The 67,049-nt window shown below is 41.6% G+C and overlaps 1 protein-coding gene and 1 long non-coding RNA gene across 3 annotated transcripts; one reads left to right on the forward strand and one right to left on the reverse strand.

Moving 5' to 3' along the window:
- Nucleotides 1-33,632: 33,632 nt before the first annotated feature.
- Nucleotides 33,633-37,684, forward strand: LOC135521628 (uncharacterized). Its single transcript, XR_010452596.1, has 4 exons — nt 33,633-33,947; nt 35,793-35,897; nt 36,482-36,576; nt 37,012-37,684. It is a non-coding gene; the product is annotated as an uncharacterized LOC135521628 (long non-coding RNA).
- Nucleotides 37,665-53,688, reverse strand: LOC135521381 (zinc finger protein 883-like). 2 transcript variants are annotated; one of them, XM_064947285.1, is made up of 2 exons: nt 53,054-53,688; nt 37,665-40,889 (listed from the first exon to the last, which is right to left on the reverse strand). In XM_064947285.1, exons 1-2 carry the CDS (start codon nt 53,430-53,432, stop codon nt 39,592-39,594), a joined length of 1,677 nt encoding a protein of 558 aa, XP_064803357.1. In that variant the 5' UTR covers nt 53,433-53,688; the 3' UTR covers nt 37,665-39,591. The 2 variants fall into 2 exon arrangements, with proteins under 2 accessions (XP_064803357.1, XP_064803363.1); XM_064947291.1 differs by lacking the exon at nt 37,665-40,889 and adding an exon at nt 52,664-52,858.
- Between the last annotated feature and the right edge of the window lie 13,361 nt (nt 53,689-67,049).

Below are 67,049 nucleotides of genomic sequence, written 5' to 3' on the forward strand. Positions count from 1 at the left end.
TGATCAAATGTCTCCCAAAGAGCGTGAGAGATTAATGACGTGGTACGAGACAGTAGGACATGGCACCTTTGATTTCCATAAAGAGATGGAATCATACTGTGACAATGATGTGGTTAGACTTCGTGAAGGATGCCTCAGATTCAGAGAAGAGGTAATCAAAGATGCAGGCATTGACCCCTGGAGTTGTACAACTATTGCATCGTCATGCATGAAAACCTATCATACACACTATCTGCCTACATCCTCTATAGCTATCCCCTCGCCTGACAACTACCGACGCCAATTCAAGTCATACTCTAGTGGGTCCATTCAATGGTTGGAGTATATGGCCCAGGATAAAGACATTTTTATTCAACATGCTTTGAATCGGGGGAGAAGGCATTTGGCTCTTACCATGTAGATGGCTACACCCAGATTGACGGGGTTGGGACCGTGTATGAGTACAACGGTTGTTTCTTCCATGGTTGTAAATCTTGCTTTGTGCCCCAGGCCATGTGTGTCCTAACCCAAAAGACTTTTGGGGAAATGTACCAAGAGTTTCAAGACAAATTGGATTCTTTACAGGCTACTTATGGGCTAAAAGTGGAGGTTTTGTGGGAGCAAGAATGGACCACCCTCAAAAAGTCTGATCCTCATGCTCAAGCCTTCATTTCCAGCTATGAACCCCTGGAACCCCGACAGGCCTTGTATGGCGGCCGCACCAATGCTTTGACCTTGCGGTATGTAGCACAACCCGACGAGACAATAGGCTATGTAGATTTTACATCCCTTTATCCTCATGTAATGAGTTCCTCATGCTATCCTATGGGGCATCCGGAAATTATTCATCGCGATTTTGACTTACCTCAAAACTATTTTGGTCTGATCAAAGCAACTGTCTACCCTCCTAGGGGTTTGTTTATACCAGTGTTGCCTTAAAGGGGCCCTCAAGGAAAACTTTTCTTTCCCCTTTGTCGCACCTGCAGTGAAAACAAACAACAAACCCCATGTGATCACTCAGATCAAGAAAGAGCCCTGACAGGGGTTTGGGTCACAGTTGAATTCTCTAAAGCTTTAGAGATGGGGTATCGTGTGGCCAAAATCTTTGAAGTGTGAAACTTTTCCAAGAAATCAGTCACTCTTTTTATTATAACCTGGGATGGGTTGGGTTGGGATGTCGCTGTTGGGGTAGCGGGTGCCGAAAATGTCTGACTCTCACTCTCATTAATTAAGGTTATGAGGGTTTCGGGAATCTGTGATAACAGGTTTTCATCGGGCGTCCCTCACTCATTCATACGATTATTCATTTCTAGGAGTTCGGCTGGAATCTGTGATAATATGCTTTCATCGGGCGTCCCTGACTCGTTCATACGTTTAATAATTTCTAGGAGTTCTGGCGGTATCTGCGCTAAGAGGCTTTCAACTGTCTCAACTTGTTCCTGTTGTTCGTCCATTTAAATAATTAAGGATGTGCGTTTTTGGGTATTTCTGGAATGATACGTGTTACATATATGATTTTAGCGCCTGTATTTGCGTTTTTTAACCGGTTTGCTGTTTAGCATGCGTGGAACTGTTCTATGCCAAAATAACATATAGTCTCGTTACTGTCTCTCAATTAAAATCCCCAGTCGTTTGTATAGTAAAACATTCCTCAATTTCAAAGCCCTGGAAAATAATGTGAAAAACCTTGCTTGTTCTATTTCAGATCCTGATGTTGATGCCATAGAATTGTCGGGGTCAAGAAGGTTGGCCGCATCACAGAATAAGTGGTCGTCAACCTCTGAAATGTCATTAAAAACAGGGATATCCTCCGCTTTGGTTGTTTCATTGGGAATGTTCGGTGAGCCGGAATCCCCCAGCTCTAGATGTATGTGTCCTTCTGTGCCGTTTGTCGCCGGGGAGGAGTCTGAAAGAAAATAATACATACAAAATGGGTTATTAAATGTAAAAATATGTTAGATACATAAAATGTCAAATACATTTCAGGTATAATACTATATATTAACAATACATAGTTAAAATACCTCAGCTTTTTTGGAGCTGGCTGTTCTGACGAATCGCAGAAACCGGGGGTTGTGACTTTTTTCATCTAGTGTTCCCAATTTTGCAGGGCCAGTCTCCTGGCAGTCTGAAAAAACATTATTTGTTCTTGTTTTAACATATTCTATCAAAAGAGGTATAACTAATAAAAGACGATTAACTAATAACAAAATGTACAATGGTCTCATACCGTGTCCATGGAGCGCCGTCTCGTGAAGCCGCAAGTTCGCTGCCCAGTAGTACTTTTCTGGAGGGGTGGATTCTGAGCAATGCACTTGGGCCACAGTTTTGCGTTGCTTGTTTGGGTATGGAATATATAGTGAGGGGGTGGAGGTTCCCTGGGTTTGCGGTGTTGTCCATAACGAATCCTTTATCATTCCTGGCTGTATGTCGGCTGTAAATACAAAAAATAGCTTTTAAAATAGTACACACTATTTTTTTTAAATATATAAATATTCTTGGGTATGTGATTATTTGGCCTTACGCCTAAAATTGATCGCTTCCCAATCACTTATGTCCAGTAGCCTTCAGAAATATCCATTCGGAGAGATTCACTTATTCAGAATACATTTTTTAATCTGTCCTTGTAGCTAAATATTCGGGCCTGTGGGTTTGCGCTAAAGCAGTGCTAACAGTGTTAAAATATATGCTCCACGTTCTGTCCCTAACTAGCGAAAGTAAGGAATTTAAAGGGGCGTTTGGTATTTTTTCGGGAGATATCATGTATGCAACCCCCCTGTATATTTGGTTTTAGAGAACAAAGGCGGTGAATTCAAAGAGGCATTCTGTCTACAACCGGGGTGGGGGGCACCGGGCACTGATTAGAGATATCAATGTTTAACCCCGAGCGGGTCGGCAGATATCTGGACATGCCGTATGCAGGATAGTGCAAACATCGGTTTCAAACGATTCTCTATAGATAGAATGCTTGGGTCCCCTGTTGAACACACACACCCCCTTTTGTTTTTGAAACGCACACACACTCCTGCTGCTCCGTCACATTCACACACACACCCTGATTTTCCGTGTCTTTTTCCTTCGCGACAGAGCTGGGTGATGATGTAAAATACATTTTCCCATCGTTAAAGGGTGAGATACAGTTTTTAAATTCCTTTTATTGAATTCCAAAATATTTCGTACAACCTTTAAGACATGTTAGAATTAATTAACAAATTTGACTAATATTTAAACATGCATCACAAGTGTTTTATGTAAAAACCTTGGAGGCCTGCAGTTGTACATTATTACAAACTTTAATAACCAGTAATGTTTATAACATACCATTGTAGGAAAGACTATAAAATAATACATGTTTTTTCAGACATTACATTTGTCTGCGACAGACCCTGGCGTGAGAGAAAAGACAGCTTCCCCTTTCGTTAAATGGTGAGATACATTTTCAAAACCAATGATTTAATTCAGAATATTTAGTACATACATTTAACACACGTTATAATTCAACATTTTTTACTATTTCTTACAGATAAAGGGTCAGGTTATCCCTGACCATTATCCGTTTCCAATTCACCATCGCATAGTCGTTTGCCTGCTCCATGTTCACGATTTTCGAAAAGACTGTCCAGCTTATTCATCAGTGTTTGGAAAATATGGTAATCACGCCATTTAAAACTGAACATTATTGTAAAAAAGTTTACGTCCTTGCATGCTTTGGAAAATACATATGAACTGACGGTTTTCGTCGCATTTGCACTATCAAATTGTTCACATGCTAAAATTGTCACTCTGGAGTCAGGGGTATACGCCATTGAAGCGATTCTTGGAGCCATCAGATCACTTCGTCCGCAGACCAGTTCTTCCAACGCATATCCGGGTAGACTTGAAGCACTCAGGGCCTGTTCAATTTGACACAGCGCAAGTCTTATTTTAAGCCATTCTCTCAGCGCTGGAGAAAAACTCTCGGCTTCTGCACGATAAAGGGGTTTGGGGCCGCTGTCTGTGAATATCTTAACCCTAGATTCCTCAGGTTGGAATATGTAAGACATATGTCCCTCACTCTTACCCAAAACTCCTTTAAAACATTCTGGAGCCTCACACAAAAAATCCTCCAGGCTTTTGTCATTGGGTTCATGACATGAGCTGCAGAGCACCCCGAGAATTGGCCTAGGAGACATATTTTTATGCTTAATATTCTGGGCTTTATTTTAAAAATCGCATGCCTTGTTCTGGACATTTATAATGCGTATGCCACAGCCAATACCCCGGACATTCCTGCTTCATCAGATAACAACCATAAGGGCAATAAAACTGGGGGTGGGGGCCATACACGTTCAAAAGTTCAAACACTGAACCCCCCCCCAGTTCAACCAGGTCCCTAGACATCAATCAGCATGACTACTTCAAAGGATGCAAGATAGATATAAAATAACACACACCCTCTAACACGTGACCACAGGAACAGGATGGCCTGGCCGGAGGACCATATTTGGACATGTACACGTCATCATGGACATGAAAACTTTGACCCGTGCCGTCTACTTTATTCTCTCTGTTAAGGTTAGGGTTTAGGGTAGGGATGTCCCAAGGATTCCAGATAGCATTGACCATTGTGCATTATTCTGTCTCTTTTACATAGCAGGTGTAAAAGAAACACAGACAAGACAAGTAGGTCATTATGGTCATTGTAGTTTAAAAAATAGCATCTAATTATGCCAATCTGTATGTGGGGTTGTTTGAGAAGAATGTGATTGTCAGCCCTAACAATCCATTCTAGCAACTCATCAGGCTCTGAAAAAGTCTTCATTGATGACGTGTTCCTTCTATTCCAGGGGACAGCAGAGGAACTTCATTGATTCCACTCCTTCATCAATACAAGCAGTGAACATCTGAAATTCACCCTCACCTTTGATGAGCATGAAACAAGTTATCTGGACATTTTTATTAAGAGGGAAGGGGGTGGCTTTAACACAGACCTATACAGGAAGCCCACTGACAGGAATTCCCTCATACGCGGAGACAGCTTCCACCCTACCCCCCTAAAAAACTATTTGAGCTTTTTTCAACTTGAGTAAAGAAAAAATTAAAAATGTAAATTTGTCATTTTAATTTTGTAAATTTAAAACAAAAACATAACTGTTTGTACTTATAGGTAACCAGATTGTGACTACAACTCAGTTACTAAGTCTTTAACCACACTGTATCGTTACACTGGTGAGTAAAAACTCATGCTTCCTACCCTTTAACTTGTTGTCTGAAAATAAAATCTACATTTTACTCAATTGCGTCCTGTCAGCAGATGTGACAAATGTTGCTGCCCTGTTTCCAATTGTCCACATGGCTGGGAGAACCTATTCAAGTAAGTAAATAGATTTTGAAAATGTAAAAAACCAAACAATGTATTATTAGCTACAGTGCAGGCTATCTCAAATGAGCTGCTAAATAAGCTATCTATATAACTAACTTCAAATACTGTAAGATAGCTAGCTAAGTGAATGAAATATCACCATCTACCTAACTTTCTATCGTGATGTATTTATCACTGTAAAAAACAAACTCCAAATGCATTTGTAGGTAGCTAGCTAACAGCCATGGAGGAGGGTGAAAGGATAGCAGCCCCAACTGTCAGTGAAAGACGAGGCTATTCTGGATAGGTCAGGTACTTTTGTGTTGTTCCTGTCCCTAGAAGTGAGGACGGAGATAATAGTTACATAATATTCAGTGTGGTGTAATTTGATTATAATGAAGTGTTTCTTGTGAGGTTTTCTGTCCTCAGATAAAGAGCTCTATGAAAGACAGTCTACATATGAAGAGGTCCCAATGAAGATCAGTGGTTCTCAGTCCTGGGGACTCAAAGAGGCACATTGTTGGTTTTGCCTCAGCACTGCACAGCTGATTCAAATGATCAACTCATTATCAAGCTTCAAGTGGTATTTATGTATTCATTTGTGATGCCATTCTTGATATGATCCTGTTATTGTCACATGCTACACATGTACATATGTGTGTCCATGCATCTATCAATACAATGTTATCATGATTTGTTATCAGGGATATTATACTTTAGTAATCCACAATGACCTGGTGATGTAACAGTCTAATAATTACATTGTCTTCCATATTCCTACAGATACCTTGTAACTGGAGATTCCTTCAAAACGATTGCCTACAATTACCGTGTAGGGCACTGCAAGGATGGGTGGCCAGGGTCATCTGGGACTGCCTCCTGGAGGGATTCAGGTGTGTGAAGGCTACCTGTGTCCTGCGTAACTTCATGAGGATGGACACGAGGACCAGGAGGGGATCTGCAGCTCACCGCCGTGTGCCAAAGGAGGAGTCTGCTGCTCTGCAGGATGTTTCATGGATGGGGTTCAACAACGCAGCAAGAGAGGCAATCCGTGTGCAGGAGATCTTCACCTCCTACTTCTTGAAAGAGGGTGCTGTTCCCTGGCAACACCATAGACTACACTATGCACAACCAAAGGCTCGTTTAAGAGCCATTCACATTGCGATAAGAGTATTCTTCCATTTACTTAGCTGTGTCAACTGCAGTTGTTAAATTCACAGTTTCTCTCCCTTTGATTTCTACTTCTCATGTGAGGGTGCTGTTTAGGTAAGGGTGTGATGTCTGTGCAAGAACAAAACAGGCTATTTTAAATCACCCATATTGAAAACATGTAGAACAATTAGACACCATATAACCCACATCCACACACTCATGTATCAATCTGATTGATGGATTGTGTTGTGCAGTAAGCAGGTTCAGGTGTATAACTGTGGCTCCTTCCACCTTCAAAGAATAGGCAACCATGGAGAATAGTAAGACACCTCATTATTTCTATAACTACGCTATATTGTTTGTCCTTGTGTGTTCGTTCATGTTTTTCAGCATAAAGGGCTCTGCAGCCACTTAATGTGGTGTGGACACCAGGTGAGGCCAAACACAGATTCCTGTTGAACATTGTCACTTTAACTACCTTATTTTCTCAATAACAGTCTCTCTCCTTCACTTCATCCCTCTCTCCCCTTCTCCCTAAATCCTCTAGGTTATATCAGCTGTGTCGGTGAACCCCTCCTGCATCTGAACTGGCTACATCGAGGGCACAGCATGATCAGATGTGAGCAGTTACATGGTCAGGTCAACAGGAAGTATTATTAAAGATATGCTTTACATTGAAATACAGATAGAGATGCACTAGAACACACCTCCATCTCCATTAACTACATCACACCTGCCCAGACCCATGAGAACACACCCCCATCTCCATTAACTACATCACACCTGCCCAGACCCACTAGAACATACCCCCATCTCCATTAACTACATCACACCTGCCCAGACCCACTAGAACACACCCCCATCTCCATTAACTACATCACACCTGCCCAGACCCACTAGAACACACCTCCATCTCCATTAACTACATCACACCTGCCCAGACCCACGAGAACACACCCCCATCTCCATTAAACTACATCACACCTGCCCAGACCCACTAGAACACACCCCCATCTCCATTAACTACATCACACCTGCCCAGACCCACTAGAACACACCTCCATCTCCAGCGCCCGCATCAGCACCATTTTATTTCTGTCACTTTCAACTTTTAGATAATAAAGCATTTGACCTTTCTATTGATTTAACAACCGAGGGTCAGTTGATTTCCATGTTTTAATTAAGTATAATTTTTAAGACAATTGATGAGAAAAGTATCGTCCAACTCTGGGTTCTCACTGCACACTCAAATGCCATGTCTTGAAATATACAGACAGATTAAAAGTAATTTTTGGACGTTTTAACATTCCCAGAAGGATTATTGAGTCATTGTTAATTTTACACTGGAGACATGACTCTGCCGTTGTGCTGTAGAATTTGTGAATTTTGTCTCTTGTATAATAAGGGACTATCATTTGTCCCAACATCACAGGCCACAGACTTTGATACAGATAAAGACTTCCAAAAGTTTTTCCGCAGTTTAAGATACAACTGAGTTTTTATTAATGGGTTTTCTCCCTGTGCACCTGCCAATATAAATCCATTGAACTAGACAAGTTACCAGACAGGACATATTGCTAATGTTCTTCCTATTGATAACCTAAATGACTATTAACTTGTGGGAGGTGGTGGTGATGACGGCCTATTGGATGACGTCATCCATCGGGATCCCCCAAGAAAGAAGACGCTCTGTATTGATCACTGGAGTCAGATGTGAAGGAGGAGGTTGATCATCAGGAGTCAGATGTGAAGGAGGAGGTTGATCATCAGGAGTCAGATGTGAAGCAGGTTGATCATCAGTGAACCTCTAGGATTGTGGCTGGGCTGGCGTTTAGACTTCCAGCTTGGTCAAATAATTTGATAAATTGAATGTTGATATTTTGAACCTATGTTATATATTTGTACCTCCTGTATCATGAAGTGATGTCACTGAGTACTGCCGCTATATATACACAGTGCATTTTGAAAGTATTCAGACCCCTTCACTTTTCCCACATTTTGTTCCGTTATTCTAAAATGGATTAAATCAATATTTTCCCCTCTACACACAATACCCCATAATGACATCACAATACACCATAATGACATCACAATACCCCATCATGACATCACAATACCCCATCATGACAAAGCAAAAACAGGTTTTTATAAATGTTTCAAATGTAACAAAAACAACTGAAGTATCACATTTACATACAGTACCAGTCAAAAGTTTAGACACACCTACTCATTCAAGGTTTTTCCTTTATTTGTACTATTTTCTACATTGTCGAATAATAGTGGACATCAAAACGATGAAATAACACATGGAATCATGTAGTGACCAAAAAAGGGTTAAACAAATCAAAATATATTTTATATTTGAGACTCTTCAAAGCAGTCACCCTTTGCCTTGATGACAGCTTTGCACACTCTTGGCATTATCTCAACCAGCTTCATGAGGTAGTCACCTGGAATTCATTTAAATTAACAGGTGTGCCTTGTTAAATGTTAATTTGTGGAATTTCTTTCCTTCTTGATGCGTTTGAGCCAATCAGTTGTGTTGTGACAAGGTATGGGTGGCTCTCATGAGGATTGCCACCGGAAAGGAAGACCCAGAGTTACCTCTGCTGCAGAAGATACGTTCATTAGAGTTAACTGCACCTCAGATTGCAGCCCAAATAAACGCATCACAGAGTTCAAGTAACAGACACATCTCAACATCAACTGTTCAGAGACTGTGTGAATCAGGCCTTCATGGTTGAATTGCTGCATGAAAATACACTGTGTTACGAACGTCATAGTGAGGAGACCAAAGCGCAGCGTGATGTGAATACATTTTTTTTAAATGAAAGACGAAAAAACATGAAGTACACTAACCAAACAAACAAAATAACAAGACGAACGTGACCACTATCAAAACTGAGTGCTAACATGCAACCTCACATAGACAATAACCCACAAAATACCCAAAGAGGATGGCTGCCTAAATATGGTTCCCAATCAGAGGCAACGATAAACAGCTGCCTCTAATTGAGAACCAATCTAGGCAACCATAGACATACATAAACACCTAGATTGTAAACAACCCCATAAACCTACAAAAAAACCTAGACAGTACAAAAACACATACATCACCCATGTCACACCCTGACCTAACCAAAATATATAAAGAAAACAAAGAATACTCAGGTCAGGGCATGACACACTGTTTACAAAAGCTTTGTTAAAGAACAAGAAGGCCCACACAATGTTTACATGAAATGTGCTTTTCTTTCAAAAACAAGGACATTTCTAAGTGACCCCAAACTTTTGAACGGTGCTCCCCATCCAACCTGACAAAGCTTGAGAATATCTGCAGAGAAGAATGGTAAAAACTCCCCAAAAGGTGGCACACAGGTGTGCCAAGTTTGTAGCGTCATACCCAAGAAGACTCAAGGCTGTAATCGCTGCCAAAGGTGTTTCAACAAAGTACGTAGTAAATGGTCTGAATACTTATGTAAATATGATTTTTCCGTATACTTTAATAAATTAGAAGGAAAAAAAATCGAAAAATGTGTTTTTGTTTGTCATTATGGGGTACCGTGTGTAGATTGAGAATAAAAACAATCCATTTTAGAATAAGGCTGCCATGATAATGTCAGGAAAAAAATAGAAAAGTGAAGGGGTTTTAATACTTTCCAAATGCTTCACCATTTCAATTCCAATTGTTACACCATGTAGGAGCAGTATAGACCTAGTCTGTTCATTATATACATCTACCAACAAAATAAAAGGGAGTTTTTTATTTTATACATTTTACAATTTATTTGTTGATGTGTCTTGCTGGAAGATCCACATATGGCCAAGTTTCAGCCTCCTAGCAGAGAGGGAACCAGGTTTTGGGCTAAAATATCCTGGTAGTGGGTAAAGTTTATTCATTTATTTTATACAGTAATTTTTGCTCATCTTTATCAAGGGTATCAATAACTAGGTGCTTATTTTGATATCTAGTTATTTGACTGAATCAGAAATACAGATGTGGAGTAAATGTAGAGTTTGTTTTAAATTCTCATAAAAAAAATCTGAACTAATCAAACAACACTTGTTGCTCTTTGTACGTGTTGGTATAATATTCTTATTTAATGGAGAACAAAAACGTTTCCCTGAATTGCTTTATAATATTATAATTCAATGAAGGAAGAAAAAAAAAAGTTTTCCCTTTACTCGCTCCAGACAGCAGATGGCGATATGTGTCTTTCAGGCGATGTTTCTAGTGTGATGTTTAAGCTAGTGGACGGAACGCTTCTTCAAAAACTGCAGCCACCTCGGTAGCTCGCTAGCCAACAAAGTCAGAACATTCAAGTTCTTGAGACAATTTTGTGGTTTATTTGCCACTATGATTTAACATACTTATGTGGAAACAGCTAGCTGCCCATTTAATTTAATATTTACGTTGTAAGTCAACTAGCTGGCCGGTTAAGTTAGCACTAGTCTAGTCGCTAATGCTAACTAGCTATTATCCCCGACCATGAGTTCACTAAGCTACTCTCCTCCTGCTAAAGAAGAGGAGGTCTGCTGGATGGAGAAAGAAGCTCTCGTGAAAGAGGAGGAGGAAGAGGAGGATCCAGGATGGAACATTTATGCGAGCTGTGGCAAGAAGGTTTGCTGTGTCTGTCAGCGTAGTGTCCAGAGCATGGAGGTGCTACCAGGAGACAGGCCAGTACATCAGGAGACGTGGAGGAGGCCGTAGGAGGGCAACAACCCAGCAGCGGGACAGCTACCTCCGCCTTTGTGCAAGGAGGAGCACTGCCAGAGCCCTGCAAATTACCTCCAGCAGGCCACAGTGTGTATATATATATATATATTATATATATATATATATATATACATACATATATACACACACACACACACACACACACACACACACACACACACACACACACACACACACACACAAATATAGGCTATGGGTTATACACATACAAACATACCCCACCAACAATGTATAGCCAATGTGTACTTTACACATTTCATCCGAGTTTACTACATGGGATGGTCTTCCAACAGCTAACCATTACATATTGCCATTTACCTCAGCTCATTGGCTATCTACCAAGCTAGATTTCAAGACGATCAGTGGTTATTGGCTTAAAATACAGTCAATTAACGAAACAGTGGTCAAATCATTGGTGCACAATGAGGTCATTACTCGTTGTCTTCAAATCGTAACGTTATTACGTTATGGAAGCTATTCACAGAAAACCATAATTGTCTTCGTTATTCATTATTAGAATGTTATTATTATTTTTAAATTATTATTTCGAGACATATTCAGAGCCAAACATCAACCCAACTTAAAAAGGTTAACAGTTGTTGCATCCAAACTTGAAAGTGCGAAGTTCCCGTAAGAAGTCCAGCAACAACGGAGGTTCCTTGATGAACCCACCTTCTAGCAAGTTATTTGAAGAACCTTTTGGGGCTGTTTTTCATTGCCCAAGAACCCTACGGTTCTTAGGGGATCTGAGAACAACTCCAGTTGAACCCTTCATTTTAACTTCACCTAACAACAACATAGACCTACTGTAGGACCAATAACTTCACCTAACAACAACATAGGAAAATAGCTCTGTGTGATGTACAATAGCCTATCTATCAAGGAACAGTTCTCTACACATTATGAGCAAAGTATCTCTGTGTGCAAACAGACAAACGAGACCCTACTATAAATCAAGCAGACAATAACATTATAAACATCAATTTGTTAGGGATGTTGGATCCAACGTGGAGCACGGCATAACTGTCTTTACCAGAGTAATGAATGAAGAAGCACTTTGGTTGTTGTTGCATGTGGTGATGTTTGTCATTTGACTGCCATTCAGAAAATTATTTCCTGGATCAGCTGATGATAGTTGAACATGTGTCTGTAACTAAACAGCTACAGTATTAAGAATTATGTGTAATTATTGAAGGACCACGTTAATGACAGTATCCATTTGGGTGTCGTCAATAAAGTTAAGATTTTATAATGTATTTATTTTTATTTCACCTTTATTTAAACAGGTAGGCCAGTTGAGAACAAGTTCTCATTTACAACTGCGACCTGGCCAAGAAAGCAAAGCAGTGCGACAAAAACAACACCACGAGTTACGTGGGATAAACAAACGTACAGTCAATAACACAATAGAAAAATCTATATACAGTGTGTTCAAATGGAGTATGGAGGTAAGGCAATAAATAGGCCATAGTAGCGAAGTAATTACAATTTAGTAAATTAACACTGGAGTGATAGATGTGCAGATGATGATGTGCAAGTAGAAATACTGGTGAGCAAAAGAGCAAAAAAAGTAAATAAAACATGGGGATGAGGTAGGTAGTTGGATGGGCTATTTACAGATGGGCTGTGTACAGCTGCAGCGAGCGGTAAGCTTCTCAGATAGATGATGCTTAAAACTAGTGAGGGAGATATAAGTCTCCAACTTCAGCGATTTTTGCAATTCGTTCCAGTCATTGGCAGCAGAGAACTGGAAGGAAAGGCGGCCAATGAGGTGTTGGCTTTGGGGATGACCAGTGAGATATACCTGCTGGAGCGTGTGCTATGGATGGGTGTTGCTATGGTGACCAGTGAGCTGTGTTAAGGCGGAGCTTTACATAGCAAAGACTTATAGATGACCTGGAGCGAGTGGATTTGGCAACGAATATGTAGCCAGGGCTAGTAGACAAGAGCATACAGGTCGTAGTAGTCGGTGGTATATGGGGCTTTGGTGACAAAACGGATGAAACTGTGATAGACTGCATCCAGTTTGCTGAGTAGAGAGTTGGAGGCTATTTTGTAAATGATATCGCCGAAGTCAAGGATCGGTAGGAAAGTCAGTTTTACGAGGGTATGTTTGGCAGCGTGAGTAAAGGAGGCTTTGATGCAAAATAGGAACCCGATTCTAGATTTAATTTTGGATTGGAGATGCTTAATATGAGCCTGGAAGGAGAGTTTACAGTCTAACCAGACACCTAGGCATTTGTAGTTGTCCACATATTCTAAGTCAGAACCGTCCAGAGTAGTGATGCTAGTCGGGTGGACGGGTGCGGGCAGCGATCGGTTGAAGAGCATGCATTTAGTTTTACTAGCATTTAATTGCAGTTGGAGGCCACAGAAGGAGTGTTGTATGGCATTGAAGCTTCTTTGGAGGTTTGCTAACACAGTTTCCAAAGAAGGGCCAGAAGTATACAGAATGGTGTCATCTGCGTAGAGGTGGATCAAGGAATCACCCGCAGCAAGAGCGACATCGTTGATATATACAGAGAAAAGAGTCGGCCCGAGAATTGAACCCTGTGGTACCCCTATAGAGACTGCCAGAGGTCCGGAAAACAGGCCAGGTCAATGAAGACGGCTGCACAGCACTGTCTTTTATCGATGGGGGTTATGATCTCGTTTAGTACCATGAGCGCGGATGAGGTGCACCCATGACCAGCTCGGAAACCGGATTGCACAGAGGTGAAGGTACGGTGGGATTAGAAAAAGTCAGTGATCTGTTTGTTAACTTGGCTTTCAAGACTTTAGAAAGGCAGGACAGGATGGATAAACAGTGGGGAGAACAAGTATTTGATAACCTGCAAAATCGGCAGTGTTTCCTACTTGCCAAGCATGTAGAGGCCTGTAATTTTTATCTTAGGTACACTTCAACTGTGAGAGACGGAAATCCAGAAAATCACATTGTATGATTTTTAAGTAATTAATTTGCATTTTATTGCATGACATAAGTATTTGATCATCTACCAACCAGTAGGAATTCCGGCTCTCACAGACCTGTTTTTCTTTAAGAAGCCCTCCTGTTCTCCACTCATTACCTGTATTAACTGCACCTGTTTGAACTCGTTACCTGTATAAAAAGACATGTCCACACACTCAATCAAACAGACTCCAACCTCTCCACAATGGCCAAGACCAGAGAGCTGTGTTAGGACATCAGGGATAAAATTGTAGACCTGCACAAGGCTGGGATGGGCTACAGGACAATAGGCAAGCAGCTTGGTGAGAAGGCAACAACTGTTGGCGCAATTATTAGAAAACGGAAGAAGTTCAAGATGACTGTCAATCACCCTCGGTCTGGGGCTCCATGCAAGATCTCACCTCATGGGGCATCAATGATCATGAGGAAGGTGAGGGATCAGCCCAGAACTACACGGAAGAACCTGGTCAATGACCTGAAGAGAGCTGGGACCACAGTCTCAAAGAAAACCATTAGTAACACACTACGCCGTCATGGATTAAAATCCTGCAGCACAAGCAAGGTCCCCCTGCTCAAGCCAGCGCATGTCCAGGCCCGTCTGAAGTTTGCCAATGACCACCTGGATGATCCAGAGGAGGAATGTGAGAAGGTCATGTGGTCTGATGAGAAAAATATAGAGCTTTTTGGTCTAAACTCCACTCGCCGTGTTTGGAGGAAGAAGAAGGATGAGTACAACCCCAAGAACACCATCCCAACCATGAAGCATGGAGGTGGAAACATCATTCTTTGGGGATGCTTTTCTGCAAAGGGGACAGGACGACTGCACCGTATTGAGGGGAGGATGGATGGGGCCATGTATTGCGAGATCTTGGCCAACAACCTCCTTCCCTCATAAAGAGCATTGAAGATGGGTCGTGGCTGGGTCTTCCAGCATGACAACGAACCGAAACACACAGCCAGGGCAACTAAGGAGTGGCTCCGTAAGAAGCATCTCAACGTCCTGGAGTGGCCTAGCCAGTCTCAAGACCTGAACCCAATAGAATATCTTTGGAGGGGGCTGAAAGTCCATATTGCCCAGCGACAGCCCCGAAACCTGAAGGATCTGGAGAAGGTCTGTATGGAGGAGTGGGCCAAAATCCCTGCTGCAGTGTGTGCAAACCTGGTCAACAACTACAGGAAACATATGATCTCTGTAATTGCAAACAAAGGTTTCTGTACCAAATATTAAGTTCTGCTTTTCTGAAGTATCAAATACTTATGTCATACAATAAAATGCAAATGAATTACTTAAAAATCATACAATGTGATTTTCTGGATTTTGTTTTAGATTCCGTCTCTCGCAGTTGAAGTGTACCTATGATAAAAATTACAGACCTCTACATGCTTTGTAAGTAGGAAACCTGCAAAATTGGCAGTGTATCAAATACTTGTTCTCCCCACTGTAGGTCTGTAACAGTTTGGGTCTAGAAGTGTCCCCCCCTTTGAAGAGGTGGATGACCGCGGATGCTTTCCAATCTTTAGGATTCTCGGACGATAAGAAAGAGAGGTTGAACAGACTAGTAATTGGGTTGCAACAATGGCGGCGGATAATTTTAGAAAGAAGATCCAGATTGTCTAGCCCAGCTGATTTGTACGGGTCCAGGTTGTGCAGCTCTTTCAGAACATCAGCTATATGGATTTGGGTGAAGGAGAAGCTGGGGAGGCTTGGGCAAGTAGCTGCGAGGGTTGCGGAGCTGTTGGCCGGGGTTGGGGTAAAAGCATGAGGAAAGCATGGCCAGCCGTAGAGAAATGCTTACTGAAATTCTCGATTATCATGGATTTTTTGGTGGTGACAGTGTTTCCTAGCCTCAGTGTAGTGGGCGGCTGGGAGGAGGTGCTCTTATTCTCCATGGACTTTACAGTGTCCCAAAACCTTTTGGAGTTAGAGCTACAGGATGCAAATTTCTGTTTGAAAAAGCTAGCCTTTGCTTTCCTAACTGACTGTGTGTATTGGTTCCTGACTTCTCTGACAAGTTGCATATCCCGGGACTATTCGATGCTAGTGCTGTACGCACAGGATGTTTTTGTGCTGGTCGAGGGCAGTCAGGTCTGGAGTGAACCAAGGGCTATATCTGTTCTTAGTTCTACATTTTTTGAAAGGGGCATGCTTATTTAAGGTGGTGAGGAAGTTACTTTTAAAGAACAACCAGGCATCCTCTACTGACGGGATTGAGGTCAATATCCTTCCAGGATACCAGGGCCAGGTCGATAAGAAAGGCCTGCTTGCAGAAGTGTTTTAGGGAGCGTTCGACAGTGATGAGGGGTGGTCGTTTGACCGCAGACCCATAACGGATGCAGGCAATGAGGCAGTGATCTCTGAGATCCTGATTGAAAACAGCAGAGGTGTATTTGGAGGGCAAGTTGGTCAGGATAATGTCTATGAGGGTGCCCATGTTTACGGATTTAGGGTTGTACCTGGTGGGTTCCTTGATAATTTGTGTGAGATTGAGGGCATCTATCTTGGATTGTAGGACGGCCGGGGTGTTAACCTCACGAGGGTAGGATACACTATTTTCACCTCCGGATTAAAAGCGTGCCCAAAGTAAACTGACTGTTCCTCAGGCCCAGAAGCTAAGATATGCATATACAGTGGGGCAAAAAAGTATTTAGTCAGCCACCAATTGTGCAAGTTCTCCCACTTAAAAAGATGAGAGAGGCCTGTAATTGTCATCATAGGTACACTTCAACTATGACAGACAAAATGAGAAGAAAAAATCCAGAAAATCACATTGAATTTATTTGCAAATTATGGTGGAAAATAAGTATTTGGTCAATAACAAAAGTTTATCTCAATACTTTGTTATATACACTTTGTTGGCAATGACAGAGATCAAACATTTTCTGTAAGTCTTCACAAGGTTTTCACACACTGTTGGTGGTAGTTTGGCCCATTACTCCATGCAGATCTCCTCTAGAGCAGTGATGTTTTGGGGCTGTTGCTGGGCAACACGGACTTTCAACTCCCTCCAAAGATTTTCTATGGGGTTGAGATCTGGAGACTGGCTAGGCCACTCCAGGACCTTGAAATGCTTCTTACGAAGCCACTCCTTCATTGCCCGGGTGGTGTGTTTGGGATCATTGTCATGCTGAAAGACCCAGCCACGTTTCATCTTCAATGCTCTTGCTGATGGATGGAGGTTTTCACTCAAAATCTCACGATACATGGCCCCATTCAGACTTTCCTTTTCACGGATCAGTCGTCCTGGTCCCCTTGCAGAAAAACAGCCCCAAAGCATGATGTTTCCACCCCCATGCTTCACAGTAGGTATGGTGTTCTTTGGATGCAACTCAGCATTCTTTGTCCTCCAACACGAAGAGTCGAGTTTTTACCAAAAAGTTATATTTTTTTGGTTTCATCTGACCATATGACATTCTCCCAATCTTCTTCTGGATCATCCAAATGCTCTCTAGCAAACTTCAGACGGGCCTGGACATGTACTGGCTTAAGCAGGGGGACACGTCTGGCACTGCAGGATTTGAGTCCCTGGCGGCGTAGTGTGTTACTGATGGTAGGCTTTGTTACTTTGGTCCCAGCTCTCTGCAGGTCATTCACTAGGTCCTGGGACTGGGATTGGTTCTGGGATTTTTGCTCACCGTTCTTGTGATCATTTTGACCCCATGGGGTGAGATCTTGTGTGGAGCCCAGATCGAGGGAGATTATCAGTGGTCTTGTAGGTCTTCCATTTCCTAATAATTGCTCCCACAGTTGATTTCTTCAAACCAAGCTGCTTACCTATTGCAGATTCAGTCTTCCCAGCCTGGTGCAGGTCTACAATTTTGTTTCTGGTGTCCTTTGACAGCTCTTTGGTCTTGGCCATAGTGGAGTTTGGAGTGTGACTGTTGGAGGTTGTGGACAGGTGTCTTTTATACTGATAACAAGTTCAAACAGGTGCCATTAACTTCTTGAAACTCCCCACCCCGGATCCGGGTTTGTGACTAAAGCCTCAGGCTCATTAGCATAACGCAACGTTAACGATTTCTGAAAATCGCACATAAAATGAAAATAATGCGTCTGCTCTCAAGCTTAGCCTTTTCTTAACAACACTGTCATCTCAGATTTTCAAAATATGCTTTTGAACCATAGAAATTGACTAATTTGTGTAAGAGTATGCAAAGCTAGCATAGCATTTTGAGTAGCATTTAGCACGCAACATTTTCACAAAAACCAGATAACCAAATAAATAAAATCATTTACCTTTGAAGAGCTTCTGATGTTTTCAATGAGGAGACTCTCAGTTACATACCAAATGCGCAGTTTTTCCTGAAAGCGTCTGTGTGTAGGAGAAATCGTTCCGTTTTCTACATTGCGTCTGGCTACCGAAACGAACCGAAAATTCAGTCACCTACAACGTAAAACTTTTTCCGGATTAACTACATAATATCGACCGAAACATGGCAAACGTTGTTTGGAATCAATCCTCAAGGTGTTTTTTCACATATCTCTTCATTGACATGCAGTTTGTGGAAGCTTGCTTTAGTCTCTGTATTGTTTGGAAAAATACTGGCAGGTGACTTTTGCGCACCAATTTCGGCGCAGGACACCGGGCGGACACCTGGTAAATGTGGTCTCTTATGGTCAATCTTCCAATGATCTGCCTACAAATACGTCACAATGCTGCAGACACCTTGGGGAAATGACAGAAAGGGCAGGCTCATTCCTCTCGCATTCACAGCCATATAAGGAGACAATGGAAAACAGAGCCTCAAAAATCCTGCTCATTTCCTGGATGCCATCTCATCTTGGTTTTGCCTGAAGCTCACGTTCTAGGGCACGCACAGAGAATATCTTGGTAGTTTTGGACACGTCAGAGTGTTTTCTTTCGAAAGCTATCAATTATATGCATAGTCGAGCATCTTTTTGTGACAAAATATCTTGTTTAAAACGGGAACGTTTTTCATTCAAAAATGAAATAGCGCCCCCATAGATGTAAGAGGTTAAAAAAGGTAAAGAGTGGGCGACAGAGGAGCCTCTTAAATAAGAAGTAACATGTCTGTGAGATCCAGAAATCTTGCTTGTTTGTTGGTGACCAAATACTTATTTTCCACCATAATTTGTAAATAAATTCATAAAAAAATCCTACAATGTGATTTTCTGGATTTTTTTTCTTCTCATTTTGTCTGTCATAGTTGAAGTGTACCTATGATGAAAACTACTGGCCTCATCTTTTTAAGTGGGAGAACTAGCACAATTGGTGGCTGACTAAATACTTTTTTGCCCCACTGTAATTGGTATATTTGGATAGAAAACACTCTAAAGTTTCCAAAACTGTTAAAATAATTTCTGAATATAACAGAACTGATATGACAGGCGAAAACCTGAGAAAAATCAATCCAGGAAGTTGGATTTAATTTAATTTTTGTAGTTTTCCATTGACTGCCTATATAGATTCCATTGACTTAGGACTCAAATTACACTTCCTATGGCTTCCACTAGATGTCAACATTCTTTAGAAATTGTTTCAGGCTTATATTCTGAAAAATGAGAGTCAGACCACTCTGAATGAGTGGACCATTCAGTGTTCCAGAGATGTTTCATGCGCAAGACAGAGAGCGCGCCTTTCTTGTTTACCTTTTATATTGACGTTATTGTCCTGTTGAAATGTTATCTATTATTTAGGCTAAAAACAACCTGAAGATTGATTATAAACATCATTTGACTTTACTGATACTACTCAGATTTTTCGTCTGGCTGTTGTGATTGACTTTACATTTTTCTTTTTCTTCCTTTATTTAACGGAATATGTTGTCGATGGGGATGGAAATATCAGAATTTTTGGTGGCCTTCCAAAGCCAGGATTCAGACACGGCAAGGACATCAAGGTTGGCGGAGTGTGCTAAAGCAGTGAGTAAAACAAACATATGGAGGCTTCTGATGTTAACATGCATGAAACCAAGGCTTTTATGGTTACAGAAGTCAACAAATGAGAGCGCCTGGGGACACACAGGGCCTGGGTTAACCTCTACATCACCCGAGGAACAGAGGAGTAGGATGAGGGTACGGCTAAAGGCTATCAGAACTGGTCGAATAGTGCGTTGGGAACAGAGAATAAAAGGAGCAGATTTCTGGGCGTGGTAGGATAGATTCAAGGCGTAATGTACAGACAGGGGTATGGTAGGGTGCGGGTACAGTGGAGGTAAACCTAGGCATTGAGTGACGATAAGAGAGGTTGCATCTCTGGAGGCACTAGTTATGCTAGGTGAGGTCACCGCATGTGTGGGAGGTGGGACAAAAGAGCTCTCTGAGCCATGTTGAGTGGTACTAGGGGATCCGCAGTAAAATAAAACAATGATAACTACTCTAAACAACAGTATACAAGGCATGTTGACATTAGAGAGAGACATAAAGCGAGGCATAAAGCAATCACAGGTGTTGATTGGGAGAGCTAGCTAAGACAACCCAGCTGGGAATGGGACAGACGGAACACTTCTGTGGTAACAGACAGGGGCGATTTGTAATCAAATCTAATTCCCAGGAATGGGTTTCATATGAACCACAGAGACTGTGTGTGGGATAATAGGGCCCTCAACCTGTATCACTAAACACCTCATAGTGAGCTACAGGTAGGAATCAGCAATGAATCCCAATAATGAGACACTTCTGGGGAGGGGTGTCAGCAACATTTAAAAAAAATATATATAGTGTTTTATGACAAACCGTTTTTTACAAATCCGTCAAGACCGTCAACTTAGACTTTACCGTGAAATGCTTTAATTACAAGCCCTTAACCAACAGTGCAGTTCAAGAAGAAGAAAATATTTACCAAGTAGACTAAAATAAAAACGAATAATAAAAAGTAACACAATGATAATAACAATAACGAAGCTATATAGAGGGGGCACAGGTATCGAGTCAGTGTGCAGGGGTACAGGCTAATTGAGGAAATCTGAACATGAAGATGGGGGCGTCGTGACTATGCATAGGTAACAAACAACCAGAGAGTAGTAGCAGTGCACAAAAGGGAAGGGGTTGGGGGGGTCCGAAACGTGGCCCGCCGGTACCGCTTGCCGTGCGGTAGCAGAGAAAACAGTCTATAACTTGGGTGACTGGAGTCTTTGACAATTTTGTGGGCTTTCCTATGACACCGACTAGTATATAGGTCCTGGATGGCAGGAAGCTTGGCCACAGTGATGCACTGGGCGGTTTGCCTTACCTTCTGAAGTGCCTTAGGGTCAGATGCTGAGCAGTTGCCATACCAGGCGGTGATGCAACCGGTCAGGATGCTCTCGATGGTGCAGCTGTATTACGTTTTGAGGAGCTGGGGACACGTGCCAAATCTTTTCAGACTCCTGAGGGGGAAAAGGTTTTGTTGTGCCCTCTTCATGACTGTCTTAGTATATACCCGCTTGGGTGATTGAAAGATGAACTGGGGTCCATACTCCAGTCCAGTTGATGTTGGTAATGCACCTTAAAGTTGGTTGCCAACCGCCATATAAAGTCCAAAGAAGAAAAAGAAGCCTGAAGGAAGGAGAAATGACGAGAAACCAATTTGGTTTACCGTTTGGGGCGTCACGACTGGTTACCTATTTTGATGTGATATGAAAGTATTGTGTAAAATTATTTTGATGTGATATGAAAATATTGTGTGAACTTATGTTGATGTGATATGATTTATGCTTCTAGAAACGTATCGCAATTGAGAATCGTTTCACATTTACATGGAATAACTTGTCTATTTTAGCTGCCAGAGCCAGTCTACCTCTGAAAATAACATACAGTCCTTGGACCTCGAGGAGTAACGGGAGCAGCAATCACATGTAGAAACAATAACAAAGTGAACTCCCTGCCCGTTTCGGTAAAAAGCTGAGGGATGGAGCTGGAGAAATGCAACCATCCATGACATCAACACGATAGTTTTAACCATGTTTTGAGGATATGCAGTGTTTGTTTATATTAACTGACAAACATTGGAGTAAAAAAAAGCTTATATTTGGGGTTCTGATGGGGTACGACAGTTGAACTAAGCTCATGAGTCATTTATAAGTGAATTCTTCAAGAAACAGATGGGTACATATCATTAATGTATACATCCCAAAATGGATGTAACAACTGCTGATTGCCCCTTTAACTTCTTGAAACTCCCCATCCCGGATCCGGGATCGTGACTAAAGCCTCAGGCTCATTAGCATAACGCAACGTTAACGATTTCTGAAAATCGCAAATAAAATTAAAATAATGCGTTTGCTCTCAAGCTTAGCCTTTTCTTAACAACACTGTCATCTCAGATTTTCAAAATATGCTTTTGAACCATAGAAATTGACTAATTTGTGTAAGAGTATGCAAAGCTAGCAATGCATTTTGAATAACATGTAGCACGCAACATTTTCACAAAAACCAGATAACCAAATAAATAAAATCATTTACCTTTGAAGAGCTTCGGATGTTTTCAATGAGGAGACTCTCAGTTACACACCAAATGTGCAGTGTTTCCTGAAAGCGTCTGTGTGTAGGAGAAATCGTTCCGTTTTCTACATTGCGCCTGGCTACTGAAACGAACCGAAATGCAGTCACCTACAACGTAAAACTTTTTCCGGATTAACTACATAATATCGACCGAAACATGGCAAACGTTGTTTGGAATCAGTCCTCAAGGTGTTTTTTCACATATCTCTTCATTGACATGCAGTTTGTGGAAGCTTGCTTTAGTCTCTGTATTGTTTGGAAAAATACTGGCAGGTGACTTTTTGCGCACCAATTTCGGCGCAGGACACCGGGCGGACACCTGGTAAATGTGGTCTCTTATGGTCAATCTTCCAATGATCTGCCTACAAATACGTCACAATGCTGCAGACACCTTGGGGAAATGACAGAAAGGGCAGGCTCATTCCTCTCGCATTCACAGCCATATAAGGAGACAATGGAAAACAGAGCCTCAAAAATCCTGCTCATTTCCTGGATGCCATCTCATCTTGGTTTTGCCTGAAGCTCACGTTCTAGGGCACGCACAGAGAATATCTTGGTAGTTTTGGACACGTCAGAGTGTTTTCTTTCGAAAGCTATCAATTATATGCATAGTCGAGCATCTTTTTGTGACAAAATATCTTGTTTAAAACGGGAACGTTTTTCATTCAAAAATGAAATAGCGCCCCCATAGATGTAAGAGGTTAAAAAAGGTAAAGAGTGGGCGACAGAGGAGCCTCTTAAATAAGAAGTAACATGTCTGTGAGATCCAGAAATCTTGCTTGTTTGTTGGTGACCAAATACTTATTTTCCACCATAATTTGTAAATAAATTCATAAAAAAATCCTACAATGTGATTTTCTGGATTTTTTTTCTTCTCATTTTGTCTGTCATAGTTGAAGTGTACCTATGATGAAAACTACTGGCCTCATCTTTTTAAGTGGGAGAACTAGCACAATTGGTGGCTGACTAAATACTTTTTTGCCCCACTGTAATTGGTATATTTGGATAGAAAACACTCTAAAGTTTCCAAAACTGTTAAAATAATTTCTGAATATAACAGAACTGATATGACAGGCGAAAACCTGAGAAAAATCAATCCAGGAAGTTGGATTTAATTTAATTTTGTAGTTTTCCATTGACTGCCTATATAGATTCCATTGACTTAGGACTCAAATTACACTTCCTATGGCTTCCACTAGATGTCAACATTCTTTAGAAATTGTTTCAGGCTTATATTCTGAAAAATGAGAGTCAGACCACTCTGAATGAGTGGACCATTCAGTGTTCCAGAGATGTTTCATGCGCAAGACAGAGAGCGCGCCTTTCTTGTTTACCTTTTATATTGACGTTATTGTCCTGTTGAAATGTTATCTATTATTTAGGCTAAAAACAACCTGAAGATTGATTATAAACATCATTTGACTTTACTGATACTACTCAGATTTTTCGTCTGGCTGTTGTGATTGACTTTACATTTTTTCTTTTTCTTCCTTTATTTAACGGAATATGTTGTCGATGGGGATGGAAATATCAGAATTTTTGGTGGCCTTCCAAAGCCAGGATTCAGACACGGCAAGGACATCAAGGTTGGCGGAGTGTGCTAAAGCAGTGAGTAAAACAAACATATGGAGGCTTCTGATGTTAACATGCATGAAACCAAGGCTTTTATGGTTACAGAAGTCAACAAATGAGAGCGCCTGGGGACACACAGGGCCTGGGTTAACCTCTACATCACCCGAGGAACAGAGGAGTAGGATGAGGGTACGGCTAAAGGCTATCAGAACTGGTCGAATAGTGCGTTGGGAACAGAGAATAAAAGGAGCAGATTTCTGGGCGTGGTAGGATAGATTCAAGGCGTAATGTACAGACAGGGGTATGGTAGGGTGCGGGTACAGTGGAGGTAAACCTAGGCATTGAGTGACGATAAGAGAGGTTGCATCTCTGGAGGCACTAGTTATGCTAGGTGAGGTCACCGCATGTGTGGGAGGTGGGACAAAAGAGCTCTCTGAGCCATGTTGAGTGGTACTAGGGGATCCGCAGTAAAATAAAACAATGATAACTACTCTAAACAACAGTATACAAGGCATGTTGACATTAGAGAGAGACATAAAGCGAGGCATAAAGCAATCACAGGTGTTGATTGGGAGAGCTAGCTAAGACAACCCAGCTGGGAATGGGACAGACGGAACACTTCTGTGGTAACAGACAGGGGCGATTTGTAATCAAATCTAATTCCCAGGAATGGGTTTCATATGAACCACAGAGACTGTGTGTGGGATAATAGGGCCCTCAACCTGTATCACTAAACACCTCATAGTGAGCTACAGGTAGGAATCAGCAATGAATCCCAATAATGAGACACTTCTGGGGAGGGTGTCAGCAACATTTAAAAAAAATATATATAGTGTTTTATGACAAACCGTTTTTTACAAATCCGTCAAGACCGTCAACTTAGACTTTACCGTGAAATGCTTTAATTACAAGCCCTTAACCAACAGTGCAGTTCAAGAAGAAGAAAATATTTACCAAGTAGACTAAAATAAAAACGAATAATAAAAAGTAACACAATGATAATAACAATAACGAAGCTATATAGAGGGGGCACAGGTATCGAGTCAGTGTGCAGGGGTACAGGCTAATTGAGGAAATCTGAACATGAAGATGGGGGCGTCGTGACTATGCATAGGTAACAAACAACCAGAGAGTAGTAGCAGTGCACAAAAGGGAAGGGGTTGGGGGGGTCCGAAACGTGGCCCGCCGGTACCGCTTGCCGTGCGGTAGCAGAGAAAACAGTCTATAACTTGGGTGACTGGAGTCTTTGACAATTTTGTGGGCTTTCCTATGACACCGACTAGTATATAGGTCCTGGATGGCAGGAAGCTTGGCCACAGTGATGCACTGGGCGGTTTGCCTTACCTTCTGAAGTGCCTTAGGGTCAGATGCTGAGCAGTTGCCATACCAGGCGGTGATGCAACCGGTCAGGATGCTCTCGATGGTGCAGCTGTATTACGTTTTGAGGAGCTGGGGACACGTGCCAAATCTTTTCAGACTCCTGAGGGGGAAAAGGTTTTGTTGTGCCCTCTTCATGACTGTCTTAGTATATACCCGCTTGGGTGATTGAAAGATGAACTGGGGTCCATACTCCAGTCCAGTTGATGTTGGTAATGCACCTTAAAGTTGGTTGCCAACCGCCATATAAAGTCCAAAGAAGAAAAAGAAGCCTGAAGGAAGGAGAAATGACGAGAAACCAATTTGGTTTACCGTTTGGGGCGTCACGACTGGTTACCTATTTTGATGTGATATGAAAGTATTGTGTGAAATTATTTTGATGTGATATGAAAGTATGGTGTAAAATTATTTTGATGTGATATGAAAATATTGTGTGAACTTATGTTGATGTGATATGATTTATGCTTCTAGAAACGTATCGCAATTGAGAATCGTTTCACATTTACATGGAATAACTTGTCTATTTTAGCTGCCAGAGCCAGTCTACCTCTGAAAATAACATACAGTCCTTGGACCTCGAGGAGTAACGGGAGCAGCAATCACATGTAGAAACAATAACAAAGTGAACTCCCTGCCCGTTTCGGTAAAAAGCTGAGGGATGGAGCTGGAGAAATGCAACCATCCATGACATCAACACGATAGTTTTAACCATGTTTTGAGGATATGCAGTGTTTGTTTATATTAACTGACAAACATTGGAGTAAAAAAAAGCTTATATTTGGGGTTCTGATGGGGTACGACAGTTGAACTAAGCTCATGAGTCATTTATAAGTGAATTCTTCAAGAAACAGATGGGTACATATCATTAATGTATACATCCCAAAATGGATGTAACAACTGCTGATTGCCCCTTTAACTTCTTGAAACTCCCCATCCCGGATCCGGGATCGTGACTAAAGCCTCAGGCTCATTAGCATAACGCAACGTTAACGATTTCTGAAAATCGCAAATAAAATTAAAATAATGCGTTTGCTCTCAAGCTTAGCCTTTTCTTAACAACACTGTCATCTCAGATTTTCAAAATATGCTTTTGAACCATAGAAATTGACTAATTTGTGTAAGAGTATGCAAAGCTAGCAATGCATTTTGAATAACATGTAGCACGCAACATTTTCACAAAAACCAGATAACCAAATAAATAAAATCATTTACCTTTGAAGAGCTTCGGATGTTTTCAATGAGGAGACTCTCAGTTACACACCAAATGTGCAGTGTTTCCTGAAAGCGTCTGTGTGTAGGAGAAATCGTTCCGTTTTCTACATTGCGCCTGGCTACTGAAACGAACCGAAAATGCAGTCACCTACAACGTAAAACTTTTTCCGGATTAACTACATAATATCGACCGAAACATGGCAAACGTTGTTTGGAATCAGTCCTCAAGGTGTTTTTTCACATATCTCTTCATTGACATGCAGTTTGTGGAAGCTTGCTTTAGTCTCTGTATTGTTTGGAAAAATACTGGCAGGTGACTTTTGCGCACCAATTTCGGCGCAGGACACCGGGCGGACACGTGGTAAATGTGGTCTCTTATGGTCAATCTTCCAATGATCTGCCTACAAATACGTCACAATGCTGCAGACACCTTGGGGAAACGACAGAAAGGGCAGACTCATTCCTCTTGCGTTCACAGCCATATAAGGAGATCATGACAAACAGAGCCTCAAAAATCCTTGTCATTTCCTGGATGCCATCTCATCTTGGTTTTGCCTGAAGCTCACGTTAAAGGGCACGCACAGAGAAGATCTTTGTATTTCTGGACACGTCAGAGTGTTTTCTTTCGAACAGTAGCAATTATATGCATAGTCGAGCATCTTTTTGTGACAAAATATCTTGTTTAAAACGGGAACGTTTTTCATCCAAAAATGAAATTGCGCCCCTAGAGTTCAAAGAGGTTAAGACTACATATTGGGCTAATCTAATACTACCGTATTTCAGGCATTGTCATTGGATGCATTTAATCAACTGGTAATAGTCCACTCTTGATGTTCTACACGTTACAGTGTAGCTTCAGCCATTCCTACAGAACAACATTAAAGTGTAGAACCCCTTTACTGCATATTGGTTCACCGACTGCAGAGACGGTACTTACTGGTGTTAAACAGATCTCCAACCTCCTCTTCCTCCTCCATTATGACAGTCATCTCCCCCTCCTCCTTCACTCCAAAAACTGAATCATCCTCTCATTTTACTGTAACATCCTCCTCCTCTTTCACTCTGAACGTGTCTTCCTCTTCGTTCACTGAAACGTCTCTCTTCTTTCACGGTAACAGCCTCACCCTCGACTTGTTTTTGTATTGTAACATCCTCCTCTTTCACCAGAGCTTCTTTCTCCGTCTAGTAGACCACCTCTTCTTTAGCAGGAGGAGAGTAGCTTAGTGAACTCATGGTCGGGGATGTTAGCTAGCTAGCATTAGTGACTAGCCTAGTTCTAAGCTAACTTAGCAAATCAGCTAGCTGACAAACAACGTAAATATATAATTAAATGGGCCAACGACTACATACGACAGAAGTGTGTTTAATACACAGCAACTAATATACACAAAAACAGTGTAAAGAGCGTGAATGTTGTAGCTATATTTGCTAAAAAGCTACCGAGGTGTCTGTTGACTATTTAATTTTTTTATTTTACTAGGCAAGTCAGTTAAGAACAAATTCTTATTTTCAATGATGGCCTAGGAACAGTGGGTTAACTGCCTGTTCAGGGGCAGAACGACAGATTTGTACCTTGTCAGCTTGGGGATTTGAACTTGCAACCTTTCGGTTACTAGTCCAACACTCTAACCACTAGGTTACCCTGCCGCCCTAGCTGTTGTTGTTGTTGAAGGAGCATCCCGTCCACTAGATTATACGTCACACTGGCAGCGTCGCCTTTCTATTTGTAGTCTTAGTGGCCTCCATCATACTTAAACCTCTTGATACTCCCCATCCCGGATCCGGGATCGTGAATAAAGCCTCAGGCTCATTAGCATAACGCAACGTTAACGATTTCTGAAAATCGCAAATAAAATGAAAATAATGCGCCTGCTCTCAAGCTTAACCTTTTCTTAACAACACTGTCATCTCAGATTTTCAAAATATGCTTTTGAACCATAGCAAATCACTAATTTGTGTAAGAGTATGCTAAGCTAGCTTAGCATTTTGAGTAGCATTTAGCACGCAACATTTTCACAAAAACCAGATAACCAAATAAATAAAATCATTTACCTTTGAAGAGCTTCGGATGTTTTCAATGAGGAGACTCAGTTACATAGCAAATGTTCAGTTTTTCCTGAAAGAATCTTTGTGTAGGAGAAATTGCTCCGTTTTGTACATCACATTTGGCTACCGAAACGAACCGAAAATTCAGTCACCAAAACGTCAAACTTTTTCCGAATTAACTCCATAATATCGACCGAAACATGGCAAACGTTGTTTGGAATCAATCCTCAAGGTGTTTTTTCACATATCTCTTCATTGATATGCAGTTCGTGGAAGCCTGCTTTCCCTCAGAATCGCATGGAAAAATACCAGCAGCTGAAAAAGACGCACCAATTTCGACGGAGGACACCGGGCGGACACCTGGAAAATGTAGTCTCTTATGGTCAATCTTCCAATGATATGCCTACAAATACGTCACAATGCTGCAGACACCTTGGGGAAACGACAGAAAGGGCAGGCTCATTCCTCTCGCATTCACAGCCATATAAGGAGACAATGGAAAACGGAGCCTCAAAAATCCTGTTGGTTTCCTGGTTGCGGTTTCATCTTGGTTTTGCCTGTAGCTCCCGTTCTAGGGCACCCACAGAGAATATCTTTGCAGTTCTGGAAAATTCAGAGTGTTTTCTTTCGAAAGCTATCAATTATATGCATAGTCGAGCATCTTTTTGTGACAAAATATCTTGTTTAAAACGGGAACGTTTTTCATCCAAAAATGAAATAGCGCCCCCAGAGTTTCAAGAGGTTAATGGAAGAAGTTTATTATTATTATATGTAGTCTGAATCTGTGTAGCTGCAGGGATTTGTAGACTTAGTGGCCTCTATCATACTTAATGGAAGAAGTTTATTATTATTATTATTTGTAGTCTTGCATGTTGTCTACTTTGATGCTAATTAGCATGATCGGAACCGTGAATAAAGGATCCCCATTAGTTCCTGCCAAGGCAGCAGCTACTCTTCCTGGGGTACAGCAAAATAAAGGCAGTTATACAATATTAAAAACATTACAATACATTCACAACACACGGTGTGGCATCAGTCACCTTGTCCTCGAGAGATTCACACGGTTATCAAAACATCACACCAGGGTAAGCCTAAACAAACACAGCCCTATGGGAAAAATGAATGGTGGAAAAACGATTGGAGCCATTTCCATGTTTGACCACTCGTTGTTATGGATATTATGACTCTACAGCGCCCCACAGTGGACGTGTCAAAATATGTTACATTGATAAAGCACACTTTATTTAACCTCAATGTCATTCTCTCATGCTCCTTCAGGCTCCCTAACTGGGTACAACTCTTTCCACAATGGGAACATTAGAAAGGCTTTTCTCCTGTGTGTGTCCTCTCATGCCTTTCCACGCTCCCAAACCACCTAAAACTCTTTCTACACAAGGAGCAGTGGTAAGGCTTCTCTTCTGTGTGTATTCTCTTATGTGTTTTCAGGCTCCCTAACTGAGTAAAACTCTTTCCACACTGGGAGCAGTGATGTGGTCCTGGTTTGGACGTCTCAGTGCCTGGTTCCCCTGAAGGACTCTTCCTGCTGTCAGTAGGAGAGTCTGCTCTCTCTCCTTTCAAAGACAAACAGATTATTTAAACAAAGACCTGAATGAAACCTCACATGATAAAACTTCCTATGACGTTTAATCTAGACGAGATCCCTCAATCACTTGAACACCACAAGGAGGCGCTAGAGCCCGATGGGACAAGGACGTCCCAGCCGGCCAAACCCTCCCCTAACTTGGACAACACTGGGCCAATTGGGATACAGCCTGGATTAGAACCAGGGATTGTAGGGTCTCCTCTTGCACTGAGATGCAGTGCCTTAGAATGCTGGCCCACTTGGGAGGCCCTGCTTAAATATTTATATCCCGAAGTCTGACATCGTTCTGATATTTCTTAACTTCTTTCTTGTTATTTTGGGGATTTGTGTGTGTATTGATTTGTATTGGTAGGTATTACTGCACTGTTGGAGCTATAAGCATCAGCATTTCGCTGCACCTCTGATAACATCCGTAAAATATGTGTAAGCAACCAAAAACATGTGATGACAAGTCTGATTTATTTGGAAAGTTTTTAGGCTGTAGAGACCACTATAATAAAAGATATTGTGGACTACAGTATTTAACTAAAATAATATATTGGATGCATGATTAATGCTTTTTGTTGGTGGCCCGCTCTTTGATGGTGTACACACGTTACAGTTTAGTTTAACCAATTTAACCAACCAACGCACGCCTCCAACTCAATCACGCACGCCTCCAACTCAATCATCAAGTTTGCGGACGACACAACAGTGGTAGGCTTGATTACCAACAATGACGAGACGGCCTACAGTGAGGAGGTGAGGGGCCCCGGAGTGTGGTGTCAGGACAATAACCTCACACTCAACGTCAACAAAACTAAGGAAATGATTGTGGACTTCAGGAAACAGCAGAGGGAACACCCCCCTATCCACATCCATGGAACAGTAGTGGAGAGGGTAGTAAGTTAAGTTCCTTGGCATACACATCACAGACAAACTGAATTGGTCCACTCACACATACAGCATCGTGAAGAAGGCGCAGCAGCGCCTCTTCAACCTCAGGAGGCTGAAGAAATTCGGCTTGTCACCAAAAGCACTCACAAACTTCTACAGATGCACAATCGAGAGCATCCTGGCGGGCTGTATCACCGCCTGGTACGGCAACTGCTCCGCCCACAACCGTAAGGGTCTCCAGAGTGTAGTGAGGTCTGCACAACGTATCACCGGGGGCAAACTACCTGCCCTCCAGGACACCTACACCACCCAATGTTACAGGAAGGCCACGAAGATCATCAAGGACAACACCCACCCGAGCCACTGCCTGTTCACCCCGCTATCATCCAGAAGGCGAGGTCAGTACAGGTGCATCAAAGCTGGGACCGAGAGACTGAAAAACAGCTTCTATCTCAAGGCCATCAGACTGTTAAACTGCAACCACTAACATTGAGTGGCTGCTGCCAACACACTGACTCAACTCCAGCCACTTCAATAATGGGAATTGATGGGAAAGGATGTAAAATATATCACTCGCCACTTTAAACAATGCTACCTAATATAATGTTTACATACCCTACATTATTCATCTCATATGTATACGTATATACTGTACTCTATCATCTACTGCATCCTTATGTAATACATGTATCACTAGCCACTTTAACTATGCCACTTTCTTTACATACTCATCTCATATGTATATACTGTACTCGATACCATCTACTGTATCTTGCCTATGCTGCTCTGCACCATCACTCATTCATATCTCTATGTACATATTCTTTATCCCCTTACACTGTGTATAAGAAATTAGTTTTGGAATTGTTAGTTAGATTACTTGTTGGTTATTACTGCATTGTCGGAACTGGAAGCACAAGCATTTAGCTACACTCGCATTAACATCTGCTAACCATGTGTATGTGACAAATAAAATTTGATTTGAATTTCTACATTATAAACAACATAATAAAGAGTAGGACTTACAGTTTAAACCTGCATCAGTTCAACAACTGCAGACAGTTTGTGCCCGTTTCCAAGATAGTACTGAATGTTGTTAATCAGATCCCTAGTCGCCTCCTCCTCCTCGTTCGATGTGACAGTTATCTTCCCCTGTGCCTCCGCCTCTTCTTTCACTGTAACATCCTCCTCCTCCTCTTTCACTCTGAACGCGTCTTCCTCTTCTTTCACCGAAACGTATTTTTCTTCTTTCACTGTAACATCCTCCTCTTCCTTCTCTTTCACAACAATGTTCTGCCACAGGCTCTCTTTCTTCGTCCAGCAGACCCCTTCTTTAGTAGGAGAGTAGCTTACTGACCTCATGGTCGGGGATGTTAGCCATCCAGCTAGCTACTAGAAAGCTAAATGTGGAATTAAAGGGGGTAACTAGCTAAACGGCATAAGCCGACAGACGTGTGTTTAAAATATAGTGGATAATATACACCGAAACAGTCTAAACAGCATGAATCTTTCAGCTATGTTGGCTACGGAGGTGGATGACTCGCTGTTGTTGTAGAAGTGCTTCGTCCACTCGATTAGACGTCACACTAGCCGCGTCGCCTGAAAGACGCACATCGCCATCTGCAGACACGCCTGCTGACGCAGTGGAGGGAAAAGTTATGTTTTTCCAAACAAATCGTTTAAAATGTTTTATTATTAAATAATAATATTACATTGAGACATCCCGAAATGGGATGAACTACCTGAAATTGTCCAATAACAATCAGATTTGTGTTTTGTTGCAAAATGTTTGCGTGCCCTAAATCCCATTTTGGATTAATGATTCACTCAGACTTCTCATTCCTAACTCACAATATTGAACTAACTTGTTATAGTATTTAGTAATTGTTATGGATTACTGGCTCGATCTTCTAGAGTACAGATGTTACCATTTTTACAGATGCACGTGTTGATTAGTGCAGATTCTAATCAGTGAGAATCAAACTTGACATCTACATCCACTTGACATTGCATTTTTAAGGAAGTTTCTGATTAATTCAGTCAAACTAACAGAAAATAATAAATAAGCAGCGATGTCACAATACATCATGTAGATGTATATACTGAACAGACTAGGTCTATACTGCTCCTACATGGTGAAACAATACATCATGTAGATGTATATAATGAACAGACTAGGTCTATACTGCTCCTACATGGTGAAACAATACATCATGTAGATGTACATAATGAACAGACTGGGTCTATACTGCTCCTACATGGTGTAACAATACATAATGTGCGGCTTTAATGCAATGCTGTTAGTGTGACGTATAATCTAGTGGGCGGAACGTTTCTTTCAAGAGCAGCAACAGTTAGTCAGACACCTCCGTAGCTTGCTAAACAAAATAGCCGAACCAATAAAGCTCTTTAGACGCGTTCGTGTATATTAGCCACTGTGTTTTAAACCCCCTTCTGTCGTCTAGTTAGTTATCCGATTTAATTTAATATTTTCCGTGTTGTTGTCATTAGTCTAGCTAGCTAACATCCCAGACCATGAGCTCACTAAGATACTCTCGTCCTGCTAAAGAAGAGGTCTGCTGGACGGAGGAAGATGGTCTGTGGGTGAACATTGTTGTGAAAGAGGAAGAGGAGGGTGTCACAATACAAAACAAGTAGAGGGTGAGGGTGTTACAGTGAAAGAAGAGGAGGATGTTACAGTAAAAGGAGAGGAGGATGCAGTTTATGGAGTGAAAGAGGAGGAGGGGGGATGACTGTTACATCGAAAAAGGAGGAGGAAGAAGAGGAGGAAACTGGATATCTGAGCCCGGTTTCCCAAACGCATCTTAAGGCATCCGATGGTTCTAACGGTGAACTTAGCCATAAGATGGTTTTGAGAAACCGTTCCCTGATTAAAGACTTAGTAACTGAGTTGTAGCCACAATTTGGTTACCTATAAGTACAAACAGTTATGTTTTTGTTTTATATTTACAAAATTAAAATGACATGTTAAATGTTTTCTTTACTCAAGTATGTCAATTGGGTACTTTTTCCACCACTGTATTTTTATAACGATCCCTTGCTTCATGCAGCAGTTCGTCTGGGTAACCCTGCTGTCTGAAACACTCATCCAGACGTTCCTCTGGGTAACCCCGCTGCCTGAAACACTCATCCAGACATTTGGCTTGTTTGTCATAGTCACTCTGTGTACTACAAATCCTGTGTATGCAACTGTATTTGCTGATGGGGAGGTTATTTTTTAGGGGTGTAGGGTGGAAGCTGTCTCGGCGTAACAGGGAATTCCTGTCAGTCAGCTTCCTGTAATAGTCTGTGCTAAAGCCACTCCCCTCCCTCTTAATCAAAATGTCCAGGTAACTTGTTTCATGCGCATCAAAGGTGAGGGTGAATTTCAGATGTTCACTGCTTGTATTGATGAAGGAGTGGAACCGATTAAGTTCCTCTGTTGTCCCCTGGAATAGAAGGAACACATCATCAATTAAGCCCTTTTCAGAGCCTGATGTGCTATAATGGATTGTTAGGGCTGTCAATCACATTCTTCTTTAAGAAACCCCACATACAGATTGGCATAATTAGATGCTATTTTGAAACTACAATGACTATAATGCACTGCGTGTCTACTTGTCTTTATTTTACACCTGCTATGATTTCAAGGTTTTACTGCTAACCTACAAAGCGTTACATGAGCTTGCTCCTACCTATCTCTCTGATTTGGTCCTGCCGTACATACCTACACGTACGCTACGGTCACAAGACGCAGGCCTCCTAATTGTCCCTAGAATTTCTAAGCAAACAGCTGGAGGCAGGGCTTTTTCCTATAGAGCTCCATTTTTATGGAATGGTCTGCCTACCCACGTGAGAGACGCAAACTCGGTCTCAACCTTTAAGTCTCTACTGAAGACTCATCTCTTCAGTGGGTCATATGATTGAGTGTAGTCTGGCCCAGGAGTGTGAAGGTGAACGGAAAGGCTCTGGAGCAACGAACCACCTTTGCTGTCTCTGCCTGGCCGGTTCCCCTCTTTCCACTGGGATTGTCTGCCTCTAACCCCATTACAGGGGCTGAGTCACTGGTTTACTAGGGCTCTTTCATACCGTCCCTAGGAGTGGTGCGTCACTTGAGTGGGTTGAGTCACTGATGTGATATTCCTGTCTGGGTTGGCACCCCTCCTTGGGTTGTGCTGTGGCGGAGATCTTTGTGGGCTATACTCGGCCTTGTCTCAGGATGGTAAGTTGGTGGTTGAAGATATCCCTCTAGTGGTGTGGGGGCTGTGATTTGGCAAATTGGGTGGGGTTATATTCTTCCTGTTTGGCCCTGTCCGGGGGTGTCATCGGATGGGGCCACAGTGTCTCCTGACCCCTCTTGTCTCAGCCTCCAGTATTTATGATGCAGTAGTTTATGTGTCGGGGGCTAGGGTCAGTTTGTTATATCTGGAGTACTTCTCCTGTCCTATCCGGTGTCCTGTGTATTTAAGTATGCTCTCTCTAATTCTCTCTTTCTCTCTTTCAAAGGACCTGAACTCTAGGACCATGCCTCAGGACTACCTGACATGATGACTCCTTGCTGTCCCCAGTCCACCTGGCCGTGCTGCGACTCCAGTTTCAACTGTTCTGCCTGTAATTATTATTATTTGACCATGCTGGTCATTTATGAACATTTGAACATCTTGGCCATGTTCTGTTATAATCTCCACCCGGCACAGCCAGAAGAGGACTGGCCACCCCACATAGCCTGGTTCCTCTCTAGGTTTCTTCCTAGGTTTTGGCCTTTCTCGGGAGTTTTTACTAGCCATCGTGCTTCTACACCTGCATTGCTTGCTGCTTGGGGTTTTAGGCTGGGTTTCTGTACAGCACTTTGAGATATCAGCTGATGTACGAAGGGCTATATAAATACATTTGATTTCATTTGATTTTATTTAAAAGAGACAGAATAATGCACAATGGTCAATGCTATCTGGAATCCTTGGGACATCCCTACCTTAACCCCTACTTTCACCATTTTAAATGTCAACTTCAATGGGCCAGGGACGTCCCAAGGATGTATCTCTACCTGAAAATACATTATCTAACTGATTGATCGTTGGTATTCAGCAGTCATAAAGCCTTATTTACTTTAATGAACAACTAAAATAGTGATTTTGTCACAGCAGCTCTACACTTTATTGACTGACAGATCCATTCATTCTTCCATCCCTCCTCAGCCTTCCTCTCCTCTCCTCTGAAGACCCAGTGAGGGAGGAGCTCAGTCAGAGAGCTGTTGAGGGACTGATTAGGAAGAACACTTACAGCCAGAGAGGTGAGAGGTCACAGATGGTTTAGATGGTAAATATTTATGTCCCCTTAGTGGTTCATCACGTAAGCAAAAGGGAATATGTTCCATCAGCTATGTTTATTTACATTAGTGCAAGTTATCCACTGATATTGGTGTAATTTCTCACCACTTTTGGTGGTATGAAAGTTAATTTCCCCTCAAACATTTGTCCTTTGATATTATGAAGGTAATTTGTGTAGAATGTACTTTTCACCCCATCTCTTTACATTGCTGATACATATTCAGTGGCCTGACTGCATCCAGACTATGTCAAAGGCCCATCCTGGTAGATCTGAACCTAATGCAACTTGGAGAGATCAGATAAGAAGTCACATTTAGGTGCCAGGTGTAACTGACACCATAGATGCTACATATCCATTACTTTGAGTGTTTTATATAATATGACTAAATGTGTTGCAGGGACAGTCAAGAAATGGAACGGCAAGGCCACAGAACATGACATAAGCAGAGCTGTGGGAGATCACCTCAAGCCCTGGTAGAGCCGAGGGTGGTGTTTACCACTCCTTCAACAGGCTTGAAAAGTGGGATTGATCGGTTTGATCCATTTGTTTGTTTCTGATTAGTTGAATCCTTTGACATGGGATTGATACTGATTTTCATACTAAAGAGGGACCAAGACTTTTGATTAGTCGGTCATTGGGTTCATATATATATATATCTCCCTCACTAACCTTAAGCATCAGCTGACAGAGCAACTTTACGATCATTGCCCTGTACACAGCCCATCTGTAAATAGCCACACCCAACTACCTCATCCCCATATTGTTATTTATTTTTGCTCCTTTGCATCCCAGTATCTCTACTTGCACATCTATCACTCCAGTGTTTAATTGCTAAATTGTAATTATTTCACCTCTATGGCCTTACCTCCTTACTCCATTTGCACACACTGTATATAGATTTTCCTGTTGTGTACTTTTGTTTATCCCACGTGTAACTGTGTTTTGTCGCACCGCTTTGGTTTTTCTTGGCCAAGTCACAGTTGTAAATTAGAACTTTATGTCAACTGGCCTACCTGGTTATATAAAGGTGAAGTAAAAATAACATTTTGTTGTTGAAATCAAATCAAGCTTTATTTATACAGCACATTTCAGACATGGATGCACAGGAAAAAACAAATAAAAGACAATGAAAATAAACAAATATTTAGTACACAACAAACAAGACTAATAACTGAAAGACTAATGGGCACCCTAAGGAAATTCCATTGATTAAAATATTAATAGGATGCAATATCCAACCCAAAATACGAGCTTGTTTTTTTTAGGAGGGGTTCTGAAAGACACTATGGGGGTGTCCACTGAATGTTGACTTGTAACAACAACTGGGACATAAGACACCCACCATGAGACCCACTAAATCTGCCCAAGAAGAGACAAACAAAAGAAAAACCCACACCAAACTTAGACAGGAAGCAAAACAAAAAGGTGGAGCAACTAAAGGTGTTGACTCTCCACATCGATCAAGACAACTGGAGCACTGGGCCAGACACTCTTAAATAGAACCTGCTAGGTGAAACACCTTCCCACTAACGAGATGGACAAGCCAGCACAGGTGTAACACATACTGACTAACGAGGTGACACCAATCAGTGCACCGAAGACACATTTCAGTTGAATACATTCAGTTGTTCAACTGACTAGGTATCCCCCTTTCCTACGAGCTCAGGTCCAACCTGAAAATATAAATGGAAAAACCAAAGCCTGTAACACCTTCCCCTTTAAGACAACAAATATATCCTATATTTTTGTTGGACAAGTTTGCTCAACACCAACAAAAAACAACTTGCTGTCAACAATTTAAAAAAAAAAAACGTAGTTCTAAATATTAATATAAAATCATGTTTTTTTTTCTCCTTTTCCTAGAATCCTATTTTAGAATCCTAAAATTCACGAGCTTCTAGAACTCATGAGCTTCTATAACACTCGTCTTCCTAAAACTCACTGTCTTCTAGAACTCTCGTCCCCTTGGACAACCAAGTTGTCCTTACCAAAGACATGTCTGGTATCAAGAGGAAACTCCTGCGATATCCATAGTAACTTTCCACCTCACTGCGAAGCTTCTCTCTTTTCAGGGTTCACTCAATAAGCTTGTTGTTGGATCAGGGCCCAGTCCCCAATGTCATGCTGTAGTACATTTGGGTTGGCACATCTGAGAATGAACCTTGGTAGTCTAAAAGCAGGATAACAATGTCAATATAATTGTACCCAAAAATTGTCAGTTGGTTGCATAAATAATTATTACTGAATGTTACATGAATTGTAAATATGAAATATCAAAACCAAATATACACCCCTTTGTTAATATGTGTTGGCAATAATTGACTTAATGGTGAGGCATGGAATAATAAAACATGTATCTTTTGTCAGGTTGAATGTTTGAAATATGGGATCATTTGAGACATGCTTCTTCAGTAAGTGGAATAAAGACAAGTAACATTTGAATGTTGTAAAGAAATACTGGAGTGATGTAGGATTTTTAAGAAAATTGATTATAGACCAATGTATTATACTGTGTCCATGTGTTTATGCTGCAAGTATGTTGAAATTAAGTTGTTTTCCAGTCATGGAAAAAACAACCCGAAAATACATCTTTTCAACTACAACCGAACATAGTCCTATTTTCAACGTCTTTTCAATGACATTTTGCTAAATTGGAATAGCGCAGTGTTAAAACTGTGTTTTAACATGTCGAAATCAATAACCAATATGCAAAAAAATGTATTGAAAACTGAAACATGTTGAAGTGTTGCGTTTTGATTCAAGTGAGTCACCAACGTGGTAAGTGTAACACAATTGTCACTTTTTGTTAAATCACATAAATAGTACTCTTTCAATTCAGAGCCTGGATTTTTCCGCTGAGGCTAATATCAACTGAACAGGGGACAAACGTTCAGGGTTCATTCTACATTCTGACATTCATTCAAATATTGCTACAACAATGTTAAAACATTCTACATTGTGACATGAAACAACTCCTTCATGTATGTATTTTCTGATGTTTAATCAGAGACCTTTTATCAGAGTATCTCTTCCCACATTGATCACAGCTATAAGATTTCTCTCCTGTGTGTGTTCTCTGGTGAATAGTTAGATAACAAGATGTGGAAAAACTCTTCCCACATTGATCACAGCTATAAGGTTTCTCTCCTGTGTGTGTTCTCTGATGTACTATCAGGCTGCTTGGGTGAGAAAAACTCTTCCCACATTGATCACAACCAAAAGCTTTCTCTACAGTGTGTGTTCTCTGGTGTTTAGTTAGACAGCTAGCTGTGGTAAAACTCTTCCCACATTCATTACAGCTAAAAGGTTTCTCTCCAGTGTGTGTTCTCTGGTGTGATTTCAGGGTTTGAAGCCCAATAAAAGTCATCCCACAGTGGTCACAGCCATAAGGTTTCTCTCCTGTGTGTATTCTCTGGTGTATAGTTAGACAGCTAGATGTAGTAAAACCCTTCCCACAGTGATCACAGCTATAAGGTTTCTCTCCTGTGTGTCCCCGCTGGTGTACTATCAGGTTGCTTAGCTGAGTAAAACTCTTCCCACATTTATCACAGCAATAAGGTTTCTCTCCAGTGTGTGTTCTCTGGTGTATAGTTAGACGGCTAGATGTAGTAAAACCCTTCCCACATTGATCACAGCTAAAAGGTTTCTCTCCTGTGTGTCCACGCTGGTGTACTATCAGGCTGCTTAGCTGAGAAAAACTCGTCCCACATTGATAACAGCCAAAAGGTTTCTCTCCAGAATGTATTCTCTGGTGTGACTTCAGGGTTTGTAGCAGAATAAATCTCTTCCCACATTGATCACAGGCATAAGGTTTCTCTCCTGTGTGTGTTCTCTGGTGTATAGTTAGGTAGCTAGATGAAGTAAAACTCTTCCCACATTGATCACAGCTATAGGGTTTCTCTCCTGTGTGTGTTCTCTGGTGTATAGTTAGATTGCTAGATGTTGTAAAACTCTTCCCACATTGATCACAGCTATAGGGTTTCTCTCCTGTGTGTGATCTCTGGTGTGATTTCAGGGTGTGTAGCAGAGTAAAACTTTTCCCACATTGATCACAGCTGTAAGGTTTCTCTCCTGTGTGAATTCTTTGATGTATTTTAAGGTTTGATGAAGAGTTGAATCTTTTCCCACAGTCAGAGCAGCAGTGAGTTCTCTTCCCTGTGGGTTTATGCTGGTGTTTCTTGAGGAGTTCTGATCTGGAGAGACTCTTCTCTGCCTCGTCAGCATCATGATGTTGTTGAGGCTCCCCAGAGGATCCACGATTGTCCCGTCTCTCTCCTGTGTGAACGACAAAGTCAGATGCTTAAAGGCCCACAACAGCAGAAATCCACTGTTTACTTGAGGTAAAAGGTGATGCCCAGAGCTTACCCATGAAGTTGTAAAACAATTGACGTCTGTTAAATTTGAAAATTAAGAAAGTCAAGATAGCAACAATAGTCAGATGTAGTCTTGTTTTCACATTAGTAGTAACATCGATGATTATAGGCTAGAAATAAGGTATTCAAGTTGTTGAAATCCTAAACAGTGTGCCAGACGACCTTTGGTCTCCAATATAGGCCCCCTTCTGTGTTTGCTAAAATTGCAGCACCAGGGCAATGCGCACACAATTTGGTTGCAGAAACGCCTCCCTGCTAATGAGGAAACTGCTAGCTTTGTATGTAGTATATCTGCCTGGAGCAAAAATGTTGAGCGAATATTTTAGATTTTCACAATGTATTCTGAATATTAGAGTGCTACTCAAGGAAACTCACAAAGTTCTGTGTCTATTCACTAATTCACCACCATGGGGGAAACTCACAGGAGTTCTCATAGGCTGACAGCAAAACTAGCCTCCATTTCCAAGTTGCTTATGAGTGCATGTCACACTACTTTTGGATTATAATTGTAAGGCTCACTTGAAACACCTGCTTAGTATGTTTCTGTTAGTCGCAAATCAACTGCTTTATACTTAAAAAAAATACTTAAACCAGTAAGATTCTCTTTGGCTAGCTTTGCAATCAGCCTGACAATGAGGATTCGCACACTAACCCATAACTTCTCCTAACAACAACATAGACCTACCGTAGTACCCATAACGTCACCTAACAACATAGACCTAGGACTGTAAATAATTTCATTGTTCAGGTGAAACATGGAAACTAAAATTTCTTTGTCATAACATTTCATAACCAGATAATTTTGGGAATAATCCCACTAGGCTACTCTAATGTGTTGACATTCTAAATGCCCTGAATTAAGGAAAATAGCTCTGTGTGTTGTACAATAGCCTGTCCATCAAGGAAAGGTTCTCTACACATTATGAGAAAAGTATCTGTCTCCAAACAGACTAACGAGACCCTACTATGAATCAAGCAGACAATAACACATTATAAACATCAATTTGTTAGGGATGTTGGATCCAACGTGGAGCACGACGTAACTGTCTTTACCAGAGTAATGAATGAAGAAGCACTTTGATTGTTGCTGCATGTCGTGATGTTTGTCATTTGACTGGCATTCAGAAAATGATTTCCTGGACCAGCTGATGATAGTTGATCATGTGACTAACTAAACAGCTACAGTATTAAAAATGTGAAATTTTTGAAGAACCACATTAATGACAGTATCCATTGGGGTGTTGTCAATAAAGTTAAGGTGACTCTCGGTTAGAACCATTGCATTTAGCAAACTCTGAAATTATTTACGATTTATGTGCCCATGAAAAAGGTTTTCCCAGCATAACATAAGGAGACACTAAATGTTACGTAGGTAGAGTGCATTTCAGAGATCTGAAAACAAAAAAACTGTCCTAACAGGACAATAACCTAAACCACAAGGCCAAATCTACACTGGAGGAGCTTACCAAGATGACATTGAATGTTCCCGAGTGAACAGTTAGGACTTAAATTGCCTTGAAGTTCTATGGCAAGACTTGAACATGGCTTCCTAGCAATGATCAACAACCAACTTGACAGGTCAGGAAGGACTTAAAAAAGAATAATGAATATTCACGTGAAGATCAGTCGCCTATTGGATGACATCATGACTTCCCATCAAGCAAACTCCTTGAATGCCTTACTATGACATCACTCACTCCTTCTAGTTTGCAGTTGTCAAAAAAAACTATTTTCCTCGAAACATTTATTCGTTTCCCTTTAGTGTATTTATACTTTATTGTATTTAAATATCACTTTTCAACAGGAAAAGTTTAAACATCCCTGGAGGACGTCATGAACAATTCATACAGTACAAAAATATATTCAAGTGTAGAATGCCCTTTTAAAAATCACACACGAGTTCAACAACTGCAGAGTTTGTGCCCCTGGTCATCCCTACTGCCTCTGATCTGGCGGATTCACTAAACACATGCATCGTTTGTAAATTATGTCTGAGTGTTCCCATGGCTATTTCTTAAATATAAATACAATAGAATAGTGCTGTCTGGTTTGCTTAATATATGAAAGGTCAAATAATTTATAGTTTTACCACTGATACTTAAGTATCTTTTAGCAATGACTTTTACTTAGTATTTTACTGGGTGACTTTCACTCTTACTTGAGACATTTTCTATTAACAAATCTTTACTTTTACTCAAGTATGACAATTGGGTACTTTTTCAACCACTGTTCAGGACGTTTAGCACCCAATACCCAACATTCACTTGGTGGCTTGAAATAGGAGTGCTGAACTAGGATCTGTTTAGCATTTGTGAGTAGAATTAATAACATTACTTTGACACTACTGTCTATAAGCTATCATAACATGTGGATTTTTTCTTGGGGACAAGGTATCGGAACGCTTTTAAATGGTCTACAAAGCATGCCCCCAGGTCAAAGTTGGCTTTTTGCAGACAAGGATAATATTGTTACTCCACAACATAGTATGTTATCACAACTCTATTAAAAGGACATTCTATACAAGGTGTCAATTCAGCCCTTCTATTTGATGGGTACTAGCCCCTACCCCCCTACACACCTCAAGTTAGCTCTAAAAATGCTCTCCTCAGATTTGAACTCTCAACTCTGGTTTGGGGAGCAAACACCAAAACCACTACTTTACCGGAGAGACAGACTCTTTATTATTTTTCAAATGCAGAGACTCCTTTTTCTTTTTCCCATGCTATTACCTAACAACCTGTTAAGGGAATTTTTATCAATAATGACTAATTATGTATACATTTCAATCAGGACTGACTAATCAGAATACTATTATGTTACTGTATATGTATGAATTTTCTTTTTAATCCTAGTACTGAACATAATGTGTGTAAATATAATCAAGAATTAGAACAATGACTGTCTGTTCCTTGGTAGAAATGAATGAACTCTAATCGCCAGACTGGCTAGAATGCTTATCTACACAGGCTGATCTTGGCTCTAGACAATGTGGGAAGGCTTGAGAACTATACAGCCTTTGTACCAGTGTCAAGAAGAGACGGAACAGTTAGAAACCGCTGATGTCATTTTCAGTTTATAACCTGTGGTAAAATGTATCATGGGCAGTACTCGAGAATAAATGCTGCTGGTTTTTTTTAAAGACGGGTCTCTGTCCATTTTATATAAATAAGAGTCTTACAAATTCTTATGAATTGACAGAGTGTTTCATTTTAATTGGGTAATAAAACAGAGGAATTTAATTCCTGTAACAATTGGTCCTTCGAACGCCGGATCTAAATATCCGTCCCTGCCATCTGAAGGTAGTACGCCGAAAATCGTGCACGAGCGGGTTGGGTCCCGTTATTTAAGACCTGGCCTCTGAATTGAGGGTGAAAAGACCAGGCCGGTGTACACGCCAGACCGACAGGGACGGTGACTAGATCCAACGAACAGTGCTTTTCCCAGTCGGCGGCAAGGTCAGTAGCCTTTATTCTCGAATTTGGGAGGAATTATTTAGGATATTTTTGATTAAATGTTCTAAAGTAGTTTGGATTTAATCAATGATATGTGCTTGAATATTCTGAACAAATACAATGGGTTTCTACTTTGTGTTTTAACCAAAATCGATAGGAAGGAAACAGGTCTGAAATTACCTGTGGTAAGGTGCACTACCATAAATAAACTAGAACTTAATAAATCCTGGTTTTGCAAGCCGGAAGTTTATTAAGGAAGGGATATAATACGTATTGACAGATAGGACGGTCGTTCAGTACAAATAGCATAGCCATTAATTCAAATGACATACCTAAATAAAGTTAAACTAAGTAGCCTATCTGTATATGGGAAGTAGTCTGACTATGAAGAAGTAGCAGATAGACATATTAAAACAGGTGAGAATAAATTAGGCTTGGTAATTCTAAAGAAATTAATATCCAAAGAGGAGGAGAGGGAAACCTAGTCGGGAGTAGTGAGATATGAGATATTAACGTTGAAAGTCCCAAGGAGAATATTATACGGGTGAAATGTACTGTCCGATCAAATGTCAAATCTATTGACTAAGTTTCCAGAAAGGAGAAATACATATAGAATCCCATACACATTGATTATCATTAAAGAGACCCACACATAGTCAGACAGAAGAGCAACTAAAATAACTGTGTAACGATAAATACAGTTACATAGGTCATAGAAATATATACACAGACAATTATATACAGAGAATGGACAGAAGAGGGCAGTATCGCCACGCCCAACGGGCTCCCAGTCGAGGGGGAACTTGGTTGGATATTGGAGACGCTAAAACGGAGAATAAGGAGAATCCTGTATGTCCAGGATTTTATGCATTACAGGTGAATTACAGGTGAAGTCACTCAATCCAGTCACTGAGGCTTGTTGGTGGGACTTTACCAAGGACTCCTGGTGACAGCTAGCTGAAAGAGCTACCCGGATTCATATCACACGGCGGGAGGGTAAGACACATTGGCACCGTCGAACAATAACAGTGTTCGAGAGGAGAACTGGAATTAACAGAACTCCGGGGCCATCTCTCAAATGAAGATCTCCTTTCCGTCATTTCATCCCTGTTTTTGTTCATAGAAGTGAAAGTATGTCTGGCTCTTGGTAATGATGTGTTCTCGGGGAGAGGGTGGGGCTTCACACGTGCGCTGACCGTCCTGAGCTGTTTAATTGTAGGGGCCATAGTCCTGATCCACCATGATCCCCCAGAGAAGGCCAAGGGGGGTAACTTGACTCGTGCTAGACGAGGGAACTTTGATATTACCAAAGCATCTCAAAAGATCACTGAAACAAAACAGTAAGGAAATGAGAGCGGGATTGGGAAGGATGTCTCAGTGGAGTTCTAGGTAGACCAAATGGGGCCTCTGACTCCTTGGCAGTTCAGGACTAAGAGCAGCTATTATGGAAGACATCTATGCAAGTCCCTGTGTAGTTCATGGAAACAGGTTATAGCTCACATCATGTGAGAGGGCTACATAAATCTACATACCCAGCATGGAAGAAGATGGAGTGTAGTGAAAGTAAGGGTTTCAGTTGATAACCTAGTGCATTCCAGGTAAAAAAAAAGTTAAAGCAGCTAATTGCGCTATAGTCAGCAGAATACAAGCAGAGCCCCCCTGACAAAGCAGATACGGACTGTGGAGTTGTCCAGAGCCAAGAGCCGGTGTGGATAGTTCAGATGAAAGATCTTAAGGAAAGGGAAACTGGTTACCTAAGGGAATGGCCTGTATGGTAAAGCTATTCATGGAAGCAGGAAAGCCAGATACTAACAGTTGTATGGATTTACACTAGTTATATCCACATGTTCCTCTGAAATCTAAGCTTCCTCCTTTCACAGAGGCAATGGGAGACTGTTTACGGTTTGATTCGGTATAATACTTCTGGGAAATATGTGGGTGAAATCAGTACCTGCAATAGGACAGATAATGTTACTTCTGATGCGACGAATGAGTGATTTGGCAGGCTGGTGGAGATCTGGGTATTTCAGTAAGATAAGGAGGCCCAGGGCGCACATCTGGTGGTGGTTGTGTGGGGGAATGACGTTATGGCCGAGTATTACCGACAGATTGGACAGGATTATGTGCCCTTGTACATTTGGGAATGCCTTTCACACTCATTCAAAACCAAGACATGAAGTTAGCCAAACGGGAGAAAAGAGGTACTCCATCTGGGTCTTTTGATGACATGATGAGTATATATTGATAACATTGGGGTTCCACGGGGGGTGCCAGATGAGTTCAAAGCAAGAAATCAGATCCTAGCAGGATTAGAATCAAGCATTTTCTGGTGGTCTACTCTCAATAAGAACGTAGACTGGATGAATTATATTTATTATAATCAACAGCGCTTTATCAATTATACCAGAGATGCTATTAAAGGTTTGGCAGAACAGACTGAAGCAATCAGCCTGATGGCTTGGCAGAATAGAATTTTTAATCCTAGTACTGAATATAATGTGTGTAAATATAATCAAGAATTAGAACAATGACTGTCTGTTCCTTGGTAGAAATGAATGAACAATATCGCCAGACTGGCTAGAATGCTTATCTACACAGGCTGACCTTGGCTCTAGACGATGTGGGAAGGCTTGAGAACTATACAGCCTTTGTACCAGTGTCAAGAAGAGACGGAACAGTTAGAAAACGCTGACGTCATTTTCAGTTTATAACCTGTGGTAAAATGTATCATGGGCAGTACTCGAGAATAAATGCTGCTGGTTGATTTTAAAGATAGGTCTCTGTCCATTTTATACAAATAAGAGTCTTACAAATTCTTATGAATTGACAGAGTTTAATTTTAATTGGGTATTAAAACATAGAGGAATGTAATTCCTGTAACACAACCTTATTCTAAAATCAAGCTAGATTGGAGTCCATTCAGAATTAAATTGATACCTCTTACATTCTACATCAGTTACTTCTTTTTGAATTAAAATAATCAGTATACAGAATTTGGCATTGAATATAAAGAACATGGACTGAAAGTGAATTACAATAGATTTTTTTTAAACCATATCCCACCTGTAATCAATGATCATTTCTAAATACATAACTTGCCCAATCATGTCTCAGCAATGATTACTTCCAGTGAGGATGGAATTGCGCTATGACGCATAACCACAGTGGGCTGCAGGCATAATCCACATAAGCAGTAGCCAGGGGGCCACCGACCATTATTATCATTATTAATTTTTTATCAGCGGTCACTTACTGTTGTGTTACAATAATAAAATACACAAGGTGACATTTAGAGATTTTGTTGTGAATCAGCAGTTGGTTATCAAATAAAAGTTTGTCACATATACATATATTATCGTATGGGCAGCAAAATTTTGGTTTCTAGCTTCAACAATGCAGTAATACAAAACACACAATCCTAAAAATGTATGCAGTAAATATCAGAACAAATATTGCCAGTCACTGAGTCACAATTAGCCATGTCAGCTACAAAAATGTTGATTGGTAAGTTAGTCTAGCCAGTTATCTAAACTTCTTGTAATAATGGCCCGAAACCGACTGGGCACGCAGGGGCATGTGCCCTGACCTCCAGGAGGCCCCCAATGATTGTGTTAACCATATCTGAGTGAGAGTGACTAACATTGCATAAATCTTGGCAAAATGTGTAGAATTGCAGCAAATTAACTAATACTGCACCTTTTCTCTGCTCCATGGCAAAATGAGTCTAATTGCATGAAATGTATTCAAAATTGCTATAAACCTTTCCCTGCAAAATGGCCACAATTGAAATTGTTATTGCTGAATTATTTACATTTCTCTCCACCGTCAAGAGGGGGGAGGGCACTACAAACTTTTGCCAGCGAGGTGGGCAGCCCCCAAACCAAATATTGGTTAGTGCCCCCAAAAGCCATGTTAAGATCCAAATGAACAACATAACATGGACAGAGGGGGACCTGGGACTTCATCCACAAATCGTCTCAGAGTAATTGCTGATCTAGGATGTGTCTATTATCTTATTTTTGTTGTAAACTGCTAAACTGATCCGAGAGGAACACTCCTACTCTGAGACACTTGATACGTATAAGGCCCAAGACTAGATTGAATGTTAACACTTGGCCCCTGGGGTTGAGTGGGGTCATATGGGTATCAAACTTCATGCTAATGTATTTACCTGGAGTAGGAGTAATGAGTTATTGCTGATGTGGACAAGGCAGAGGCTCAAGTGTTTCCACTGTACAAGATATATGTGGAATGGTTACAGGTTACAGGCGAGAGGTCAAAAGTATATTATATGCAAATAACAGGATTGGGTTGTGCAGCTGACAGTAGTGGCTCGCTCAATCTTTATATATATCCATCCTTTTGTCCTCCCTAGAAGTAATCACTGATTAGAAATGACTAGACAGGTTAAAGCCATGTAGTGGAGCCCTTCCCATTCCTTTCTAAGCAATGATTACTTCAAGAAGGGAGGAAGGCGTTGCTCAGCAATTTTTATCAAACATCTCAGTTCTCCCACAGTGCCCCATTTCAATTCTCTGCATGAACAGGAAATACGGTGGAAACTCCTTCTGGGCCAATCTAATGCTTTTACATTTATGGCGAATAGTGAATCATTATGTACGCCCTTCAGGAGAAGTGAGTGTTTGATGTCATTACACTAAATTGAAATATTGATCATCATAAGTGATTTCTTACAGACATCCCACCAAATGATGTTATATATTATTTCAAAAGGACAAATTAAGAAAGACTACAAATGAAATGCATCACCCATATATGAAACATATTCAATGTCTACATGAAAAAAATATAGCAATGTGCAGAATAAATTAGCAATTTCAATTGTCATTGATTGACATTTCCCCTCATCCCAAATCACACGTCATGTCTACATCAAGTAGCACCTTTCCATCTAACTGCACCGTAGGTCAGCCCACATGGGACAAGTGAGAAGGGGAAAAGAAATTCACACGCTAGATCAAACAATGAAAGTTCAGCAGGATGTTATCCAGAATGTGGAAATGTAAGGCTCTTTGCAAGGGGTCAAAAGTCACAATAGGGCAGAATGGAAAGTATCACCAATAAGCAGAGACTGGATGTATTATTCGTGTATTTGTATACTGTTCTGCGTATACACAAAGAACCTGGTTAATTTTTCCCCCGTTAGTTGGAATTTCTCTACCCCACACTGTCAGATCGTCAAGTTATAGTTGTCATAGTTCATGAATGTCATTGACAGGAAAGTTGTGGTTAGCTCATGGCCAACTTTCACCAAAATTGAGAAATGTGTTGTTCTTGTGTATATGTAAGACTTAAAGCATAATAAATGCAAAAAGTAACTAAATGTGGTAGGGTCCACTACATTATAGGCCCTGTCCGGGGGAATCATAGGCCCTGTCCGGGGGAATCATAGGCCCTGTCCGGGGGAATCATAGGCCTTGTCCGGGGGAATCATAGGCCCTGTCCGGGGGAATCATAGGCCCTGTCCGGGGGAATCATAGGCCCTGTCCGGGGAATCATAGGCCCTGTCCGGGGGAATCATAGGCCCTGTCCGGGGGAATCATAGGCCCTGTCCGGGGGAATCATAGGCCCTGTCCGGGGGAATCATTGGCCCTGTCCGGGGGAATCATAGGACATGGCCACAGTGTCTCCCTACCCCTCGTATCTCAGCCTCCAGTATTTATGTTGCAAAAGTTTGTGTCAGAGGGCTAGGGTCAATCTGTTATATCTGGAGAATTTCTCCTGTCTCATGCACCCTCTAATTCTCTCTCTCTCTTCCTCCCTCTCCCCTCCCAGAGGACCTGAGCCCTGGAACCATGCCTAAGGACTTCCTGGCCTGATGACAACAACCTCTCCCTCAATGTGAGCAAGACAAAGAGGCTGATCGTGGACTTTAGGAAAAGGAGGGCCAAATAGGCCCCCATTAACATCGACAGAGCTGAAGTGGAGCGAGTCGCGAGTTCCAAGTTCCTTGGTGTCCACATCACCAACAAACTATCATGGTCGAAACACACCAACACAGTTGTGAAGAGGGCACAACAAAACCTTTCCCCCTCAGGAGACTGACCATCCCCAGATCCTCAAAAGTTCTACAGCTGCACCATCGAGAGCATCCTGAGAGGTTGTATAACCGCCTAGTACGGCAACTGCTGGGCATCTGGCCATAAGGAGCTACAGAGGATAGTGCGTACGGCCCAGTACATTACTGGGGCAAAGCTTCCTGACATCAAGGACCTATATACTAAGCGTTGTCACGGGAAGGGCCAAACAATAGTCAAAGAGCCCCCCCACCCCCCCAGTGTTTTTACACTGCCGCTACTCAATGTTAATTATAAATGCAAAGTCACTTTACAAATTACGTCAACTAACCTGTACCCCCGCACATTGACTCGGTACCGGTACCCCATGTATATAGCCTCATTATTGTTATGTAATTGTCTTGTGTTAATTATGGATTTAATTTAATTTTTTTACTTTAGTTTACTTAGGAACATTTTTACGAATATCTTAACGATATTTCTTAACCTGCATTGTTGGTTAAGGGCTTGTAAGTAAGACCTTCACGGTAAGGTCCACAGCTGTTGTATTCGGCGCATGTGACAAATAAAATTTACTTGATTTGGCTTGGTTTTTGCTCTGGCTTGCACTGTCAACTGTGGGACCTTATAGACAGGTGTGCGCCTTTCCAAATCATGTCAAATCAATTGAATTGACCAAAGCTGTACTTCAATCAAGTTGTAGAAACAGCTGGATGATCAATGGAAACAGGATGCACCGGAGCTCAATTTGAGACTCATTGCAAAGGGGAAGAATCATTACGTAAATAAGGTATTTCTGTTTTTTATTTGTAATTCATTTGCTCAAATGTATAAACCCGATATTCACTTTGTCATCATAGGATATTGTGTGTAGATTGAGGGAAAATATTAATGTAATCAATTTTAGAATAAGGTTAGCATAAGGTTGTTAGGTATTTTATTTATTTTACCTTTATTTAACCAGGCAAGTCAGTTAAGAACAAATTCTTATTTTCAATGACGGCCTGGGAACAGTGGGTTAACTGCCTGTTCAGGGGCAGAACGACAGATTTGTAGCTTGTCAGCTCGGGGGTTTGAACTCTCAACCCTCCGGTGACTACACTGCCGCCCCTAGCATGGGAAATTTAAAAAGGAGTCTCTGCATTTGAAAAAGAAAAAAAAGAGTGTCTCTCCGGTAGAGTAGTGGTTATGGTGTTCTCTCCCCAAACCAGAGTTTGAAAGTTCAAATCCCAGAGAAACAGTTAATATAGCAACTTCTTTCTTGTTGCCTTTGTGGACCTGAAAGAGCAAACCAGAAGTATATAGGGGAAAAGGGGCTCGTTCCCATCAAATAGCAAGAATGAAATGACACCTTGTTTCAAATGCCATTTCAATAGAAATGTGATAACATACTCTGCTGTTGAGTAACAATACAATCATACTCTGCAAAAGCAAACTTTTACCTGGGGGCATTCTTTGTAGACCATTCAAAGGTGTTCCTAGACTTGGTCCCCCTGAAGAAAGCCACATGTTAGGAGTTTAGAAATAGGTGTAGTAGTAGATATGGTGATGAATTCCCAAAGGAGAGGTTGTGAGTTAAATTCCTTTCAAGAGCATGCCAACTTGCTTTTGTTGCCTTGACAGAACCATGTTGAGGTGGGGTTCCGGAAGGACATAGACAGCAAGGGAAATTGGATTATAAAATGTTAGGGTACAGCAACTGGTGTTGAGTAGGAGTGCTGATCTACGATCAAACCCACCTCTGTCCATATAATCTTATTCCAGAGACAACTGATTCAGAATGTCCTAGGCAAAGCTGATCGTAGAAAAGTGCTCCTCTGTACGCATTTATGAAATGTCTCAGGCTAAGAACGCTGAACTGGAATCAGTCCCCCCCCGTCAAAGTAATGTTATTCATTCTACTCACAAATGCTAAACAGATCCTAGTTCAGCACTCCTACTTCAAGCCACCAAGTGAATGTTGGGTATTGGGTGCTAAACATCTTGAACAGTGGTTGAAAAAGTACCCAATTGTCATACTTTAGTAAAAGTAAAGATATGTTAATAGAAAATGTCAAGTAAAAGTGAAAGTCACCCAGTAAAATACTAAGTAAACGTCATTGCTAAAAGAGACTTAAGTATCAGTGGTAAAAGTATAAATTATTTGGCCTTCCATATATTAAGCAAACCAGATATCACAATTCTCTTGTATTTTTATTTATGAAATAGCCATGGGAACACTCAGACATAATTTACACACAAAGCATGTGTTCAGTGAGTCTGCTAGATCAGAGGCAGTAGGGATGACCAGGGATGTTCTCTTGATAAGTGTGTGAATTGGACCATTTTCCTGTCCGGCGTAGCATTCAAAATGCAAAAAGTACTTTTGGGTGCCAGGGAAACTGTATGGAGTAAAAAATATATTATAAACGTGGTGAGTGAAAAACGTAATTACATAGCTCACTTCCGACCCAGTATCTCATCTACTGTTATACGACTCTGTATGCGTTGTTTGTTGGCAACCTTGATATTTTGGAACGGATTCCTGTTGGAACGTACCTCAAATTATACCCACCCTTTTATAAAATAGTACTCACTGTATTTACTGGTGTTAACCAGATCTCCAGTCTGCTCTTCTTCGTCCTCCTCTAATGTGACAGTAATCTCCCCCTCTTCATCCTTCATTCCAAAAACGTCATCTTCTTTCACGTCATCCTCCACTCCGAAAACTGCATCTTCCTCTTCTTTTACTGCAACATCTACCTCCTCTTTCACTCTGAACGCGTCTTCCTCTTCTTTCATTGAAACGTCTTTCTCTTCTTCTTTCACTGTAAGAGTCTCACCCTCTACTTGTTGTTTCACAGTAACATCCTCTTCTTCCTTCTCCTCTTTCACGACAACGTTCAGCCCCAGAGCTTCTTTCTCCGTCCAGCAGATCTCTTCTTTAACAGGAGGGGGGTTGTTTAGTGAGCTCATGTTCGGGGATGTTAGCTAGCTAGCTATCATTAGCGACTAGGCTAGTGCTAACTTAACCAGCCAGCTACTATAGCTGACTAATACAAAATAACGTAATATTAAATTAAATAGGTTAACAAGTAAATACGACAGAAGTGTGTCTGAAACACAGTCGCTATTATAGTCCGAAAGCGTATAAAAGAGCTTGAATATTTCGGCTATGTTGGCTAGCAAGCTACCGAGGTGACGAGATGTTTCTGAAGAACCGTCCACTAGATTGTACGTCACGCTGGCAGCGTCGCCTGGAAGACGCACATCCGCCGTCTGCTGACTGGAGGGGAAACGCAGTTGAGGGTCATATTTTATTTTCAGACAAAGATTATTTTAAATGGATTTAATTAAATAATTATATTGTACTGAGACACACAAAGACAGGAATGTGTTGATTGATTAGTGCAAATAAAAAAATGTTTACTACAGTACATTTAAGGCAGATTAATTAAGTCTTACTAAATCTAAATAAGTAGCCAGCTACTGTAGGTCTATTCTGCTCCAACATGGAGTAACAAAACATCATGTAGATGTTTATAATGAACAGACTAGGTCTATACTGCTCCTACATGGTGTAACAATACATCATGTAGATGTTTATAATGAACAGACTAGGTCTATACTGCTCCTACATGGTGTAACAATACATCATGTAGATGTTTATAATGAACAGACTAGGTCTATACTGCTCCTACATGGTGTAACAATACATCATGTAGATGTATATAATGAACAGACTTGGTCTATACTGCTCCTACATGGTGTAACAATACATCATGTAGATGTATACTACCGTCCAAAAGTTTGGGGTCACTTAGAAATGTCCTTGTTTTTGAAAGAAAATCAAATGTTTTAATTTATCATTTATAAAAACCTGTTTTTGCTTTGTCATGATGGGGTATTGGGATGTCATTATGGGGTATTGTGTATACATTGATGAGGGGGAAAAAATATATTTAATCCATGTCAGAATAAGGCTGTAACGTAACAAAATATGGAAAAAGTGAAATGGTCTGAATACTTTCCGAATGCACAGTATATATAGGGGCAGTACTCATTGACATCACTTCATGAAACAGGAGGTACAAATATACAACATAGTTTCAAAATATCAACATTCAATGTATCAAAATATATGACCAAGCTAGAGGTTCACTGATGATCAACCTCCTCCTTCACATATGACTCCTGATGATGAACCTCTTCCTTCACATCTGACTCCTGATGATCAACCTCTTCCTTCACATCTGACTCCTGATGATCAACCTCCTCCTTCACATCTGACTCCTGATGATCAACCTCCTCCTTCACATCTGACTCCTGATGATCAACCTCCTCCTTCACATCTGACTCCTGATGATCAACCTCCTCCTTCACATCTGACTCCTGATGATCAACCTCCTCCTTCACATCTGACTTCTGATGATCAACCTCCTCCTTCTCATCTGACTCCTGATGATCAACCTCCTCCTTCTCGTCTGACTCCTGATGATCAACCTCCTCCTTCACATCTGACTCCTGATGATCAACCTCCTCCTTCACATCTGACTTCTGATGATCAACCTCCTCCTTCTCATCTGACTCCTGATGATCAACCTCCTCCTTCTCGTCTGACTCCTGATGATCAACCTCCTCCTTCACATCTGACTCCTGATTATCAACCTCCTCCTTCACATCTGACTCCAGTGATCAATCACGAGCGTCTTCCTTTTTGGGGGATCCCGATGGACGACGTCATCGAATAGGCCGTCATCACGACCACAAGTTAATTGTCATTCAGGTTATCAATGGGAAGAGCATTAGCAAGATCTCCTGTCTGGTAACTTGTCTCATTTAATGGATTTACATTGGCCGGTGAACATGGAGAAACCCCATTAAAAAAACTTTGTCAATCTCAAACTGCAGAAACACTGTTGGAATTCCTTATTAAAGTCTGTGGCCTGTGATGTTGGGACAAATGATAGTCGCTTAATATACAAGAGACCATATTCTACAGCACAACGGAAGAGTTATGTCTTCAGTGTAAAACTAACAATGACTCAACAATCCTTCTGGGAATGTTATGACGCAGTTATGGACGGAGTTAGAAAGTTGGCTGTCAGAAGTACAATTATACAACGTAAAACTACTTTTAATCTGTCTGCATATTTCAAGACATGGCATTTGAGGGTGCAGTGAGACCCCAGAGTTGGACGATACTTTTCTCATCAATCATCTTAAAAATTATACTTAATTAAAACCTGGAAATCAACCAATCCTCTGTTGTTAATTCAATAGAAAGGTAAAATGCTTTATTATCTAAAAGTTGAAAGTGACAGAGAGAAATAAAATGGTGCTCATGCGGGCACTGGGGGTGTGTTCTCGTGGGTCTGGGCAGGTGTGATGTAGTTAATGGAGATGGAGGTGTGTTCTAGTGGGTCTGGGCAGGTTTGATGTAGTTAATGGAGATGGAGGTGTGTTCTCGTGGGTCTGGTCAGGAGTGATGTAGTTAATGTTTGTATGATGTCGTCGTTTGTATGTGTATGTTTTGTATTGTTTATAAAATATCAACAATTCAAAGTTACACCTCACTGTGCTATTTGTGGAGTTATTACATTAAACCAATCAGATTTCAGAAGAATGCCAAAGTCAGGTGTGAAGTTAGGAATATTATGAATAAATGACTAAACAATATTCTCAGTTTAAATAGAACTGCAACTAAGTAAACTTACACTCTGTTTTATTATATCTGTTTAACAATATGAGTTCATAAGAAGGGATTATGTGACATGGACAAGGAGTAATTAAAGTTAATGAACACCATTTCAACTAGGCAGGGGAGGAATGGGTTGTGGATAAAGTAAGCAGATAGGTTAACAACCCTTGGTTGAACCGACAAAACTTAGCTCTGGGGTGTTTTTGATAAGGCAGTGAGTGCATTCCTAGGTGTTCTGTTAATTAGAGCTGTCAGCTAAGTGGTGATCGATAATGGTGAGGGGTCAAGAGATAATTCAGTTATGTTGTGTGACCTGTGAGTGTGTTAGTGAGTTGGAATGAACTTTTAAACTCACTTAATTCTAGGTCGGGAGGAGGGGATTCATTAAGCAATGAAATTACGTCATGTTATTGTATATAAACTGTTGCTCGTGGTAACGTGGCAGCGCGTTCCGAGAATAAATTCTGTTACCTATTATTGATAAGACTGGTTTCCGTCTATTTTATGCAAACAAGAATCTTACAAATTCTCAAAATAGTTTAAGGGAATTCAATTAATGAAAACATATTGGAATAACTAAATTACAGTAACAGAAGTAATATGGAGGACCAGCCTATTCCCTATGATGTAAACTACAGCAGAAATAACTTCAAATGTGTAACTTCATATTAAACCAATCGTTTTCAGTCATGACTTGAGTGATTTAAGTAAACCACAGTTTTGGAAATACATAACACCATCTAACCATATATCAAAGAATGTTAGCTATATGCAGTTATCTTAGCCAGCCAGCTAACGTTAGCTATTTAGCCAACTAGCTATTAGCCTAACGAGCATAGCCAACCAGCACGTTTATGGTCAGCGAGCTGGAGCACCAACTACCGGAGACCATTTAGAGCTCAACTAAAACATAACTGCAGATAAAAAGAGACAGAATGATGGACAAAATGAAGCTTCAGACGTCATTGATCACTGCTGATAAAAGTGACACACTGCTTTGAAGTATACTGCTTAGCGATTTCTGCGCCTCGTAGCTCCGATATTAAATGTAACACGCGTGCTACAGGTGAGTGTTGTTATCGTGACCAGTGAGCTGAGTAACATCCATATCGAAAAGTTGACAACACAAAAAGGAGCAACCATGTTAATTTCCTCTGTCGTCTTGAGCCCACAGCAAGAAGGCACCAGAGCCTACCATGCTAACGAGTTCCCACTAGATAATACAACCACACAGTTCATGAAAGGCATGAGGTGAAGCTTGAGCTAGATATCAACCTAACGTGACCTTCCTGGTCCCTCAAGTCAGTGAGTCAACACAGAAAGGAGCAATGAATGGATAGTTAACTTGTTTCCAAAGCTGCAATGATGGGACACACACAGTATGGATGAATGATCAGTAGTGACAGGATATAAAAAGCACTCCCACAGCAATAGCACTCCCACGAGCAGCGCAGCGGTCTAAGGCACTGAATCTCAGGGCTACAGGCATCACTCCAGTTCAAATCCAGGCTGTATCATAACAAGCTGTGATTTGGAGTCGCATAGGGCAGCACACAATTGGCCCAGCATCGTCTGGGTTAGGGTTTGGCAGGGCCAGGCCGTCAATGTAAATAAGAATTTGTTCTTAACTGACTTGCCTGGTTAAATATATTCAAAAAATGTAACTTCATTACACCTTTACACTGGCATACAAACTCAGTAGCATAGAGTAGATCATCAATATGACCTTGGGAAATAGTGCATTGTGGGTAGTTTAGAAGATTTCCCCAAAATAATTTAATAAATATGTAATAACGCAAAAACATAACTATTTGTACTTATAGGAAACCATATTGTGACTACAACTAGCTTACTAAGTCTTTAACCACACTGTATTGTCACACTGGTGAGTAAAAACTCATGCTTCCTACACTTTAACTTGTTTTTGTTAACATTTTACTCAACAGCGTTACCCACTCCAGTCAATTGTTGGAGGTCTGCGACTTTAAGGCAATGCTGTTAGTGTGACGTATAATCTAGTGGATGGAACGCTTCTTTCAACAGCAGCAACAGTTAGTCAGCCACCTCGGTAGCTTGCTAGACAAAAAAGCCGAACCAATAAAGCTCTTTAGACGCTTCAGTGTATATTATCCACTGTGTTTTAAACCCCCTTCTGTCGTCTAGTTAGTTATCCGATCTAATTTCATATTTCCCAAACGGGTTTCCCAAACGCATCTTAAAACCTCTTAGAGCTACCCCCCTACTTTTTTTCAACTTCCACCTGAAGACATACCCAAATCTAACTGCCTGTAGCTCAGGCCCAGAACCAAGGGTATGCATATTCTTGGTTTCATTTGAAAGAAAACACTCTGAGGTTTGTGTAAATGTGAATTGAATGTAGGAGAATTTAACACAATAGATCTGGTTTAGATAATACAATGAAACAACCATACTTTTTTATTGTTGTATCATCATCTTTAAAATGAACAAGACAAAACAAACATTCAGATAGGATGATGGAGACAATTTCAGTGAAAAACATAAGAGGGCAACAGTACTTGTAAAAAGTTTCAGAATGATAACTTCCAAAATGATGAGTGTGCTACATGACATTTATCATGAAGTCACCCAGGTGTCCCACACAAGTAGCCCAAATGTACCCTAGTGGCAAAATTGGTGAAGTTATTCATTTTGAATGGAATAACTATATACAAAATACCAAAATGGTATTCTAACACCCCCCCCCCCCCAAGAAATTGAGAAAGAAACATGAAAAAATGAATAAATACATTTACAAAATAACACTTAATAACACTCAATATTTGGAAGACCCTCAGTCCTCTACACAATATTGTGCTGCTGATGCCAGGTGCAATAGCAGTCTCCTTCTGCTGTAAAGCAGAGGGTCACCAAGCATGTGGTGCAGGTGATGGGGGACTTCATTTTGCAAAGAACACAGCGACGCCTCCATGCTGTGCCCTTTGGGCCCTGAGGCACATTCATGCCTGCAGAAATAAATTGGAGCAGATGAACACCACTTGTGGCAGGAGCAGAAGGGATAGAGGTAGATGGGCCAGAACGTAGTGCTGTAGCCAGCAAGCTCATTGATGAGCAGCTCTCTGAAGGCAAGCTGTGAATTGGGGGGCTTTCCACAGCTCTTAGCCATTTCCTTGTGTCGGATGAATGCATCCACCACAGCAATGTCGATGAAATGATAGAAGAAGGTCTTGTACCATTTTATCGTCTTATGGAGAACATTGTAATAGCCTATCAGCGCATCTGACAGGTCCACACCTCCCATCCTCTTGTTGTAGTCCTTTATTGCAGTTGGAATGGGGACATTTTTTGCGGTCCATGCCCCAGTAGCGCTGAGACAACAAGTGTCCGGCTGGATGAATCAGCTTCAGTGAGGGATGGACACCTTGGCACTGGGGTCTCCCATTCGGAGTCAGTGTCACTGTGAAAGAAAATGTTCAGTTATAATAGTTTCACATATGAGCCCTGTATCAACAGGTATAATAAACTGATATTTATTGAGTACAGGGAACATAAGGTTGAATATATTATTATAAGCCTGCTCGATTTACTGTCTCATTTATATTATGACAGACCAGCTAGATCTACTGTCTCTATTATATTATGACAGACCAGCTATATCTACTGTCTTTATTATATTACAACAGACCAGCTGCATCTACTGTCTCCATTTCACTTTGGCCATTGTTGTGGGCCTGCCCTCCCCTCAACAGCCTCAAATAGGCTATTTCATGTGGGGGTGGGGTAGGGTGGTGCGGCAGACACACTCATCTCGGCCATGCTCCCTCTAATCCACAATATGTATATATACATACACAAACATAGGCTATGGGTCATACACATACATACAAACATACCCCCACCCACAATGTATAGCCAACGTGTACACCTTTCATTACATTTTTATATATTCCTCCTAAAATTAAAAAAAAATCATAAATAATATTTTATATTATTAATTTCAAACAACAGCATTAGCATGAGAAGAACTTACCAGTCCAAAACGATGTCCTCTCCATTAAAAAAATATTCCTCCATTTGGGAATCAAAGCTATGCTAGCTAAATGAATCATTCTCCAACAAGCTCTGTCTCACTGTCCCGATCAGTTTCTTCTAAAATTGTGTGTACATCTGTAATACTAGACCTAGATTTAGCTTTCCCTGACATAGTCGCCATACTGATTGATATATAAACAGCTGAAGATGGCTTTACCAAAATAGTGCTGTGCGTAACATGCGCCTCCTTCCAGTATGAATCTTCAATGGCGAATGACCTTTTTTACGCCGGAGTTTACTACATGGGTTGGTCTTCCAACACATAACCATTACATATTGCCATTTACCTCAGCTCATTGGCTATCAACCAAGCTAGATTTCAAGACGATCAGTGGACATTGGGTTAAAATACAGTCAATCAACGAAACAGTGGTCAAATCATTGGTGCACAATGATGTCATTACTTGTTGTCTTCAAATCAGTTTCTTTCAGTCAATACTTCCTGTGAAATTACCCATCAGGTTTGGTTGTGTTACAAACAACCAGTTGATTGCAATGAAACCAAACATGACTGGAAAAGTCACTTTTAGTATGTGTATTTACATCGAATGTGTCCTCGAAAATTGAATGAGACTGAATTCACGACACAAGCGGTTCATAAAATGTTTCGTGTTAGGCTATAAAAATTCATTGTGCAACAATTAGCATTGGGATTGCAAACAGAGGAAGATCGTCAAAGGTAAACAATTTATTTTATTGCAATTTGTGATTTTGTTACACCTGTGCTGTTGAATTCGTTTTTTTATGGGGCTCTGTCCTCAGATAATTGCATCTTATTCTTTCGCATTAAATCCTTTTTTAAAGGATTGTGAGACACATGTAATTTTCATGAATGTTTATTATGACTATTTATGTAGCGATCACCGTATGTTATCGAATTTAATCCCATAACGGGTTCGGTGCGCAGAGAGGTTAACGGCTGGTTTTGGGGGGTGTGGGATGCCGAACATGTCAGGCTCTCATTCATCTGATTAATTAGGGATATGAGGGCTTCGGGAATCTGTGAAAACAGGTTTTCATCTGGCGTCCCTGACTCGTTATACAATTAATAATTTCTAGGAGTTCGGCTGGAATCTGTGATAATATGCTTTCATCTATCGGTATTATGTCTGTTACCCCCGCCTCATTCATACGATTAGTAATTTCCAGGCGGTATCTGTGATAAGAGGCTTTCAACTGTCTCAATTAGGTCTGTTGGCTCTGCCATTTGGATAATTAATGATGTGCGTTCTTGGGTTATTCTGGAAGGATCAGTGTTACATATATGATTTTAGCGCCTGTATTTACGTTTTTTAATCGGAGTGCTGTTTAACATGCGTGGTTCTATGCCAGAATGATAGATCCTGGAGGTATTGTCGCTCAAGTAAAACCCCCATTCGTGTGGGTGGGCCAAAACCTTTCGGGATTTTAGAGCCCTGGAAAAGGCTGTGAAAAACCTAGCTTGTTCTATTTCAGATCCAGATGTTGCCACCATAGAATTGGCGGAATCAAGAAGGTTGGCCGCATCCCATAATAGCCGGTCATCTGCCTCTGAAATGCCATTTAAATGCCATTGGGAATGTTCGGTGAGCCGGAATCCTCCGCATGCTCTAGATGTGTGTGGTCTTCTGTGCCGTTATACGCCGGGGAGGAGTCTGAAAGAAAATAATACATACAAAATACGTTATTAAAAAATATATTTTAGATACAAAAATGTCAAATACATTTCAGGTATAATACTATATATTAACAACACATAATTAAAATACCTCCGCTTTTTTGGCGAGGACTGTTCTGGCGAAAACCGGAGGGGCGTGACTTTTTTCATCAAACGTTCCCGATTCTGCATGGCCGGTCTCGTTGGAGCCTGAAAAAATATTATTTGTCCTTGTTTTAACATATTCAAGCCTAAAAAATGTATAAATAATAAACTAGGTAAAACTAATAATATATATATAATGGCTTCATACCGTGTCCATGGAGCGCCAGCTCGTGAAGCTGCAAGTTCCCTGCCCAGTAGTACTTTTCTGGAGGGGAGAATTCTGAGCAATGTACTGGAGCCCATGTTGTGCGTTGCTTGTTTGGGTCTGGAATATAGAGCGAGCGGGTGAAGGTTCCAGGGGGAGTTGGCGGGACGTTTAAATCCTCTGTTCTCGGTGTGTTTGAAAAAACGTTCATACAGAACGGGAGAATTGCATCTGTGTCATCGGATGTGTCATCTGCTCCGACGAAGTCGTTCAGGGTCCATAAGGAGCCCGTTATCCTTCTTGGCTGTATGTCGGCTGTAAACACAAAAATAGCTTTTAATATAGGGTGCACACTTTTTGTTTTTTAATGTATAAATATTCTTGTGTATGTGATTATTGGACTTACGTCGAAAATAGTGTGATGGGGATTGGCTGAATGCGTTTTGCGCCTGAGAATCCCCGTCTAACTCGGTCTGTTCCAGATCATTTAAAACCTCTGAGCAGCTGCGTAAAGGATGGAGAACCTACAAACTTTAGATAATATTAAGTTATTTATCCTATATACATTTTTTAAAGAATACGTGCATTGCCCCCCCCCCCCCCGTTTAAAACACATAACTCCTGTTTAATATTCCAATAATACTCAAACAAATCCCAGACTCCAAATCTTAAAATATATTATTTTCACTAACTCACCTTCAGAAAGCGTCATTAGGAGGGATTCACGGATGATCTTTTATCTCTCCTGGGCTGTTGGCCTGGTGTTTGGAGTTAGGGTACGGTCGTGCAAACAGAGTGGAAAGCATCTGTTTTCCCTAGACTCGTTCCGCTGTCGTGTCCCGAACGAGAGATAGTACGGAATGAGTTTACAGAGCATGGGGTGACGTTTTTTTGGGCGATATCCTCTATGCCATAAAATGGGTCTGGAGTACCCCCAGAATGTTTTAGAGAGGCAGTGAATTAAAGCAACAGGAGGGGATGTCGAGACATTATGTCTGCAGATATTGCATTTATGTTTCATAACACCTCAGGGGCAGCAGCTTGGTGGGGTGTCCGATGTAAATTTATAGACCGGGGTGGGGGGACCGTTAGTGTAACGGTTTTCATGCGGTGAAGGAGAGTCGGACCAAAATGCAGCGTGTAGATTGCGATCCATGTTTAATGAACAAACGTAAACACGAATCCATACAAATACTACAAAACAAAGAACGTAACGAAAACCGAAACAGCCTATACTAGTGTAAACTAACACAGAGACAGGAACAAGGATACTAAGGACAATCACCCACGAAACACACAAAGAATATGGCTGCCTAAATATGGTTCCCAATCAGAGACAACGATAATCACCTGACTCTAATTGAGAACCACCTCAGGCAGCCATAGACTAACGCTAGACATCCCACAAAACCCCAAGACAAAAAACACACCACAATAACCCATGTCACACCCTGGCCTGCATAATATATTTCGACCGGGGCATGACAGAACCCCCCCCCCTAAGGTGCGGACTCCCGGACGCACATCAAAACAATAGGGAGGGTCCGGGTGGGCGTCTGTCCATGGTGGCGGCTCCGGCGCAGGACGTGGAACCCACTCTATAAATGTCTTAGTCCCCCCTCCTCGCATCCTAGGATAGTCCACCTTCGCCGCCGACCATGGCCTAGTAGTCCTCACCCAGAACCCCACTGGACTGAGGGTCAGCTCGGGACAGAGGGGCAGCTCGGGACAGAGGGGCAGCTCGGGACAGAGGGGCAGCTCGGGACAGAGGGGCAGCTCGGGACAGAGGGGCAGCTCGGGACAGAGGGGCAGCTCAGCACTGAGAGGAAGCCCAGCACTGAGAGGAAGCCCAGCACTGAGAGGAAGCCCAGCACTGAGAGGAAGCCCAGCACTGAGAGGAAGCTCAGCCAGGTAGTTGGATCTGGCAGATCCTGGCTGGTTGACGGTTCTGGCAGATCCTGGCTGACTGGCGGATCTGGAAGAGTCTGGCTGACTGGCGGATCTGGAAGAGTCTGGCTGACTGGCGGATCTGGAAGAGTCTGGCTGACTGGCGGATCTGGAAGAGTCTGGCTGACTGGCGGATCTGGAAGAGTCTGGCTGACTGGCGGATCTGGAAGAGTCTGGCTGACTGACGGATCTGGAAGAGTCTGGCTGACTGGCGGCTCTGGCTGCTCCATGTAGACTGACAGCTCTGGCGGCTTCTTGCAGACTGACAGCTCTGGCTGCTCCATGCAGACTGGCAGCTCCATGCAGACTGACAGCTCCTTGCAGACTGACAGCTCTGGCTGCTCCATGAAGACTGACAGCTCTGGCTGTTCCATGAAGACGGACAGCTCTGGCTGCTCCATGTAGACTGACAGCTCTGGCTGCTCCATGCAGACTGACAGCTCCTTGCAGACTGACAGCTCCGGCTGCGCTAAACAGGCGGGAGACTCCAGCAGCGCAGGAGAGGAGAAAGGCTCCGATAGCGCTGAACAGGCGGGAGGCTCCGGCAGCGCAGGAGAGGAGGGAGGCTCTGGCTGCGCTGAACAGGCGAGGCGCACAGTAGGTCTGATGCATGGTGCTGGCACTGGTGGTACTGGGCCGAGGACACGCACAGGAAGCCTGGTGCGGGGAGCTGCCACCGGAGGGCTGGGGTGTGGAGGTGGTACTGGATAGACCGGACCGTGCAGGTGCACTGGAGCTCTTGAGCACCGAGCCTGCCCAACCTTACCTGGCTCGATGCCCACTCTAGCCCGGCCGATACGAGGAGCTGGAATATACCGCACCGGGCTATGCACCCGCACTGGGGACACCGTGCGCACCACTGCATAACACGGTGCCTGCCCGGTCTCTCTAGCCCCCCGGTAAGCACAGGGAGTTTGCACAGGTCTCCTACCTGGCGTAGCCCTACTCCCTGTGAGCCCCCCCCAAGAAATTTTTGGGGCTGACTCTCGAGCTTCCTAGCCAACCGTGTTCCCTCATATCGCCGGCTCCTCTCTCCGGCTGCCTCTGCTCTCCTCGCTGCCTCCACCTGTTCCCATGGAAGGCGATCCCTTCCCGCTAGGATCTCCTCCCATGTGTAGCAACCCTTGCCATCCAATATATCGTCCCATGTCCAATCCTCATTGCGCCGCTGTTGCTGCCTTTGCTGTTTCTCCTGTGGCTCCTGCCTGTTGACACGCTGCTTGGTCCGTTTGTGGTGGGTGATTCTGTAACGGTTTTCATGCGGTGAAGGAGAGTCGGACCAAAATGCAGCGTGTAGATTGCGATCCATGTTTGTGGAACAAACGTAAACACGAATCCATACAAATACGACAAAACAAAGAACGTAATGAAAACTGAAACAGCCTATACTAGTGTAAACTAACACAGAGACAGGAACAAGGATACTAAGGACAATCACCCACGAAACACACAAAGAATATGGCTGCCTAAATATGGTTCCCAATCAGAGACAACGATAATCACCTGACTCTGATTGAGAACCGCCTCAGGCAGCCATAGACTAACGCTAGACATCCCACAAAACCCCAAGACAAAAAACACACCACAATAACCCATGTCACACCCTGGCCTGACCGAATAAATGAAGAATAAACATAATATATTTCGACCAGGGCGTGACAGTTAGTATATGCGCTGATTAGAAATAACATTGTTTTAACCCCAAGGGTTGGTCTAGACATATTGTATTCTTTCTGGGGTGTTTGACTTTTTATCCCCCACATCCTCTGGGGTGAGAAATTCGGATTTGAAAGACATGTGTGTTAAGGAATCGAAAGTGCTTAAGGTATAGGGGGCAGCATTTTCACTTTCGGATAAATAGAGTGCCCAATTTCACCTTCCTGCTACTCATGCCAGGAATATAAGATATGCATATTATTAGTAGATGTGAATTATTATTAGTAGATGTAGATTAGTAGAACACTCTGTTTGAATCATGTCTGTGAGTATAACAGAACTTATGTAGCAGGCAAAACCCCGAGGACTAACTGTTCAGATTATTTTTTTTTTGTGCCTCTGACTGTTCCCTGAGTTATCTTTTCCCTGAGATATTTCATAGGAACCTGTTATCAGTTCCTACCGCTTCCACTGGATGTCACCAGTCTTTGGAATTTGGTTGAGGTTATTAATTTGTGTAACAAAGAAGAACAACATCCTGGAACAACGTTACACTATTGAGAGTTGCGCAAGACGTAAAAAGGAGCATGGTTTGTTTACTTGCTGTATTGAACACAGATAGCCCCGTCTACAATTTGATCGATTATTAACGTTTAAAAATACCTAAAGTTGTATTACAAAAGTAGTTTGAAATATTTTGGCAAAGTTTAAAGGCAACTTTTGAAATGTTTTGTAGTGACGTTGCATTTTTTGGCAGCTGATTTTTCTGGATCAAACGTTTCAAATGCAGTCTATCACAGTGCAATCCGTTTTGTCACCAAAGCCCCATATGCTACCCACCATTGCGACCTGTACGCTCTTGTTGGCTGGCCCTCGCTTCATACTCATCGCCAAACCCACTGGCTCCATGTCATCTACAAGACCCTGCTAGGTAAAGTCCCCCCTTATCTCAGCTCGCTGGTCACCATAGCATCTCCCACCTGTAGCACACGCTCCAGCAGGTATATCTCTCTCGTCACACCCAAAACCAATTCTTTGGCCGCCTCTCCTTCCAGTTCTCTGCTGCCAATGACTGGAACGAACTACAAAAATCTCTGAAACTGGAAACACTTATCTCCCTCACTAGCTTTAAGCACCAACTGTCAGAGCAGCTCACAGATTACTGCACCTGTACATAGCCCACCTATAATTTAGCCCAAACAACTACCTCTTTCCCTACTGTATTTTGTTCCTTTGCACCCCATTATTTTTATTTCTACTTTGCACATTCTT

The sequence above is a fragment of the Oncorhynchus masou genome, chromosome 4, assembly GCF_036934945.1.
Source record: "Oncorhynchus masou masou isolate Uvic2021 chromosome 4, UVic_Omas_1.1, whole genome shotgun sequence".
Lineage (NCBI taxonomy): Eukaryota > Metazoa > Chordata > Actinopteri > Salmoniformes > Salmonidae > Oncorhynchus > Oncorhynchus masou.

What these genes read in the sequence shown, in the direction of transcription:
- LOC135521381 (XM_064947285.1), bottom strand. Translation starts at nt 53,432, where the DNA reads ATGAGCTCACTAAACAACCCCCCTCCTGTTAAAGAAGAGATCTGCTGG. An exon ending in GGTTAACACCAGTAAATACA is followed by an intron (nt 40,890 to 53,053) that starts GTGAGTACTATT and finishes TCGTTCACACAG; the next exon opens with GAGAGAGACGGGACAATCGT.